The sequence below is a fragment of the Aegilops tauschii genome, chromosome 5 (assembly GCF_002575655.3).
Source record: "Aegilops tauschii subsp. strangulata cultivar AL8/78 chromosome 5, Aet v6.0, whole genome shotgun sequence".
NCBI lineage: Eukaryota > Viridiplantae > Streptophyta > Magnoliopsida > Poales > Poaceae > Aegilops > Aegilops tauschii.
The window spans coordinates 305,310,485-305,382,007 of NC_053039.3; the positions used below are offsets into that span (position 1 = coordinate 305,310,485).

Below are 71,523 nucleotides of genomic sequence, written 5' to 3' on the forward strand. Positions count from 1 at the left end.
GCAAATCTATGCTACTCGTAGCTAGGCAATCTAGATGTAAAGGATTTTCAAATCCTTCATGTAAACCGTGATTGATGTTAGCAGGTTGTGCTTCTGTTGAAACTACAAGTTGTTCTCTTTATGAAAACACATGTTGTGCTTTTAAAAAAAAATTAGAACTAGGAAAAACATGAAAAATCGAAAAGCCAAAAACCCTAAGAAAAGCAAATAAAACACAGAAACGTGCAAAAAAAAAATGAAACCCCCGATGGTGCATCAAGCGCGTGACACGTGGAAGCGGCTAGGCGCACCATTTGGTTCAGTCCCGTGGCTAAGTGATCTCCGCGAGTGCCCTCCAAAAGGTACCCCTTAATTAATTGCTCCCTATTTAGCACGCAGGGCGATGCAAAGCGAGCAAACACACATTCTATTGGGTAGGCCCAATTACCCGCTTGGCAATTTTCTTTTTGGTTTGGCATGAAGCAGTCTACTAGATTGGTTTTTCAATTTCGCGAAAATACTAGACTAGTTTTGAGGTGTTTTTCCCCTAAAAAACACGACTACAATAATTCTAAAATTGTTCACGAATCCCAAACATGTGCATGATTTTTTTTATGAATTCAAAAAATGTTTGCAAATTCCAAAATTTGTTCTCAAATTTGAAAAAGCTTCATATATTCATATTTTTTCCTTAAAATTCAAAAAATATTCATGAGTTTAAAAAATGTTCTCAAATTTAAGAAAACGTCCGTGAATGTCAAATTTGTTCCCTAATGTAAAAAATGATCTAAAATTTAAAATAAAAAACAAAAAGGAAATAAAGAATGAAAAAAGGAAACCAAAAGAAAGAAAACACATAGAAAAAGAAAACCCCGGTTATAGAACCTTCCTAAAACTGGTGGGAAAAAGGCACGTGAAAAATCCAAATATTGGTCGGCCCATATGCGATCGATCGGGAGGAGGGGGTGCACGTTTGCTCACTATGCTCCGACCCACGTGATAAAGAGTACTATTAAAGAGGAGTCGTAGTCTTTTCTAGTTCACTATGCTCCGACCCACGCGCTAAACACAACTTGAGAAGCTCGTTATGGGAGGGAACGATATGGATGGCAAGGAGGTGGCCTATGACGGGAAGGGCAAGGAGGCCACCTCTGACAGGAAGCGCAAGGAGGTTGCCTCGGGCAAGAAGGGCAAACTGCTGAGGCTCATGGCCGACATCCCCCCGAAGAGGATTAAGAAATACGGCTATTACGAGGAGAACACCGGCCCAACACAGTTCTACAAGACTGTCTTCGGACCTAAATTGGAGATTCTGCAGCTGCCCCCTGGCTTCAGCAAGTACCTCGTCCCCGGCCCAGAGCTATTCAGGCTGACGACGAACAACAAATGCTCCTGGAAGGTCACCACCAGGATAATTGGCGGTACACTCGCCCTTGATAAGGGTTGGGCCGACTTCTATTTAGCCCACGAGATCGGGATCATGTGTCTTCTCATCTTGAAGCTTGGGAGCCCTGCGAACTTGCAGGTCTGAGTCTTCAGCGACGCAGGCATTGAGGTGGTGGCAAAGTGCGGGCCACACCCTAAAGCATTCGATATGGATTTTGAAGGTGCTATTGAGGGTGCTGCTGGTGCTGAAGGTGGTGTTGTGGGTCTTGCTGCTACAGAGGGTGGTGCTGATGGTGCTCAGGATGGGATCACTGCTATCTTTGCTATGTTAATCCAGTTTGAAGACTGTGGTACTATTGTGATGTTAGCCTGTTTGAACTACTATGGTTATGCATTTATGCTTATCCTATGGTTTAGCTTATGGTTATGGTTTATGCTATGATTATGGTTACCGCTATGTATGCTGCTGCTGTGTGCCCATGTATTGGTAACCTCACTACTCCTAGAAGAGGGTACTACATCATTTGAGTTGTATGTAACCAAACAGCAGCTCTTTGCATCTCGGTAGAATATGCAGGCAACCAAACAATATGCAAAACTTAATTTTTGACCTGTATTCACTTAGCCAGACTGAGTTGGGCTACAGATGCAAAGTGCCCAAGATAGGTGCAGGTAACCAAACACACCTTGTTCCACTTGGCTTGTGGTTCACCTAAAAAAAACTTGGCTTGTGGATATACGCATGTTCCTTAAGAACGGATTGTTCTGTGTAATCCTTGAGTGCAAGCAAACGCCTCTCACTTGAGTGCAGGCCGTGCTGATAGCTTGTCGGATTCAGGTTTCAAAATAACAAAAATGGCCATTATTTCTCAAGTTTATTTCCAGGTATTTCTTTGAAGCAACCTGTACAAACACATTTGTTTCATTTAATTAGCTGGAAATCCGCAAGCAACCGGCGAATTGAAAGCGAGCGTGCGTGCATTATTACAACACAATTTGGCAGGGATCACACACAACCCTAAGCAAATGGAAGTACAATTAGTTGTACAATCTCGTGCCATCATCATGGATAAAATCAGATTTTTATAAGCAAGAGAAATGTGCATGCCAAAGAGGGATCACAAGACTAGAAGAGAAGAGAGAAGAACACGTACACATGCTGACCGCTAGGCGATGGAGATGATTCACAAGGGATCCTTGGACTTGGTGCTGGTCCCTTGTGGGCTTGCGATCATGCTCGGCTACCACCTCCTCCTCCTCTACCGCATCCTTCGCCATCCGCACACCACGGTCATCGGCTACGAGAACCACAACAAGCTCGCCTGGGTACAACGCATGGTGCAGGTGGAGGATCTCTTGTTGTTGATCCTGTTTAATTTTTTCTTTTCTGTGATCAGTGCTGGTTCTTCTGGCTGATAGCCGCGGTTCATGCCTGCCCGCAGACGACGGCGCCGGAGGAGGCGGCCCTGGCGCTGAGCGTGATCTCCGACAGCATCTCAGCGTCCACCACGCTGGCGTCGCTCTGCATCGCGCTGGGCTCGCTGATCGGCGCGTGGGTGAGCAGCAACGTTTCGCCCTCGGCGCCGCTCACGGCCGGCGGCGACGGCGGCACCAGCCAGCCGGCGACGACGGGGATGGCGTCGGCCAAGTTCACGTCGCTCCTCGTCTGCTTCCTGGCCTCCTTCGCCTGCTTCATCCAGTCCGCGGGGCACTACGTGCACGCCAGCTTCCTCATGTCCGCGCTGGGGTTGGACGCGCCGGCGAGCCACGTGCAGCGCGCGGTGATCCGGGGCGGCAACTTCTGGGCGCTGGGGCTCCGGGCGCTCTACTTCGCCACGGCGCTGCTCATGTGGGTGTTCGGCCCGGTGGCCATGCTCGCCTGCTCCGTGCTCACGGTGGCCGTGCTGCACCTGCTCGACACCAGCTCCATGCCGCTCCACCACCACCAGTTCGTGGACAGAACGAGCGTCGCCGGGGGAGCCAGAGCGGCCAGCGCTCCGAACCCGGGGCTCCATAGCGCGGTCGCGGTGTTCTCGCCGGCACCGTATCTCAGGTGACGGAGGAGAGAGTTTCTGGTGTATGATGTTCAAAGATTTTCTTATCTTGGCTAAAATGAGTATGAAGCTATCTTGATAGGTTTCTGAATTGGAAAGAAAAAAAATCGATACATTTGCTCGATGCTTCACAAGCCATTGCTTTTCAGTTGATGGGAGTTAACAGAGGGTGACGTGGTTGCCATGTTTTTTTTAGCTAGAGTTGATGTCAAGCCTCAAGATCATCTAAACTTCAGAAAATATTGGTTAAACCAGACAAATCGAGGGTATCGAAAGGATGTGACTAGGCTACTGACAACCTCAGTAGAATCATGCTGCAAAGCATTTCAAACAACAATTTAAACCTCAGTAGGATCTTGTTGTAAAGTATTTCAAACAACAATTTAAATGTTTTCTTTTCTTTTGAAACAGTCTTGTTAGGTTGGTCATGCTCTGCTCGTTGCATTTCACTGGTTAAATTTTGACAAAGAACATTGCATCGACACCCCTCATCAACCGTACTCCACCAAGTTTAACAAATGCTATTATCTTGGTTATATTAGCATTAAACACAAGAAATCATTGAAATAGTCCATGGAAAATCTGCTGCAACTAGACTGCAAACTATTCATTTAAAGACGCCAACCACTGCCTGCATACCATCAACTTCCAGGATCCAATACATTGACAAAAACCTTTACAGTTCTGAAATTTGCTGATGTACTAGGAATTACCAAAAGGTCAAAAATAGATCTTCTAAGCCCACCTAACAGACTAGCAATTTTGCATGGCAATACGCAACATGATTCCATAGTTGCCAACAAGAACAAACTCTAGCTGTTTTTTAACCCTCTATCAAGGTAGTTTAGAAAGTAAAATACTCCCATCTAAATAAGAGATTTTGAACTATATATAAATCCGGAAAGTAAAATAAATAAGTACTTCTTTAAACAGTAGCATAGTGAATACTATAGGCATAAAATGGTACCACCTCTGTAACTTTTTATAAGACGTGTTTAGAGTCCATGACAGTGTCAAAAAACGTCTTATATTAAGTTACAGAGGCAGTAGCATACGAAAACATGGGGTCATAAGAAGCATGGATCTTCAATGCAAATTCTGTACATCTGGGAAGGAAGATACACAATATAACAGTGTAAAACTGGCTACCAGTTACAGATGACATTTACCAAGTAGACATAACCTATTGTGATACAGAAGATACAGTATAATCTCTGAGGGCTACATAGTACACATCCATTCAGCAGGAAAGCCAAGAGAAGTAATGAACCATATCTCCCATTACAACCTTTATCAGGTTAGGCTGCGCAGTGAAATGTTGAGAGGATTCTTGTGTCAATTGAGGTGGGACAATACAGCAGCAAAGAAACCATAAAAGGCAACCACAAAATCACTGACATTCCAAAGTTAGCATGGCCCCCCTTATCAACCTGGGGTTAAATCTTGATATCTAAACGAAATTCTTGGTGCACCGGTATAATCTCGCAAACAACCAGGTTAGGAGGCAAAAAGGATGTCATATTTGCAGTTACCCATATAATCAGGTGAGCATATGGTCCCTCTTCACAAGCAAACGAATTTAGGATGAACAGCACCCTGCCTTTTTCACAGCAGAGACATCATCCTTGCCACCAACGTTGATGGTTTGTCCTCTCGGTGGAGCAGCAGGGTCATCGCCTATGTCGAGGGCCTTCTTGCTGACTACACGATAGATCTGAGTCAGAACCTCAGTGAAGGCGGTCTCAACGTTCATGGCCTCCAGTGCAGATGTTTCCATAAAGAAGGTGCTTTCCCTCTCAGCGAAGGCCTTGGCATCGTCCACTGATACAGCCCTAAGGTGGCGTAGATCAGCTTTGTTGCCGACAAGCATGATGACGATGTTTGCATCTGTGTGATCCCGGAGCTCCTTCAACCACCTCTCCACATTCTCAAAGGTCACATGGCGTGTCACATCGTACACGACAAGCGCACCAACAGCCCCTCGATAGTATGCACTTGTAATTGCCCGATACCTACGGAGAAAGGAAAGAGAACACGTTAAAATCCATGCTACAGCAGAACCAAAATATCGAGAATTGATGTAGATTGTGCTTGTGAAACTGGTGTTAGGTTGAGAGCTGATTGAGTAAACCATGTTGGAACAGGTTATACAGACCAAATTCAGCAAAATCCCTACAGCAGAGTGCACATACTTGTCAAACACACGCGAGCCTCTGTGCACGTCAAGAGCAAGTATTTGTCTATAAACATCAACTGAATAATCTATGCATGAACAAAGGAATATTCTTAGCAGCAACATACTTTTTGGACAACAAGTAGGGGAATTAAATAATTGATCTATCGCTGGACAGCAGATAAGCAGCGTTTCCTTTAGAGCCAGGTTTGCAAATACATGGTTCTCACATCCCTCTTACAGATGTTGCAGCTTGCACTATATCAGTTTTTATATCCAAAAATGCCAGGTGGACGATAGGATTTAAGTAACATCGGTTCACATATTTATACATCATTATCATATATGACAAAACAAACATCACTTATTCCAATAATGATTTCACATAGAATTTGCTGACAGCAACCAAAATATTGAGAATTGATGTGGGAATTATGCTGGTGAAACTGGTGACAGATTGAGAGCTGATTGACTAAGGCATGTTAGAAATGTCATACAGAACATTCTCGATAAATCCCTAGAGCAGACTGAACATGTGGCCCTCCTTGCCACATCAAGTGCAACTATTTGTCTGTAAACATCAACTGAATAATCTATGCATGAGCAAATGAATATATCCTTAGCAGCAAGATGCTTTATGGACAACAATTAGGGGAATTAAATAGTCGATCTATAGCTGGACAAACAGATAAGCAGCGTTTCATTTAGAGCTAGGTTTACAGATGTTGCAGCTTGCACTATCACAGTTTCTTTATATCCAATGCCAGGTGGACGATAGGATTTAAGTAACATGGGCTCACATATCTACACATCATTATCAAATAGTATTATGACAAAACAAACATCACGTATTCCAATAACGATTTCACATAGAATTTGTTGACAGCGATGGTTAGAGTTAAATTAGAATATGGGTCCGGGCAATATAAAATGGTTTGTTCTTCCAGAGAGAACAAGGTACCCCTGATTTAGTAACATTTATTGAGACCAATGAAAATCGAGGATTGTACAGAACAACATGCATAAGGAAGGTCACCGTTGCCCTGTTTCTGCCCAATGCGAAATGTGATGCGATGAGAACTAGGAGAATGGGCATACAATAACAGAATACAATAAGTAGTGTTGCTCTCATTCTTAATACGATACGCCATTTTCCATTAATCGTGACTATGGTTGAGCAAGATGAATCTGCCAGCCTAGAATGGATCATTTGGTCGTGTTTTTTCTATCTACCAAACAAACTCAACCAACCAACAGATGTATACCTCTCCTGCCCTGCCGTGTCCCAGATCTGGGCCTTGACGACCTTGTCGTCGACCCGGATGCTCCTGGTGGCGAACTCGACGCCGATGGTGGACTTGGACTCGAGGCTGAACTCGTTGCGGGTGAAGCGGGAGAGGAGGTTGGACTTGCCGACCCCGGAGTCGCCGATGAGCACGACCTTGAAGAGGTAGTCGTAGTCGTCCTCCGCCCTGTAGGCCATGGCCGACCCGACCCGACCCGACGACGGCCCCCTTCCTTCCTGGCGGAGGCGGGCGGGGAGGCGCTTCCTGGGGCGGTCGTCGAGGAAGGGAAGGGAAGGGAGAGGAGGAGCGGAGCGGGGCGCGCGCGGTGGCGTATATGAGAGGCCCGGGGGGAAGAGAGGTGGGGAGAACGTTGTGGGGAGCGAGGCGACAGAAAATAGAAAGAGGACGGGTGCGCGCCGCGCTGTCCCGTCTCGTGTGTCGTCTCTCTGTCACGTTTGTTGTTGTTTGGCTCGCTGCCTCGCTGGCCGACGGGAGCTTGTTTTGCTAACCAACCAACCCAACCAACACATGCGCCCGTAGGCGCCGCGAGCACATGGTCTTCTTCCAGCACTCCACACGAAGGAAACCTCGGCTTTTGTCTTTGTCAGGCAATTCCACACCCCATGCTTGGGCAGGGCAGCTGGGATCATGGCTGGCTGCGTTGTTTGCATGTGATTCACGCCCTTCCTCATGTGGAATGAGTGAGTTTGGATCATCAAATCGCTCCGCCTGCCTAGGCTATTTAAATCCGACCGACATCACCCCAAACCCTACCCTTCCCATCACTTTCTCTGACCATCCCAGCTCGCCCGTCGTCACAATGGCCAGGACCTCTCGTGCCAGGTGGAGGCGGCTGTCACCACAGCACTGCACCGGAATGGTGAGGTCCAGGTCGCGGAGGCCTGGCGCCAGGCCCACATTCCGACAGGCCAAGCTCCGAACTCTCTAGAACAGAGCTTAGACGACTCGCAGATGGAAGAGGCGGGGGAGGTGTTGTAGGCACCCGAGTTGGTGTCCGGGTTCACCCTGTTGCACACGAAGCAACACTACAACCGGATTCTGACGGAGGCGAAGGAGGAGCAACAAGTGCCACCGGCGTCCTTGTTCCGTGTGTTGTAGGAGGAGCGGCGGTACAACCTATCGCTCGAGGAGCATCAGCTGACGGAGAACTAGCTCTCAACAGAGCGGGCGTTCAAAGATGTCGTTGCAGCCATGGTCGTGGCGAACCAGGGCATCGTCGACCGTGCATAGCGGCTAAATCATCCACGGCGAGCGTGGCAGCTCCGCATCAGCTGGCGGAGAACTAGCTCTCGGCGGAGCGAGAGTCCAAAGATGTCGTTGCAGCCATGGTCGTGGCGGACCAGGGCATCGTCGACCGTGCATAGCGCCTAAATCATCCACGACGAGCGTGGCAGCTCCGCATCAACAAGGCGGAGTGCACCCGCCTCTTCGACGTGCTGGAGGCGGAAGCCAACAACCCACCAGACCAACACGACAGATTTACCAACGCCGGCAGATCCACCTTATTTTATTTAGGACATTTTGACCAACGCCGGCAGATCCACCTTATTTTATTTAGGACATTTTGCTATGTAAAAGAAATTTGGAAAATGAATGCAAAATCCGATGTCCTAGACATTTGGTCAGATGATCTCGGTCCTTATCACTGTCTATGACACATTCGAATGTGTCTGCAGACGTTTGATGATATCCAAACATGTTCACGGACATTTTATGATGATCCGCGGAGTTATCCTTAGAATGATGAATTGAGCACGGCCAGAATACATTCTTCGCACTATCGGCACACCGATTCCACCCCTCATCTCTAAAGATAGAGTAGCTTCATTGTGAACTCTACAAGCTCTCCCTGAAACCATTGCAGTTGGCTTTCCTTCCTTCCACACGTGCCCCTTTTGTGCAGAGCAAACGAACCACTTGGTCCTTTGCTTGAGCACGGGTTGAGGCGTTGATTGTTGGTCTTTTCCTCTACCAAGACGTATGCATGCATCTTCTTTTGGCATGCTACTATCATCTACTCACTCCGTAAACTAATATAAAAACGTTTAGATCACTATTTCAGTAATCTAAACACTCTTACATTAGTTTACAGAGGGAGTACTTATGTTCAGAGGGAGGTTTCTTGTGGAATGTTCCAGTCTTTTTATTTGTGATGTGATGATGACACCAAATACACCCCAGAAAACTCAGAGATGACGCGATTTCATGTGTTGAAGCTTCTAAAAGAGCGAGTTGCCTTGCCATGAGGAGAATTGTCCTTGAGACGGATGCAAACAAAAAATGTTGCACATCAAAATTCAGAATATTACTTGCACATTGGCACAAACTCAACCATCATTTCTGAAGAAGGTGTGTTTGGTTCAAGTTCAGATCGGCCCTACCAAAATCTGGCTACCTTGACAAAAAAAAAGTAGAACGGGCAAGGTGCATGGGTATGCCAAAAATTTGGTAACTGTACCAGAGACCAAAAAAAATTCATCCATGGTTGAGTACTAGATTTCCATCCTTTGTGTGGACGAAGAAAACATAAGTCCATTTCCGTACTAGATTTTTGCAAGTCCATTTTTCCTAGTGTATGCTTGGTAAGGATGAATGGATGATGCTAGCTAGGTCACCAGCGTCATGCGTGCGTGCGTGCATGTTTCTGTTTACTGTAGGTAAACATCTTGCAACCCGTCTATAAAAAATTGGGCATCGAAACTCTTTCCAGCCTTGTTTTCCCACACGAACCTTCTGATTTGGCAGAATATATTGCAAGCAAGAAAACTTGGATTAGCAGAAATATAAATGCAGATTCCACAGATCCATCCAGGCATGAACTGAAGGCAACCACCGCCTTGAGAACACAACTGAGCCGGCCTGCTCCTTGCTGCTTGCATTGCTGATAGCAACTCGATTAGTTGTCATGATACATTTCAGATCATATTTCTTGCAGCTCAGTCAGCAATGCGTCAACTATCCATGTAATGTAAGACTATGGAACATACCCTTCTTCTGCCATGGTTATTCTGACTGAACTGACATAGCAAAATGTCTCCATGGCTGCTTTCAGTACTGGATACAGAATAATAATCCATTGCGGGTTCATCCTGTAGAGGGCTCGAAACAAAGTAGTGAGAACATAGTTCTTGATCGACTACATATGGAAACTATTACGGTACATGTTTTTTTCAGTACTGGTCAAATACGGAAACTATTACGGTACATGTTTTTTCAGTACTGGTCACCTAAACTGGCATGTTACGCTGTTAGCAAGTTATCATGGATCATACCTTGATGTCCAAAGTCCTTCCAACCGACACATGCATAGCTAAAACCTTGTCCACATATTACTGTTGATCAAGGCTTCCATCACATGAGATAGGAAATATTTTCTTTGTGGATTCTCCTTCCCATCTCAGCACACGTGATTGAAATGCAAGGCCACATGTAGACCAACAAACATATTCCTTAGAGCAGTACTTCAGTAGTAGGCCTAGTGGATGGATGGCCAGACCCAGACACCCAGTCATCACAATCCCTATTAATTTGTGTTTGCATCTTGCATTGCATGGTCATTGTTTGCTGTCAACTGTAAATTCCGTCAGGAATACTTCACACCAGATTCTACTCTGCAGTCACCAGTAATCACCACAAGAACAAGAACCATCTCTGAAGTGGTGAAAGCGGTTAGAATCCCGCAGGATGATCAGCCTGCCCTCAATTGCAGAGATATACTTGAAAGCATTGTGACAATCTCCGCATACTCTGAGGTTTTTGATCACTCGGATAGGCCTCCCAACAGGAATATTTAGAATACCATAAGCAACAGCAAGCTTCTCGCTATGATACTTTAGCATGTGTTCCTTCTCTTCGTCCTCCACATCATGCAAAACCATTTCTGTAGCTGACACATAGCCAGCTTTCTTAATCCTCATGTCAAGGTCTTCCAGGAAAGCATATATCTTTTCCTTTTCGGGGTGCACACAGTCACCAACCGAGAAAGTGTGTACTTTGTTTTGTACTTCCATCCAACTGAATCCAGGCACTTTTTTCACACCGCGATCCTCCATCATAACTCTCATCTTCCCCACATCACGCCATTTGCCAGAAGATGCATATATATTTGAAAGCAAGACATACATGCCAGCATTTTCAGGCTCCAACTCAAATATTTTCTCAGCTGCACTCTTGCCTAGTTTGGAATTGCGGTGGATCCTACTCGCACCAAGCAATGCACCCCACATGGTAGCGTCTGGCTCAAATGGCATGTCCTTCATAAGGCCCTGTGCTTCATCTAATCGACCAGCTCGTCCAAGCAAGTCTATCATACAAGTATAATGTTCAGGCTTCGCTGTCACACCGAAATCATGGTGCATCGAATAAAAGTATGAAATGCCTTTCTCGACCAAGCCAGAATGACTACAAGCTGCAAGTACTCCAACCTGAAAGTCAAAATCAACTGAAAACCTTAAGAAGAGCACAAGTATGAGTTCTTTGCTCTTACAGACTAGCTAAACTAGGTCAATTCTCTGAAGACTTTTGTTGTAAAAGCTCTACCAAAAGCAAGTGAACTTGGTGGAGATCTAATAAAATACTAGTGACCAATAAAAAAATCTACACAATTGAGCAGAAGTATCATTATAGACGAATTGGTTAGTTAGCAGCACTAATTCCCCATAAAGCAACTTTTCCAACAAATAGTCTTAGAAACAAAGTTCAAGGAAGAACATTCTTACTAGAGTAATATCATCTGGCTTGGTTGATGTCGCTCTCATCATATCGAACACCTCAAGTGCTTCCTTGCCAAAACCGTGACGTGCATAACCGGCGATCACAGTATTCCAAGAAACTGCATCCCTGTCCTCCATCTGCTCAAATGCATTTCGAGCATCCTCCATGTTTCCACATTTGAAGTACATAGCTAAGAGCGCATTCCCAACAAACCTACCCAACCCGTATCCAGCTTTAATCAACCTCCCATGCAGCTGCATTCCACACTCGAGTGCAGCAATGTCAGCACATGTGCTCAACAAACAAGCGAATGCTGACCTATTCACCCACTCACCGCACTGCCCCATTTTGATGAACAGCTGTAGGGTTTCCTCACTGAAACCACCTTGTGCGTATGCAGCCAACATTGCAGCCCAAGAGACTGCATCTTTCTGTGGCATCATGTCAAAAACTGCCCTTGCCTCATCCAACATCCCTGCCTGAGCATACCCTGTCAACATTGTGTTCCATGACGCCACATTCCTGCAAGGCATGATGTCAAACAGCTCCTTTGCTTTCTCCATCATCCTCCGCTGGACATAAGCTGCCACCATTGCATTCCATGACACTGGGTTCCTCTCAGGCATGGCATCAAACACCATCCGGGCATCCTCCAGCATTCCATTTTGCGCATACCCAGAAACTACTGCTGTCCATGTGAACACATCACGCACAGGTGCCATGTCGAACATCCTTCTTGCCTCCACCATATCCCCTCCCCTGGCATAACCTGAGACCATGGTGTTCCAGGAAACAACATCTCTTTGTGGCATCCTATCGAAAAGCTCCTGTGCTTCTGCCATCCGACCCAACTGCGCATACCCAGCCATCAAGGCGTTCCAAGAAATGGCATCCCACTCTGTCCTTGAATTAAACAACTCCCTTGCTTCTTGGACCCGTCCATTCCGGACATAAGCTGCAAGCATGCCGTTCCATGAGACAGCATCCTTCTCCGGAGCAAGATCGAAGTACTTCCGCGCAAGAGAGACAAGTCCATGGTTGGCATGAGACGAGATCATGACGTTGTATGTCACAGAGTCCTTCACCGGCATTTCGTCGAACAGGCTACGGGCGTCAGTGAGGGACGATGAGACTGCCAGCGCATGGAGGAGAGTGTTGTAGGAGAATGTGTCCGGGCGTGGGATGGAGCGGAAGAGAGAGAGCGCGACAGGGAGGCGTCCATTGGAGGCATACCCGGCGAGCATGGCGTTGTAGGTGGAGGTGGAGCGGCTGGGCATGGCGTCAAATAGGCGCTCGGCCTCGCCGACGCGGCCGGCGCGCATGTGGACCGTGATGGCCTTGTTGCGCCGGATCACATCCGCGTCGAGCTTTCCGGAGCAGGCTTCTCCGGCGGCTGGGGGGCGGTGGCTTCTCTGCCGCACGGCGGCGCGAAGATGGCGCGAAGGGAGCATCTGCTCTTATTTTATTTTGAAGTGTTGTGCGTTACGTTTAGCATCGCGTCGCACACGCAGACCCTTCTATATCTTTCAAAAGAAAAAATGCAGCCTCCTTACAGCAAACCTAGCAGATTCGATGTCGAAATGGAAAAACTCTAGCAAATCCCTTTTTTTTTAGGGTAAGCAAATCCTTTTTACATAGTACTATCTTCGTTCCTAAATATTTGTTTTTTAAGATTTCAAATGGATTACCACATACGGATGTATATAGACATATTTTAGAGCGTAGATTCACTCATTTTGCTCCGTATGTAGTTACTTATTAAAATCTCTAGAAAGACAAATATTTAGGAACGGAGGGAGGGAGTAGTATAGTACGCAGATGCTGATACACAAGCATATACATTCACCATGTGAACGCACATATGCACATAATTCTCTTGTGAGCATCTTCGAGAGATTGAGCCGACACATCATCCTGATATTAATGAAGTCGTCACAGACGTCTTCATAGTCAACGGGATGTCTCCTCTCACTGAACGGACATCGTTAAAAAGGCTGAAATAAATTCAGAAAAATGCGAGCACCAATGCCAAGTCTAGAACTTAAACTGTAATGAGCTGATTCCAGCACAAAGAACTTAACCATCTAAGTTAGGATAAGTTGGCAACTTCCTTCAAAAAAATAAATATTTGAAACGATAATTTCTTTTTTGAAACATAGTACTACATGCATAGTCATCCATAAGAATGCACAAACTTACACCCTGTCCCTATGAGCACATCCGAAAGGTTGAGCCAACAAATTTTAAGATTGACGAAGTTACCGCAGACACTTTATAGTTGACGGGCACGCCATACCGTTGAACGAATATCGCCGAAAAGCCTCGAATAAATCCAGGAAAATAGACCACCTGTGTCAACTAAGGACTTGAACTCGGAGGATTGGTTTCACCACAAGGAACCTAGCCATCTGAGCTATGCTCATTTTGTGAGGTGGATTTTTTTAGTTAAGGGGATTAGACCCCATATAACACATCCACGATTTCTTAAAATTATTGTTTTTATCCTTATATTGTTTCCATTTCTTCCAACTTTTACTCTACGAGGAGCAAGTCTAAGGATAAATGAGGAGCTGCTCGCCTCCGACAATAATGGCCGATTTGCTCCCCTCATCTTTGCCCTTGTTCCATGTCAACGTCGGAAGAGCTGCATGGTCCGTCAAGGCCCGCACCTTTGATATTGGGCTCAAGACATCCATGGCGCTCTTGGGGTCGGGAGTCCCTAGGTGGGGTCGGGGTCGGGTCGCGAGATGTATGGATGGATAGATACAAATACAAATTAAACATTCGCAAAACATAATTGAACTATTTGAGTTACTCCGCCGGTTAGATGCCACCGTAATCTACGAGCCCGTAAGGAAGCACCCAATCTGCCAGGACTCCATTTTTCCTCTTGTGATCAATCCCCATGTCTTAACACAACTGATCGTTGCACAGGATGTGGACTGGTGCAACACATGACCGACGGTAGTGGCCGGAAGCGTACCGTTTCAAGTACTTATCCCACTCGTCTATCACTAGTAGAAAAAGGGTCAAATGTCAAGCACATTAGTGCCGGTTTGCTTTTGAGCCGGCACTAATGTGTGCATTAGTGCCGGTTCCAACGGCTAGCCGGCCGCTCCCATTAGTACCGGTTTGTGGCCGACCTTTAGCACCGGTTCGTGCCACGGACCGGTACTAAAATGAGTGGTGGCAGGATGTTGTCAGTCCGGGGCCCCTCCAGCACCTTTAGTACCGGTTCGTGGCACGAACCGGTGCTAAAGGTCGTCCTACATAAACCATTCTTCCACCCGAGCTCGCTCTGTTCTTCCCCTTTCCCCTCTCCTCTCTGTTCTTCCCCTCTTCCTCTCGAGCTCATCACACATTTTGCCCAAAATTTGTCAAGATTTGAAGGCCCCCATCCATTCAAATGATCACAAAGGTTAGCAACTTTGTCCTTTCATCTCTCATTGCTAGATTAGCTCTTGCAATGCTTTGTATAGTGATTAATTTATGAGTTTAGTAATTTGGGAGGAAATATATGTGCTAGTATTTGATTTATATGCAATCTGAGGTAAAAAATAACACTTAGTTTGCATATGTAGGTGTGGTTTACTTAGTGCCTTCTAAATCTCCGTCGTAACCACAGTCGATCGCCCGCACCGTTCCGTCGCCGGCACCACCTTGTGGTGAGCCTCTTGTTCATGAATGTTTTACATTACCAAATTGATGTTTGTGTGATTTGGATATATAGTTACTCGTATAATTATCTTACCCGTACGTTGTTTGTTATACATAGTGCCATGGTTTTGATATCCGTCCCCGTCGGCCCTCGTCCTTGTTATGATTCGGATGTGGTATATTCTCTTTTAAAACTAGTTGTTGCATTTCGTGTTTATGACAAATTATGCCCATCAAGTTGACATAGATATTTTTGTCTAGGAGGTTTGTGTACCGGAAATTCCAACCGACCCTATTGTCGAGAGGTTAAATTTAGTTGAAAGAAAAAACGAGTATTTGAAAGAAAAATTGAAAAGAATTGAGGGGGAGAAGATGGAATTGGAGTTGCATGTTGCCGATGTCGTCGATGATCACAAGATCAAGATGGAGAAAATGCGCTTGAAGATTAGAAAGATTAGAAAATATGCCATTGATAGTGAGGCTTGGTATCATTATGCTGTTGGATCAATTGTTACCTTAGTTGCGATCTTGATCGCATTTGTTGTTGCATTTAAATTCTTTAGTTAGAGAGTTATTTGTTTGTTGCATTTAAGTCTTGTATGAACTTTATGTATGAACTTGTATTAATTTGGTCTTTTCGGTGTTGTGTAATGAAGATGAGCCGACAATGGATGTACGATGACCGATGCTCTCCCGAGTTCATTAATGGCGTGCAAACTTTTCCGCTTGCGGCTGAGGCAAACAAGCGGGCGGATGGTTTTATGCCTTGTCCATGTTTAGTCTGTAAGAATGATCACAATTACTCTACGTCAAGAACCATTCACGTCCACCTGTTTAAGTCCGGTTTCATGCCCCACTATAATGTTTGGACTAAGCACGGAGAAAGAGGGGTTATGATGGAAGACAATGAAGAAGAAGAGGACGACGACAGCTATCCTGGCCATGGGTTCCCTGAATACGATGATACAACAATGGGGGAAGAAGCTGAGCCGGCAATGCGGGAAGAAGCTGAAGAAGAGGCATCAGATGAGCCCGCTGATGATCTAGGTCGGGCCATTACCGATGCAAAGAGAAACTGCGCAAGTGATTTGGAGAAGAAGAAGTTGCAGCGCATGTTAGAGGATCACAAGAAATTGTTGTACCCGAATTGCGAAGCTAACAAGAAAAAGTTGGGCACCACACTGGAATTGCTGCAATGGAAGGCAGAGAATGGTGTATCTGACAAGGGATTTGGAAAGTTGCTGGTAATGATAAAGAATATGCTTCCAAAGGACAACGAATTGCCCGAGAGTACGTATGAAGCAAAGAAGGTTGTCTGCCCTCTAGGGTTAGAGGTGCAGAAGATACATGCATGCCCTAATGACTGCATCCTCTACCGCGGTGAATACGAGGATTTGAACGCTTGCCCGGTATGCGGTGCATTGCGCTATAAGATCTGGCGCGATGACCCGGGTGATGTCTAGGGCGAGCGCCCCAGGAAGAAGATTCCTGTCAAGGTGATGTGGTATGCTCCTATAATACTACGGTTGAAACGTTTGTTCCAAAACAAAGAGCATGCCAAGGCGATGCGATGGCACAGAGAAGACCGTAAGAAAGACGAAAAGTTGAGAGTACCCGCTGACGGGTCGCAGTGGAGAAAAATCGAGAGAAAGTACGGGAAGGAGTTTGCAGATGACGCAAGGAACGTATGGTTTGGTCTAAGCGCAGATGGCATTAATCCTTTTGGGGAGCAGAGCAGCAACCATAGCACCTGGCCTGTGACTCTATGTTTGTATAACCTTCCTCCTTGGTTGTGCATGAAGCGGAAGTTCATTATGATGCCAGTGCTCATCCAAGGCCCTAAGCAACCCGGCAACGACATTGATGTGTACCTAAGGCCATTAGTTGAAGAACTCTTACAGCTGTGGAATGGAACAGGTGTACGTGCGTGGGATGAGCACATGGGGGGAAGAATTTGACCTAAAGGCCGTGCTGTTCGTGACCATCAATGATTGGCCTGCTCTCAGTAACCTTTCAGGATAGACAAACAAGGGATACGGCGCATGCACGCACTGTTTGGATGATACCGACAGTATATATTTGGACAACTGTAGGAAGAATGTGTACCTGGGACATCGTCGAATTCTTCCGAGCAGGCATCCCGTAAGAAAGAAAGGCAAGCATTTCAAAGGTGAGGCGGATCACCGGACGAAGCCTCGCCACCATACTGGTGCTGATGTACATGATATGGTCAAGGATTTGAAGGTAGTCTTTGGAAAGGGTCCTGGCGGACAACCTGTTCCGAATGACGATGACGGACGCGCACCCATGTGGAAGAAGAAATCTATATTTTGGGACCTGCCCTATTAGAAAGACCTAGAGGTCCGCTCTGCAATCGACGTCATGCACATGACGAAGAATCTTTGCGTGACCCTGCTTGGCTTCTTGGGCGTGTATGGGAAGACAAAAGATACACCTGAGGCACGGGAGGACCAGCAACGTATGCATGGAAAAGACGGCATACATCAGGGTCATGCCAGCTACGCTCTTACCAAAGAAGAGAAGGAAATCTTCTTTGAATGCCTGCTCAGTATTAAGGTACCGTCTGACTTCTCGTCGAATATAAAGGGAATAATAAACATGGTAGAGAAAAAGTTTCAGAACCTAAAGTCTCATGACTGCCACGTGATTATGACGCAACTGCTTCCGGTTGCATTGAGAGGGCTTCTACCGGATAACGTTCGATTAGCCATTGTGAAGCTATGTGCATTCCTCAATGCAATCTGTCAGAAGGTAATCGAGCCAGAAATCATACCAAGGTTAGAGAATGATTTGGTGCAATGTCTTGTCGGTTTCGAGTTGGTGTTCCCACCATCCTTCTTGAACATCATGACGCACGTCCTAGTTCACCTATGCGAAGAGATTAACGTTTTGGGTCCTGTATTTCTACACAATATGTTCCCCTTTGAGAGGTTCATGGGAGTCTTAAAGAAATATGTTCATAACCGTGCTAGGCCAGAAGGAAGCATCTCCAAGGGCCATGAAAATGAGGAGGTCATTGAGTTTTGTATTGACTTTATTCCTGACCTTAAGCCGATTGGTGTTCCTGAATCGCGGCATAAGGGCAGACTGGATGGAAAAGGCACGCTAGGAGGGAATCAAATAATATGTATGGACGGACATTCTCTCACTGAAGCACACTACACAGTTCTACAGAATTCCGCCTTGGTGGCTCCGTATATGGACGAACACAAGAATTTTCTACGCTCCAAACACCCGGAGCGGTCTGATGACTGGATTACACGTGAACAAACCAGGAGTTTCGCCGGCTGGTTGCAGACACGTACCATGCATGACGCCTCTATTGAAGATGACCTGTACTCGCTGTCCCAGTTACCATCTTCGAATATAATGACTTTCAAAGGGTACGAGATAAATGGTAATACATTTTACACGATCGCCCAAGATAAGAAGAGCACCAACCAAAACAGTGGTGTCCGCTTTGATGCAACAACCAAGACGGGAAAGGAAACATATTATGGTTACATAGAGGAGATATGGGAACTTGACTATGGACGTGGTTTGAAGGTCACTTTGTTTCGGTGCAAATGGGTCAATATGACACGAGGCGGGGTAACGGAAGACCCGCAGTATGGAATGACAACAGTGGATCTCAACAATCTTGCGTATGCAGACGAACCATTCGTCCTAGCTAATGATGTGGCACAGGTTTTCTATGTGAAGGATATGTCTACCAAGCCGAGAAAAAGAAAAGATAAGGAAGCGAATGCATCATACGATGAGCCAAAGCGCCACATAGTTCTTTCTGGGAAGAGAAACATCGTGGGAGTGGATGACAAGACAGACATGTCAGAAGATTATGAAAAGTTTGATGAAATTGCTCCATTCAGAGTGAATATTGACCCGAGCATCCAGTTAAATGATGAAGATTTTTCATGGCTACGGCGCAAAGGGACACACGCGAAGAAAAAGTTTCACACCCAAAGATCTGGGATGTGATCGGCTTCACTATCATCACTTTCTTCTGTGTTTCACACCTAGGAGGGAATCTCTATAATAGTTAGGGTAGTTATGTGTTTTGGCATTTGAAACGCAAAGAAATTTTATGTGTAAACAAATTCTTTCATGCATTTACTGATTTTTTCAGCTAAATGACCCTGAAATTGAAAAGCATTTCAAATGAACTCAGAAAAGGTTGAAAGTTGGCATGGTATCATAATTTCACCCACATGGCATGTGCAAAAAAGTAGAGAGGGTTACCGCAAAAACTGGATGCACTTCGTGTATAAAATGGACAATCTCTTTCGAAGTATCAGGGTTTCGGACGAAAACTCATCCGTTACAAAGGCATTTCATTTTTTAAATAACCTAAGCATTACCAAATTGAATATAATGATAAAACACACTAATATTAAACATAAGAAAAAAGAATCACTGAAAAATCTATTTTCAAAGTTAAGTGATTCACAAACTAGTGATTCACACAAATTTCAAATAATTCAAAATGTAAACTATTCAAATTTGTAAACTACCGGCACTAATATAGAAAGTTTGTAATTTTTTGTACCTAAAGCAAAAATATTCACAAAGAAACTCTAAATACAGCAAAAAACAACTCAAAAATAAATAAAACAAAATAAATAAAGCAAAAAAAATAAGAAAATAAAAAAGCCCGCCTACTGGGCCAAAGCGGCCTGCATACGACTAGAAACCCAACCTGTTGTTGGGCCAGGATGCAGGCCCGCAAAGGCCCAATAGGCCCACAGGGCAGCACAGAACAGGTAGGCCCAGAAGGCCTGCAATAGAGAGGAGCTCGAGACAGCTGCCACGACGGGGCTTATAAGCAGGTGCGGGCGCCCTTCGGCTAGCGAGGTGGGACTAAACTTGCCCGCACCGCACCTGCGCCACCGCACCCCTTTAGTACCGGGTCGTGGCTCCAACCGGTACTAAAGGGGGGTCTTTAGTACCAGTTGGTGCCACCACCCGGTACTAAAGGTGTGCGCTTCCCGCCGCTTCGCCTGGCCAAAACAGACCTTTAGTACCGGTTGGTGGCTCCAACCGGTACTAAAGGTGGGTTCTATATAAGAAAAACACTTCAAAAAAATTCGGCAGTTCGTTCTCCCTCTGCTTCTTCTCCTCTGCCCCGTCGCCGCCCCCGTCGCCGTCCCCGTCGCCGTCCGTCGCCGTCCCCTCTGCCTCCCCGTCTCGTCGTCTCGCCGTCCCGTCGCCTCGCCGTCGCCCGCGCTGTGAGCCCCTCTCCCCGGCCCCTCTCCTCCCTCCAATCGAAGCCGCCGCGCCGCCGGCGCCGTAGGGTGCACACGCGCACGCGCGCGCACACACACACACATGCACACACACACACAGGCACACAGAAACACACACACGATTCTGTTTTTTCTGTTTTTATACAAATGTTTTAGATGAATGAATTAATTAATTAGATTAATGTCAAATAGTGTATAGAAATGTTAGAAATTTTAGAAATGTTAGTTTTAGCTAGATGAATTCGATTAATTTCAAATTGTTATAGAAATGTTAGAAATGTTAGTTTTTAGTTTCTTATAATTTTAGTTATAGAAATGTTAGCAATTTTTATGTTTTTTAGTTATATAAATATTAGAAATGTTATAGAAATGTTAGTTATATATATAGAAATGTTAGAAATTTTAGAATTAGTTTTAGCTAGATGAATTGGATTAATGTCAAATTGTTAGACGATGATCGATGTTTTTTTAGTTTCTTATAATTTTAGTTATCACAATCCAATCATTAAAAAAATGTTACTTTTTGCGGGCATATAGTATTTGTTCTCGACGATGCCCGACCCGCATCCTCGCCGTCGACCCGTTTGCGACGACGTCCGGCTGACCCATGTCCGGGACTGGGCTCCGCCGGGCTGGCACTGGGAGGTGCTACCTGGAGGGGCGCGCCGCTTGGTGAGGAACCCGGCCTCGGGTCCCGTCGTCGACCCTGATCTCCTTTGGTGGCGTTCGCGTGGGCCACATTCGGTGCAGAGGGAGCCGGCCCCGCCGGAGGTGGTGCGTCACCGTGTCAGGGAGGAGGACGAACACGTCCATCGCTACATGGCTGCTATGGACGTCAGGTTCTCCAATACCTGGCAGGTTCTTTGGGCAGATGACCGGAGATATGATCCTGTGATGGTTCCTTGTCTTTGGATGTCCACCGCCCGCGCCCCAGGAACCGCGAGTGGCCTAATTCTTCTATAGTATTCGATCTTTATTAGCTACCTAGCTAGTGATGTATTCGAGATTATATATTATTCGAGACGATGTATTCGAGATTATATATTATTCGAGACGATGCATATTATGTACTATATGATTCAGTTTTTCCTTATTGATTGCATCCATGCATCGTAATTTGAATACTAAATTGTTTTATATTTCTTCTGTATTAGTTAAACAAAGCTATGGCGGACAATACCGGCAGAGAGGGAGAAGAGGCCCTGTTCGAGATCATACGCAGCCCTAACAGGCCAGATGATCTGAATGAAGCAAATGACGGCTCCCAATATCTGAACAATACCGGGGAGGGTGATGATAAGATATTCGATCTCGACGACCGAGCTGATGAAGTCATGAACTATGATTATGATTATGATGATGCAGACAATGATTATGATGACGAATACAATGTTGATCTTAAAATAACAAAGACTACTGGCGAGGTATATTTATATAAGCAGGCATCTAGTGATCATCACATGTTTTTTTACTTGAAGATATATTAACGAATCGATCTTTCTTCTTTCAGCCCTCTGGATCGAGCAAATCTGCTTCTACAGACAGCAGGACAAAGCGCGGCCCGGGCAAAAAGTTGAAGGAGGGTGTAAAGTACAACATCGATTCCATCAAAGCTAGTGGCGAACCCTTCACGCCTAAGAACATTGCGAACAAGTTCGTTTGTTAGTGCGGAGTTCTTGTGAAGGACCAACTCCCGATCTCCATTCAAGAATGGAAAGAGCCAAAAACTAAACGCCCAGATGTTACTTGGGTCGACGACAGAGCAAAACAAAAGCTTTGGGAATCTCTGATGGAACATTTCACCCTACCAGATTATTTCACTGATGTAGATATGCAGAAAGTCAAGGACGCTGCTCTTAAGAAGATGGCAATTGCATTCAACACCCACAAGAAAACTGTATGGGCCAACTACCTCGCTGCAGAAAGGAAGACTCCAGAATTCAAGGGAACACTGGAGAAGCAAAGAGAACACTAGCCCGCTTTCATGAAATTCAAGGAATTAGAATTATCTAAGGAACGGTCGAGAAAAAACAAGGCCAATGCCGCAAAAAAGACGCAGTTCCATAGGCTGGGTCCAGGTGGCTATGCTGTGGCACTACCTAAGTGGGATAAGTCTGAGCAAGAGATGGAGGATGCAGGGGTCACTCCGGTTACTAGGAACTGGCCCCCAGGTGCAGAACTTAGTTCTATGCGCATGGGGGGGCGTTGGACCCGAAGACAGGCGACGTTTCGAAGAAGGTAAGTCTAAAAGGAGCAGAACAAAAGTTACTTGACGCAATAGAAGCTGCTCGAAAGGGGGTGTTCACGCCCAACAGAGAGAATGACGAGCTTACGTGCGCCCTGGGAAATCCTGAACACCCGGGAAGAACACGAGGCAAGGGCGTTATTCCCTGGTATGAGGGCTTTTCGGAATGGAACGCCGACTACAGGACCCGTGCAAGAAAGAAGATGGAGGAGGAGAAGAAGAGGAAGCTGGAGGAGGAGCAGAGGAAGCAGGACGCGGAACGCCTTCAAGGCCTAGAAGCAAGGCACGCGGACTTGGCACTCAAATTCCAGCAGCAGCAGCAGCAGATCGACTCACTTAGCTAGGAAAGGGGGTCTCAGCAGCGGCAGCAGCAAGCGTTGGTTCCGCCCCGGGCGACGCACTGCTGGATACATATTCTGTGGATGACATCATAGAGAACACTAACTGTGAGCTACACTTCAAAATGAAGAACATATCCATGAAGGTGGCGGACGCCGTTGCTTTTATAATTACCCCCGAAGCAACCTTCCATTGCGCCCCGATTCCAGCGGGCTATGCTCGTGTCTTGGTTGATGAGGTGGTGGACCCATATTCGGGGCTACAGCTTGACATTCCTGGAGGTGACGACGAGCACACACTGGGAGAGGCCATACATCGTATCATCCTATGGAGAAAGGATTGCATCGTCTTTCGAAGTCCACCGACACCGCATCTACCGACTCCTCCTCGAAGTCCGCCATCGAGTCAGCAGACTCCCGCTCCTCCAAGTCCACGAACGCATGAGCCGGCTCCTCCTCGAAGTCCGCCACCGTGTCAGCAGACTCCCGCTCCTCCAAGTCCACGAACGTGTGAGCATACTCCTGCTTCAAGTCCGGCACAACGTCGGGCCACTCCTCCTGTTTCAAGTCCGACACCGTGTCAGGCCACACCTCCTGCTTCAAGTCCGGCACAGCGTCAGGCCAGTCCTCCTGCTCCAACTCAGCCACGTCAGCCGTCTCCGCCGCCTCAGCAATCGCAGAAGAGACACGCCGCAGCTATGGTGCGTAGCGGTACGAGTCGAGGTAGTACAGGAAGTACAGGTGGAGACAAGCGATATAAATATGGTCCAAGCCTTGCTCCTCTTCCTCAGAGGCCTTATGACATGACTGAGGAGCAAAATGATGCCATAGTGCGGGCCCAAGTGGACGCCCATTTTGGACCTAAACCGGCACCGCCGCCGAGGGAGAAAGTGCCTGAGGAAAAGATTGACCACTTCATTCATATGGCTAGACCACTAGCTCCCAAGCCTGTTGACTCAGACTATGAGCGCCAAATCAGGAAGGCAAATCGAGCACGACTACAGAAAGAAGCGAGCTCGAGCTCGAGCCAACAAGCAGCTGTCAAAAAATGCGGGAAAACCGTTCCCCAGCTGGGAGAACAGGCGGCACAATCGACCCCCCCGCTTGTTGTGCCAACAACACATGAGAGTACGCGCGCCCAATATTATTGTGGGCAAACCGTTTACGTTCCCGAGCTGGGCGATGTGGTAATAACCGAGGAGCATATAAAGCAGGCTGGAATGCTCAAGATCACTGTTGGACAACTCCTCGATATCGAGCCCATGTCTCCGCTTAGAGAGGAGGAAATAAAACGGAAATATGTCCGGGGCCAACCTTTGGTCGAGCCCGAGGAGGTCAAGAACCTCCCAACGAGAATGTATGAATTGCATGATTGGTACATGAAAATTACCAAGATTTCCAATCGAGAGTCCCTCATGGTGCAAGTCGAGGAAGATCATTACTTCAATCAGAAAGCTCTGTCCGTTGAGTATTCAGAACTATTTCAGTTATTCAATCAAGATGCACTCGACAAATCTATCGTCAGTTGCTATTGTCTGTAAGTGATTTCTTTCTGTAATTTAAATCTCAAGCTAGCTCTAGTGCTCATTGATTGATCATTAATTACCTGTAATTATATATCCTCACTATATATTCTTTTCTGTGGTATTATGCAGGATGAAGATGTATGAAATGAAAAAAGCTGGACGCTATGGCATTGGGTTCATTGACCCAAATACCGTTAATGAATACACATGGAAATTGGAATGGTGTAGACAAGATGTAGAGAAATGCATGGTAGAGTTCTTGAAGCGCCTCAATAGCAATGAAGATATACTACTTCCTTACAACTTCGAGTGAGTCACACTGTCTTGTACTACAAATTCTGTTTTTGCTTAGTAGCTAGATGTTAATAAGTGTATAGGGTTTAGGGTTATAGTTGATTAGTGTTATGACATTAAAGTTGACGAAGGAAAAGTTGAAGTACTGGACTCACTACTTAAAAAAGATAGTGACTACAGCATCGTGAAGGGGATAGTCGACATGTTATTTCAATCATTATTAACTATATCTCGGCCTATTTAGTTCGTCATTTCCTGATATGAACTATTTTTAATAACCCCTTTATTAATTTTCTTTGCCGGCGGGCAGGGCTTGGGCAAAGTACATCAAGGTGACTCCAGGAAAATGACGACAAAAGCTATGTTGGTATCGACCCAAGGTAAGTAATTAAGTAGTACTAGCTAGCTAGCTACCATCTCTTTAATTCTTGTTTCAATACCATTAATTAATTAACATGCTTGATTAATTATTATCTGATTAAATTCTATTCTCGTAAAGGCCCTGAAGCAGGCGCCGGGGACTGAAGTGTGTGCATACTACGTTTGCGAGAACATTCGCATGACGGCGTCCGAAAGGAGCAGATCTGATAGACAGGACTGGGTACGTTTGCCAGAACACTATTCACAAATCTTACATGATTGTCGATATCTAGTCACACAACTAATACACATGCATATTGATCTCCTTCTTAACAGTTCAAAGAGGTGCGGGACCAGCTCCTACCAGAGGAGCGCATACGAGCACTTCAAGAGGAAATAGCGGGATTCTTGCTCGACCAGGTCATAGATCCCAAAGGAGAATACTATTACCCGCTACCGCCCCCATGAACCACTTGTCATCGTGCTCCGAAGGCACCAATGCAACATGTAGGAGAAATTGTATATATATACATGTGTATGTGTGAATAATTAATGGTGGTTGTGAGACATTCGATTATATATATATGATCGGTTCTACGAGAAAATCTATTTATATATATGCATAACGTGTACAATATGTAGTATCGTAAAATACCAGCAAATAAAAAAGAATTAAATGGAAAACACAAAATTAATGGAAAAATAAAAATTAAAACCAAACCTCCCCAAACATTTAGTACCGGTTGGTGCTACCAACCGGTACTAATGGTCTACCAGCACCCGGACCTGGCTCGTGCCACGTGGTGGCACTTTAGCGCCGGTTCGTGCCGAACCGGTAGTAAAAGGGGGGGGCTTTAGTCTCCACTCTTTAGTGCCGGTTGCAGAACCGGCACTAAAGGCCCTTACGAACCGGCGCTAAAGCCCGGTTCTGCACTAGTGTATGTTCTCCTCCATACATCTTATGCTAGGAAAATGGAAGGTCCCACCAAGGAAGTGCGCCAACCATATCGACTGTAGCTCGAAGGCGTGCAGGTTTGACACGTTCTCGCAGTAGCCGATGATAGCTAGTTGGGGGATCCTCGGATGGACACACTGCCTGCATGTATCGATCAAAATAGCCATTAGTCGTAACCCACTCCCATGCATTTAGAGCATCTCCAACAGCCGCGCTAAACAAGTGCCACGTCGTAAATTTAGCCATTTTAGCGCGCGCGCAACCGGTAGAGTGGCTTCAGCGGGCGTGCAATAACCGCGCGCGCGGCATATGAAGTTGGACGCGCGGTCCGAATCGCCAACTCACGCTGTGTATTTGGGACGCCCGCTTCCGCGCGCGGCACACACGAGCGTTCGCGCCGCACTCTCTCCTCCCCGCCACCTTCGCCCCACGCGCGCTGGCGCCGGCGAACTTGACCCGATGGACGGACACGCCGGCACCCCGCTCACCCCATCCTACAGCCGCGACACCTCCACCGCCGCCCGGCGCCATGGCCGCCATGGGAGGCATGAGTTTTGCTTCTCTCATGGGAGGCATGGGTGCACCTCCGGCCGCCATGGGCGGAATGTCTTCCGGTGTGCCTCACACACCTTCCCATGAAGATACCGTTGAAGATCTTGCCAACACCGTCCGAGCTTCACGTGATGCGGTGCGCGACAATGATGATGAGGAGGAGGAAGAATCATCTTCGGAGGAGGAAGAATCGTCTTCCGAAGATGAGGACGAAGACAAGGACGAGGCTTGATGTGTCTTTCGTTTGTGTCATGAACTTGGTTTGCATTTTGAATTTGGTTGGATGAACTTGTGGGCATGAACTTTTATTCATCAACTTGTTTGTGTGAAATTTATATGCCATTTTCATTTTATTTTGAATGTTTGAAATTCATTTTGTGTCTAAAATGCAATATATGGCAATGCCCCGACGAGTCGCGCGCTGCATTTTTTCGCGCTGTTGGAGCGGCGCGCGCGTGCTGCATTTGAGCGCGGCTGTTGGAGCCAGCGCTGCCGGCCGCGCAAAATCGGGCGAAGAGCGCGCCGGAAAGTGGTTTTTAGCGCGCGGCGCGTTGGGCGGTTGTTGGAGATGCTCTTAAAGCTTTGCATGCATGCATGTACAAAAAGTTTGTGATTTTTCTTTGTGTTCAACCTGAAATGTGGAACGATGCTGGACGGTGAGCCTGCTACGATGTCTCTGAACATGGGTGATGCGAACATCTCCCTCATCTTTTGGTCACCTCTGTATCCGGTGGCAAATATCACCACGTCGCTCTTTGTTACCGGCGACTATTCGCCTTCTACGACCAGGCCTTGTCTGCGGAAGTTAACTTCCTTTGCTTTCTTGAGAACGACGCTCCCTTGATCGACATTATTGTACTCCCTTCGTTCCATAACGTAGTGCTTATAGATTTTTAAAAAAGTCAAATTTTACAAACTTTAACCAAGTTTATGGAGAAAAACATTTACATTTAGAATGCCAAAATATATATTATTAAATTCATCGTAAGATGTCTTTTCATATTTTATATATTTGACATTGTATATATAAATAGTTTTCTCTATAAACTTGGTCAAAGTTTGTAAAGTTTGACTATATTTTTTTTCATAAAAACTACATTATGGAACGGAGGGAGTAGAACTTATCGTGGGTAGTGACACAACCAGGCATGAGCTCATAGCATCGAAGAAGCTGTGGTCTGGTACCATCCCGTGCTTCTTCATGGGCACAACCCATCTATAGTAGCTGTCAAATATTACATACAGTTAAGAACATTAGAGTAATTATTGTGGTGCGTATGTACGATTGTCTGCATCTATATTGTGTTAGTTAAAAACTAATTATCATGGTCTCGCTGGATTAGTTAGTTATATGGCCATTACCAAGGGTGATAATAACGTGGCCAGAAGGCCAAAGAGCAGCCCCTCCCCTGGCTTGTGAATTAGAGCATGGTTAATAGTATAGCCAGCTGCTGGCTATAAGCCAATGCCATGTCATCTAGAGCTCATTTTATAGCCAACATGTACAATAATAGATTAAAAGAGTGTACTACTTTTGTATTATGTGGCCCATCTTTCATTCTCACAAAGTGCCTAGAAGCACGTGCTAGAGCTGGCTCTTCACGAAGAGCCCGCTTACCTTCTCTTTCCTTTTCTCTTTCCTCCAACTAAACAGAAATATACTAGTTTATTCTTTATAGCCCGCTGACTCAGCTCTATTGTACTTGCTTTTAGAAGTTGAGAAAAGCGATTGAGATAGAAGAAACCAATCGGGACACCCCATGCGTTGTAGCCAGGGATGATCCATTGCTTCGTACGACATATCACTGTGCATGGATACGCCGGGCCTGCTCAAACATACAAGTTTTTGTGGATTCTAAAAATATATAATCATATTGTTCCAATTATTACTACAAGCGAAGAATTAATAGATAGTGGCTGGGCAGAATATTTTACCATTCACATTTGCGCAATCTGTGGCGATGTCGAGAGCAGACTTTTGGTAACCGATGACGGTGACGAGCTTGCCTTTGATGAGTTCGATGGCCTTTGCATTGTCCATGTTGGAGTAATCCATGGAGTGGATCACGGTGCCATCGAAGGCCTCTGGCCCTTTCCCCGGCGGGAAAGTGGAAACGTTGGGCATGCCACTGAACCGTCCGACACATAGAACCACAAAGTCGGCCTCGTGGATCTACAATTGTGCTTATGCATGGCATGCATCAATCATGAAAGCCTATCAAACTTTCAGGTAGATTTTACAGTGATGGTGTTCGCACATGAACACGTCACCGTGTACCCTCGACGCCGGGGGTGATGCACCGCAGCTCACGTCGAAGGAGACCCGGCCGGAAGCGCGGTACGCAAGCAATCCAGCGGGTGCTTTTGAAGACCCGAAACCCCACACGCCCGGGAAGGACCCCGTCGGGGCGCGGGGCGGCTATGGGCTTCCCTAGGTCGACTTGATCGCCCCTAGGGCCTCGAGGTTCGTCGCCCTGCAATAAGAAGAACAGACGAAGAATGAGGAAGAAGAAGAACTAGGATTAAGGAGAAAAAATAAAAGATAAAAAAGTGTTTGATGATTTGTTCGATTGTGTGTTGTTCAATCGGCCGTCACCCCTTAGATATATAAGAGGCGGCTGGACTTCCCGTGCAAGGAAAAGGTTTGGATTCACGTCCAAAACCTAATCAAATTCGGATTGGTTTTATCCGAACTTTCCAAAACTGTTCGGTCTAAAACTGGCTGCATCTTGCGGGTCTTTTTTATGGTGGTAAACGACTTCGGATGGAAACGAGTCCAAAAGCAATCTTGACCGTTTCGATGAGGCGAACAAATTTCATGTTGAACGTTTTTCATAAGAGGTCATCTCGAGGGTCAAATTGGTCGCGCAAAACAGCTAATTATTCACGCAGCTCGTCAGACATACTCACACATGTTTGTGGTTCTGGGCGTCATATTTTGCACACTGGAGGGTCGCGCTGTGCGGGCTCTAACTTTTGCATACGACCTCGGATTGGGATGATCTTTATATCAAAATCGATTGTTTCGACGATACGCACAACTTTCATGTTGAAACTTTCTCCATTTGAAGCCATCTTAATTGGGTTTACAGCCATTCATTAATCTGGTGTCGACATGAGCATCTCTGAACTTGTCATAACTTTTACATCGGAGCTCCGTTTTAGACCATCTTCATATTCATCTTCATCTTCTCGAAGAGAGTCATCTCATGGTGACTTTCAATAGTAAGTTTGAATTAATCTTGACATAGCTTCAAGCCACTCTTTATAAACGTGCCACTTTTGAGCGTCAACACATGCCCCCCCTGTTTTTCGTCAAAGCTAGCGTGCCGAAAAATAACTTGTACCAAGTTTGTTCTAAGGACGATGTCAACACTCCATCGGCCATTTATATGTTCTTAGGATGATAAGTATATATCGGTCATGTCTTGTGTGAACTTTCTGATGCAAACTTGGGTGAAACCTTCTCAGCTTCATTAACAATCCGGTGATAAAGTTCCACAGATATGTATCTCAAGGTCATCCTCCGAACCATATTGTTCACTATTTTGCTAGGATTTTGTAGATAATCAACAATAAACTTTCTCCAATCCTTACTTTCGCCTGCATAAAAATTTCATTAGTGGCCGAATCTGCGGACTTCGGTTCGGCCTTACCTATGTTGACGAGACTAAGCATCAGCTATTGAGAGAAATGCAATACAACATGATTAACATAGTAGCCGGATGTTTGCTGTGCCAATTCTTTCGAATTGTCATGTCTAAATACATGAACAATTTTAAAGCAAACCAAGGTAAATTTTGCATCTAGACATACCCCAAGATAAACTATAAGTGATTCGTCAAAACATTAATAACCCTTGGATATTTGTTGCACTACTCATAACGAATCACTGAAAGCCTCAATATGTATAGCACCTATAGCAAGTAAAAAGATTCAATCCGAATAACAATGCATATTCGGCTTTGATTAATCGTGCATAAAAATATTCTAAGCGGCATGAGGCTTCAAAAATAGTGTCATAAGGAGATATATAAACAACACCAACACTTTGGCCATTGCTACGAATTGAACCATCAAAACATAATCTCCAGAGTACTAGAGAGACAAGGCTAACATCAATATTATGCATGTCATTAATCCGATGTTCAGTAATAAAATCAGCTATGATTTGGCCTCTTATAGACTCAAAGATGCATAAGCCAAATCATATCCAAACAAAGTATAATCCCACTAGCCAATTCTGCAACTATGAATTGGTCTATGCACCATGTATTCAATGACATCAGTCATGATGTCTCAACTCCATTCAAATATAAATATAAATTACCATGAGCACGTACCTTGTCTCGCTCTCCAATCGAACTAAGGACGATGTTAGAATACTACACCGGCCATGCATTGACATACTCTTAGGACGATAGATAACTATCGGCCATTACCATGTAAACTTCGCTCAAAGCACATATGGCCGAAACAAACAAATTAAATGACAAATCAAGTATGTCGGCCCATTGGATCAGCAACAAACTTGGAGCTAATCAAATGTATAGTGACTTGGTAATACCCTTTCATGATGTAAGAAATTATATTGCATCCATGAATTAAAATAAGCCCATTGAGGGTTACCAATCATACCTGATGACGAATTCCATGGCAAAGGCGTTAGTGGCATAGTTGAAGAATATTGATAATGTGTAGACCGAAGATGCTGAAACCTTCGGCTTGGTCCTTCATAGTTTTCACTCTTTTCCTTCTTCACCTTTACCGCACTTCTTATAATGGAAGCTTGCACATAATTCTTATTTTGAGCACTTCCTTTGGGAACCCATGCCATGTTCCTTTCTTCAAGTTCTTGTGCACTAAGTTTTTGTAATTTCTTCTTTTGCCAATATGATAAGCCGAGTGGACATCTCGACTGTGATTCTTTTTTGACCAATGGCAATTCCTTTTTGGCCTTATGCACTCTCAACTTCTTTTCTTCAGATTTGGCACTTTGAATCTCAATAATTGGTTTCTTTGTCTCATTGCCTTTAGTAGCCAATGTCAACACTTTAATTGGCTCTTTTTCACTTGAGATCAAATCTAAAGTTGCACTATTACGACCATCTCTTTTAACACGGTAAACTTGCTTGACCATCTCTTTCTTCTTCCTTGAGCTCTGGACCGATTCCTTATGATTGAAACGGTCTTTAACATGTGATTGTTCAAATGTTGATCTTCTCGGGGCTGCATAATATTGGTGAGATGGTCTAAAATAAGATGGAGAATGTGCCCTTGTATCATACCTGTCCCATGATGGATATGATTCTATATGAGCATAGAGAGGCATCCACGACATTGGTATTGGCGGACCAAAATAAGGATATGAATATGTTGCATTAAAATTCTCACTTTGCCAATACCGATCCTCATATTTGCGCCTTGGAGGTGATCTTGGATTCTTTGCATGATTTGGCCGATAAGCATTCTTCTCTTCAGTCTTCTTTTGATATTTTTCCAATAGTTCAGCGAAGGTGATTTTTGATCTCTTACACTTGCGCTTATTTCGGCCTTTATTTTCTTTTGGTTTGCTTTCATCGATCGTTGGATTCGCTTGCTGCCCCCCAGTCCTTGGCGTCTCTATTGTAGCTTCGATGGAACTCTCGTCCTCAAGATTATGTTCATTATACTCTTCAACAACTTCTTTACTTGAAAGCTTGATCCCATCACCTGCAGTTTTTACCCTCTCTTTAAATGGATCGGCTTGAAGCAGCCGATGCAAAAACTTTTTGCCACCGGGACCAATCGGAATAGACTGGTCATCTCTTGGTGTTTCAACAAACTTCAATCGTCCTTTTTCAATGGCCGATTTAACTATTTAACAAAACATGTTGCAATCCTCAAAATTATGCTTGGACGAATCATGTAACTTACAATACATTCGTCCTTGGATTGATGGCTTAACATGGTGATCAAGAATTGTAATGTAATTATTTTTCAGTAACAAATCAAATATTTGATCACACATGCTTGAATTGAAGGTATACTTCTTGTTTTCTAGCCGATCTTGTTGTGTGAACGGCTTTGGAGATAAGCAAACGAATGGTTCAGATTTGGAATCTCCCCATTCGGCTATGCATTGTATTTTTCACTCTATCTCCGATGTCTTTGGATACGACATTATATTAGCATCGGTTTTCTCAATAGAATTTAACCTTGGCTTTAAATTTCTGAAATGAAGATATTTAGAACATACATGTCTCAGTTGAGACCAAGTGCAAGCCACGTATGAAATAAGCAAAGCTACCCAACTAGATATGAACTTAAGATAAAGCAACGGGGAAAGCTTTGGCTGTAACAATAAGTCCTTATCGGTCTTTATAAATGGCGCAATGGGTTGACCGATATGTTCCATAACAATTTTATTGCTAACAAGTAAATTACCCTTCTTCATTGGTCTTTCAAAATTACTTAAGAGGATTTTTCTGATGGATGCATCAACAATAAAGTTTTGACCAAATCTGAAAATAGGTAAATTACTTGCTAAACATACCTCTTCAAATATGTCGGGAGAGCATGATGGTGGTGTGGCTTGAACAATCTTGCTTCATCTTTGGGTGGCTCCCCAATGCCTCTTCATCATCTTTTTCTTTATTCTGTGCATCATTACCTTGAAGATCCTTATCAGCCGAACTTTGTTTGGCTACTTGCTCTTGTCCTTGAGGCTTGTCAATTTCTACGGCACGGAACTCATAGGGCAGGAAGTAGGTTCCATTAACTTCAGAAAAATCAAGCATGGTTGTTTTGCTATGCTTGCCATGCCCTTTCTCAATAATGCTTGCCTCTTTGGATTTGATGGATTCGGAATATATACTACTTGATTCGGCTTTTTCAACCGAAGCACTTTCAAGTTCCGAATCATCCTTCTTTTTATTGATACTACCAATTGGCAAAGCTTCTTTTATCTGAGCCAATTCTTTTTCTATTTGTTTCTGGCTGCGAGCGGCAAAGTTGGCTTTAAGCTTTTTCTCAATTTCAGCCCACTCCGGATACGATTGCCCCCCAATGCTTTTAGATTCTTTCGGCAATGACACACAGGTGTTGCCAAAATTTTGCAATAGTGTAGGGGGTGTATAATATGATGTAGTACTAGGTGAAGGCATATGCATTGTTGTAAAACCCATATTTTTTCGCCAATTTTATCAATTGGCAAAGATGCATCTTCTTGCAAAACTCTAGCTTTTATTGCGGCATAATCAGGAAATAGGCCATTTTCATGTTGTTCAAGGCAAAGAGCACTAATCCTCTTATTTTGGGCTAAACTCTTCAATGCAGCCACCACTACCTCATCTTCTATAATATTGGGCACAACCGCTCCTGTAAAATTTACATTCATTCGGCTATGACCAGGAAGGTCGTAAGCCGAATTATGAACATCTACAGTTGTGTATGGTGCTGAAAAATTATTGCCATGAGGTGTAGCATATGACGGTTGGGAATAACTGACCGAATAGCTAGTAGTACCATGGCCAATTCTCTCATTCATCGGCATGGTTGGATTAGTATATTGAACATTACTTGCCGATGAATAAAAGGGTGAAACACTTTCTTCCATGGCATTGGAAATCCTAACATGAGGTGTTTCAAATTTATTAACCAAACTCACCATGTTGTTCATCGGCATAACAATTTGTGGGGTTGCCGATGCATGAGAGTTGGGATACATATGGTGCATGTTACTAGTATCTAAAAAGTTGAAGCATGTAAATTCCGTTGAATCGGCCTATGCACGTAATTAGATGCATGATAGAACAAACTAGGGCTGGCCGATAGAGTATACTCATTAAACGATCTAGTAACACCATATGAATTATTTGCATCTACAGTAGGGAATTGGGTATTCATATTACCTTTGTAGATTGCAAACCCTAGATGACGATCTCTTCATAGCAAGAACGGGCTGGAGACCGTTCAAAGTTCTGATCCCCAGCGGAGTCGTCAAAAAGTGTGTTCGCACACGAACACGTCACCGTGTACCCTCGACGCCGGGGGTGATGCACCACAGCTCACGTCGAAGGAGACCCGGCCGGAAGCGCGGTACGCAAGCAATCCAGCGGGTGCTTTTGAAGACCCGAAACCCCACACGCCCGGGAAGGACCCCGTCGGGGCGCGCGGCGGCTATGGACTTCCCTAGGTCGACCTGATCGCCCCTAGGGCCTCGAGGTTCGTCGCCCTGCAATAAGAAGAACAGACGAAGAACGATGAAGAGGAAGAACTAGGGTTAAGGAGAAAAGATAAAAGATAAAAAAGTGGTAGATGATTTGTTCGATTGTGTGTTGTTCAATCGGCCGTCACCCCTTAGATATATAAGAGGCGGCTGGACTTCCCGTGCAAGGAAAAGGTTTGGATTCACGTCCAAAACCTAATCAAATTCGGATTGGTTTTATCCGAACTTTCCAAAACTGTTCGGTCTAAAACTGGCTGCACCTTGCGGGTCTTTTTTGTGGTGGTAAACGACCTCGGATGGAAACGAGTCCAAAAGCAATCTTGACCGTTTCGACGAGGCGAACAAATTTCATGTTGAACGTGTTTTCATCAGAGGTCATCTCGAGGGTCAAATCGATCGCGCAAAACAGCTAATTATTCACGCAGCTCATCAGACATACTCACACATGTGTGTGGTTCCGGGCGTCATATTTTGCACACTGGAGGGTCTAACTTTTGCATACGACCTCGGATTGGGACGATCTTTATATCAAATCGATCGTTTCGACGAGACGCACAACTTTCATGTTGAAACTTTCTCCATTTAAAGCCATCTTAAAAGGTTTCCAGCCATTTTTTAATCTGGTGTCGACATGAGCATCTCTGAACTTGTCATAACTTTTACATTCGAGCTCCGCTTTAGACCATCTTCATATTCATTCATCTTCATTTTCTCGAAGAGAATCATCTCATGGTGACTTTTAATAGTAAGTTTGAATTAATCTTGACGTAGCTTCAAGCCACTCTTTTTAAACGTGTCACTTTTGAGCGTCAACAGATGGAAGCTTTGTAATTACTCACCTCAACGTCGTCCCCGCGCTGCACCGTGAGCCGCCACTCGCCGCGACCGCTGCCGAAGGCCTCGCCGTTGCCGGCCCACTGATCCCACGCCATCATCTCCTCCTCGTTGGCGGCGCCGGAGTACTCCAGGGCGGCGACCCGGCTGCCGAACCTGATGCACTCTAGCACGCCGGAGTGGCGCGCGTACGAGCGCAGGTACTCGGTGACCTGTTTATGACCCGGGTACAAATCCGACACTCCCGGCGGCCATGGGAAGTCCGTGAACTGGTAGTATGGCCGTGGTGTTTGAAGGCGCGTTGAGGCGAGCGTGTGCGCCCACACGCCGCCGATGGCGTCCGCTTCGGCCTCGAACAGGACAGGCCGGAAGCCGTGCTCCAACGCGTGCTTGCAGGCGGTGAGGCCACTCACGCCGGCTCCGATGATGGCCACCCTCTTCTTCTCCATGGAATTGGAAGCCACGTAGCAGCTCTTGTCCTTTTGTTTGCTCTTAGCCTAGTGACTAGTGTATGACTATCTTGGCATTTATTTATTTCTGAGAAGTGGGGATCTAATATAATGCGGTTGGCCTGGACTTGCCTTGACCCAGTCAGAGTAACCATTTTATCCCTTTTCTTTATCTGCCCACTCTTTCTCTTCTTGCGAAGCTCGTCGTCAAAGTTGGAGCGCTGTCGGCGTTGGCGCATGTGACCGTCTGTTTGGCATGAGCTGTGATGGCGCCAGTGTTGCTGTTTGTGGGATGACTTCGTTGGTGGTGCTCTACAGTGAAGTCGGTGTCGCTTGTTCGATAAGGCAACCGGTCATGACGATGACGGCTGCGATCCCTCGACGTGTTCTTTTCTTTTATGCGACTCCATAGTCTCCATGTCGGTGTCCAGGTCGGCCGGTGGTGCCCATGTTATGTGGATCAGGTTGTATCGATTTTAGCTCGGTTTCCCGCATATTAATTGTGCATTATTCAATCTCTTCTTAATCAATGAAAATGGTAAGGCTTTTGTCTTGTTTAGAAAAACATGAGAGCTCTTGGCTCCTCTCCCTCTCGCCTTCGGCGGCCTCGCCAGTTAGAGCAAGTACGGGTTAGGAGGTTGGCTTGTTCTTGTATATATTAGGTCCAAGATAATTCTAAGTTTGTGTTTCCCTCGAGGGCGTCTGGTGTTATGTCGTGTAGGAGCTTTAGTCCAACTTAAAGGAGCAGCGACCAGAGGTCTTCTTCCATGACAGATGAAGATGTGTGCGGATCCAGGCAGAGCTCCCCCAATAAGCTTCAGACTCTGTCGTGATATTTATTTGACAATATCCATCCGAGGGTACCGCATGTGTCAAAGATATGGATGGTGCGCACGAGGAGATTTACCCATATTCAGGCCCTCGAATCAAAGTAAACCCTACTTCCTGCTTGTCGGTATTGATGATATAGTCTTGTATGAGAACTAAGGTTTGTGTCTACGAAGGTTTGATCCAAGGTTGTATAGGGGTATACGCCTCAGGTTATGGATGTAAGAATGGGCGTCTATCAGGGATACTCGTCACACCTTATATAGTCAGCTGTGGACAGATTTACAGAGCCCTAAGTTGGTTGGTAGATGCCTAAAATAAACAAGACCTAGCTAGAAACGTAGCAAAGTCCTTGCCTTGTGCCCTAAGGTGACGATGTGCCCTGCATCGCGGTGGACTTCAAGTTGCGGGCTTGGGCCACCCTACGGTTGTTGGGTATGTTCTTTCCTTCATGAATACACCACGGGGGCATAACATTGTTAGTAGCCCTCAAGCTCTTCTAGTTCTCGGTTGCTGATCCTTTGACTTCTCTTCGTTCGAACTATGGTTCAAGGTTGTCATGGGACTGAGTGTGCCTCGTCGTTGATCGACAGACTAGCCTTGATGAACTTTGAAGTACCTAAAATAAAATAGTTAAGGAACTTTAGGTCTGAACGATATCTGCTTGGAAAAGCGGAGAAGATCGTAACCGTTATGTGAGTACAAGTAAATTGTGTTGATTTCTTATCTTATTTTTATTCGACAAAAGTCAGCTTATGGCCGATGTAGGGCATGTCATGAATTCAAACAGAAATCCTGCAAAGTATCTAGAATGGAAACTGATCATGTTGCTAGCTAGAGTCCGTAAGAGGGATACCTTGAAAATTATCGTCTTAACCAGAATAAACTCAAAGTGCTTCTTGATCAGAACCGTTGACGTTTAATCCTATATATACTCGCAGAAGAGCGGGCATAATTGTTTCCCTTCACAACAGAGCTATCCAGGATCGCTGCAGATCTCTCATGGGATGCCACAGATGGTTTTGCGAATAGGCAGAACTGTTCCCGTACTTTTAGAGTGATACTCCATATGTCCAACTACGCCAGAGTGATTTTGCTACCGCAGGGTGATGCCTTGGTACTCACATAACTATGAGGGCATGTACATTAGTTGAGACACCTTAGAATCTATAACAGTCCTCCACGTCAACTATAGGCAGTACTAGTAAAAATATCCTCTAGATTAGATTGTCTATAGCACCCATGAAATTAGGATCTGAAAACTAATCTGGGCATCATGGGATATGGCGGTTGTGCGAAGAAACGGCAGATTAGTGACAGCCTGATCCTACAATAGGGAAAAGGCCTATCACTAAGTAGTGATGTTTTTGGGACCAAGCCGTCTGCCAAATTACAGACACCCTCGTTCTCTTTCCTTATTCTCTCTCTTCCACCTAATAAAAATTCTCATCTAGCATGCGTTATAGACGGCTGAGTGGATGCCGTCGTACATGCCCTGAGATCGACTCCGAAGTTTGCATGTCGTTAGAGTAAGTTGCTCTAGTGAGCTAATTGTCGTCAAGGTGATGCCCTGACATCCACAGTAGGTTGAGAATACAACAATGCCATCATTTTAATTTGTGGGTAAAAATGATTTTATTTATTAGCTAGGTTGCTTCCATGATAACATACTAGTATGCAAGGGAATAGTCTCCCGATGTTATAGCTTAAGGATATAACAATACCATCGTTTTTAAGGCGTAGGGTGACTGAATCGGTGAAGTGGAAAGTTGATATTGTATCAGATCTCTCAATTGTAGGCAGTAGGAACCATTTTTGTGACCCTAAAGAGAAGCCGAAGTGGCAGCCTCCTCAAGAAGGAAGTCTGGAGATGAATGTAGATGCTAGTTTTCTTCTCAGCTCGGAATCCGGGGCTCGTTCGCTATGACCATACAGGTGCCTTGATCAGAGGACAAGCAATTTAGTACGGAAGAGCTGCAAGTGCGCTGATCATGGATGCTTTTGCTGCCGGACATGGCTCAAAGTTGCATGTGATCTTGGCATCAGAAACATAATTTTTGAGACGGATGCTATTGAAGTTGTCAGGCTGTGGAGGACGAGGATGGATGGAAGATCGGAGATAGCATCAATTCTTCATGAGATCAAAGAGCTTAGCAGCAATCTAGCTTCTTTCCAGTTCAATTTTGTTGGGCATGAAGCTAATATTGGGGCACATGCACCTTTGTGCTAAGCAGGCATCTGTTAGTAGGCGTAGATGTTTATGGATCAACTATATTTTTAGTTTTTTACTTCCTTTGTTTATAATATAAGATGTTTTTGCAAGCTAGTTTAGCTTAAAAAACATTTTATATTATGGGACTGAGGGAGTAATTGATTGCATGTGGAAAGAGTAATGATACTGTTTAATTAATGAAGCTCTTGATTTGAAAAAAAAAGGTCGACGAGGCAACTCGATCCGAAATACAAAATACTAGTTCAGTAGACCAGTATGTGGATAAAGAATGATTATATTTATTGGCTGGGCTGCTTCCACGTAATCCATGGTTGGCTCGCCGGCAAAACACGACCATGACAGGTCAACATAATCCATGGTTGGCTCGCCCGGCAAAATGGTTTTAAAAATACTCCCTCCGTTCCCAAATATTTGTCTTTCTAGCCATCTCAAATGGACTATGTATGTAGACATATTTTAAAGTGTAGATTCACTCATTTTGCTTCGTATGTAGTCATTTATTGAAATATCTAAAAAGAAATTATTTAGGAACGGAGGGAGTATTTAACTATTTTATTTCATCTTTCAATTCGGATGCGCATGCTCTCAGGTTCATAGTTGTATTTTCGGCTATGGGTAGTCTTCAAAGCTGCGGCTTAAGAATATAACAATTCCATCATTTAAGCCAACTCAACGAGAAACATGTCGCTGGACTAGCCTTTGGTGAATAAGCACGATTTTATTTATTAGCTGGGCTACTTCCACGACAACAATAAAGTATGCAAAGGGATAATCTTTCAATGTTGCAGCAGCCACCGCTAGTTTGACGCAGTTCGTCAGAAATACAAACAATTGGTTATTATTCTAGTTCCTCAGATTGACACCTGCATAATCTACAGGTTCATAGGGAATCAGCCAGTCAGCCAGAAATCCCTTCTTCCTCCTAGGCTCACAGCCCATGTCCTTGCACAGCTGGTCGTTGTGCCAGATACCGATAGAAGCAACGCAAGATCGACGGAAGTAGTCGCCCGAGTAGCGTTTCATGTATGCCTCCCATTCCTTCACATTTTCCTCCATTGATCTTATGGCAGGCAAACAAAATCCCCCATCAAGGAAATGCGCCAGCCATTTGGACCGTATCTCCGAGGTGTGTAGATCTCCCATGCTCTCAGAGTAGCCAACGATTGCTAGCTGAGGAATCCTGGGGTGAACGCATAGCCTGTCACATTCCGTAAGAACTATGGTTAGTTAATTGTGCTGCATTGATATAGTACGTATCAACTAGTTCAGTTGACTAAAATGAAAGGGAAAGGGTTGAAAGGAACCTGTAGAGAGGGACCGCAGTAGCTGGCGTGCCAACAACGATCTCTCTGAACAGAGGTGAGGTGAACAACTCTCTGAGCTTCTGATCCCCATTGTACCCGGTCGCAAAGATCACGACATCGCTCTTGATCGGCGCGGGCTCGCCTTGTACAATGACACCTTCCTTGCAGAAGCTAAATTCGTTTGCTTTCTTGAGGATAATGCTTCCCTGCTCCACCTTGTCGTAGAATTTGTCCGGCATTATTGCAATCAGCCATGAGCTGAGAGCTTGGAAGAAGCTGTGTTCCGGCACCATGCCATGCTTCCTCATGGGCACCGCCCACATGTAGTAGCTCTCCACAAACTTTGACAGTATCCATCTCTGATCAAATTAAATTAATGCATAAAAAAGAGCCCTTGGGAGCTATTTTATATTCCCTCCGTCCCAAAATAAGTGACTCAAGGAGGACTATATAAAGAAATACAGTGGCCATTATATACGTACCAAGGGTGACAAGAAGGTAGCCAACAGGCTAAGGAGCAGCCCCTCTCCTGGCTTGTGAACTAGTAGTTCGGACAAGCGATTGAAGCACAAGAAAGGAACGGGGACACCCCAAGTATAGAAGTCAGGGATGATCCATCTCTTTGTCCGAACAATCATTGTACAAGGATGTGTCGAACCATTCACATTTGCGCACTCTGTGGCGATGTCGAGAGCAGACTTTTGGTAGCCGACGACGGTGACGAGCTTGCCTTTGATGAGCTCAGTGGCTTTTGCATCGTTCATGTTGGAGTAATCCATGGAGTGGATCACCGTGCCATTAAAGGCCTCTGGCCCTTTCGCCGGTGGGAAAGTTGGAATGTTTGGGATGCCGCTGTACCGTCCAACGCATAGCACTACAAAGTCGGCCACGGGTGTCTATATGCCACAAAAGGTCGACGTTAGGCAAACCGTTGAGTCTAGCCACATTTTTTTTCAGAAAAGGATATAATTTAGTATTAGGGAAAACATATATGCATGTTTAGAGTATCTTCAACGATTCCATATCCATAAAGTTATAGTATCTAGTGTAAGAAAAGTTGGGCAAAAATAATGCTCCAATAAATCGAGATCTCATATAATCTGCCCAACTTCCTGTACATTTAGGAGAAGTTGACCCGTAACACTTTCCATAAAGTGTCAGCACATCACCGCCATGCCCACTGTGCCGCCGCTGACCACCGCCATCCGTTGCCCACTGATCCAAATTGCTTTTTCGGCCGCAGAACTGGGGTATGGTGCTTGAGGCTTGGAAGACCATGCCGTTTCGCTCAAGCCAGAGCATCCAGAAGCACGACTGTGCCAAAATCCCCGTCGCGGCTACTTTGGAAGGTTTCGCTGGGCAGCAGGCCACCATTCCGCACGCTCAAGGTAGTTTGGCGCTCGTTAACCTAGACCGCATATTTCCAGGATCGATGTCCCAACGGCCACCATTTATTTTTACCGCTAGGTTTGCTATGTTTCATATGGCGAGAATGTGGTACACTATTATTCTCATATATTCTAATTTTATTTTTGATGATTTCATTGTTATAAATTTCCGCGGCAACGGGTGGTTTATCCGTTTTAATTTGCATCTGGTTCCCCGCAATTTTTTTTTTTTGCATCTGGTTGCTTTGCGTTTCTAGTTTCAGCTTTGCTTTTGACTACAACGTGGATGGCACAAGGAACAAAAATAAAGCATAGTGGCACGCGAACGATCGAGAATGCCTCGTCTTGGAGGTGAGGTACCAAATTTGAACTTAGATAGTGATCTTGCTCAAACCTCGACGTCGTCCCCGTGCTGCACGGTGATGCGCCACTCGCCTCGACCGCTGCCGAACGCCTCGCCGTTGCCGGCCCACTGCTCCCACGCCATCATCTCCTCCTCGTTGACGGCGCCGGAGTACTCCAGAGCGGTGACCCGGCTGCCGTACCTGACGCACTCTAGCACGCCGAAGTGGCGCGCGTAGGAGCGCAGGTACTCCATGACCTGGTCGTGGCTCGGGTACAATTCCGGCACCTCCGGCGGCCACGGGAAGTCCGTGAACTCGTACTGCGGCCGTGGGGTCTGCAGGCGCGTCGAGGCGAGCGTGTGCGCCCACACGCCGCCGATGGCGTCCGCCTCGGCCTCGAACACGACGGGCCGGAAGCCGCGCTCAAGCACGTGCTTGCACGCCGTGAGGCCGCTCATGCCGGCGCCGACGATGGCCACCCTTTGCATCTCCATGGGACGTCTTGCTTTTTCTTGCTGAGGCGTGAATCACGCTTTGCTAGTGTGCTATGCTATGACCATCTTGGCATTTGTTTCGGAGAGTTGTGGAGAACTCATATAGGCTAAGAGCATCTCCAACAGCCGCGCTAAACAAGCGCCGTGCTGCAAATTTTGTCATTTTAGCGCGCGTAACCTGTAGACAAGCTCCAGCGGGCGCACAATAACCGCGCGCGCGGCATATGTAGTTGCACACACGAGCGCTCGCGCCGCACTCTCTCCTCCCCGCCACCTTCGCCCCGCGCGCGCCGGCGCCGGCACCCTGCTCACCCCATCCTACAGCCGCGACCCCTACCCCCGCCGCCGCCGCCGGAAACCCTAGCGCGGGAAGCGTTGGCTTCGCCACCGCCGGAGCTCCTCCGAGCATCGGCCTCGCGTGCGGCCTCTTCATGCCGCCGCGGATGACCACGACGGCGGGTGGCGTCGCGCCGGCGCCGTCCCGTGCCGCCGCCGCCCCCTCGAAGCTCCCCAATGCGGCGCGGCCGAAGAAGGGCAAGACATCCGCGAAGAAGAACAAGGCGGCGGACGGCTCCGGCACCTCGAAGGCGAGGAGAAAGAAGCTTGCAGGGCATGTGACCGGCGCGGCGGCTACCGAAGCGCCGGCGAGCTCACTCGTTGAGCCGGCCGCCGACGCGCACAACGTGTTCGACGATATGCCCCAAAGGTAGAATTTTTTTCCAACTTTTCTTTTCTTGTTATTTTTTGAATGCATCCATAATTCCATATAGATAGCTTATTTGCATTGTTCTACATATTTTGTAGTGTCAACGATGATGCATACATGTCAACTATGGGTGTTGGCTCCAACAATTTGCATTGGTCTTAAGCCAATGACATGCATTTTGAAGACCATGAGTTCGAGGTGGACGAGGATGGTGAGGGCATTGTCGACGCGCCGAAAGGAAGAGCCGGCAATTACACCAACGCCGATGACATCTTACTATGCAATACTTGGTTGCAAATGTCGAGGGATCCATCCGTTGGAGGTGATCAAAGTAGAGATGCTTATTGGGGGCGGAAGTAGAGATGCTTATTGGGGGCGGATGAAAGAACACTTTGATGTTCGCAACGTGAGTGGAATTGACCGCTCCGAGAGATCACTTCGGTCCCGGTGGTCGACAATCAACTCGGATTGTCAAAGGTGGGCGGCCTGTCAAAAAGCGGTTGACAAGTTGAACCCAAGTGGCACAAATGAGGATGATAGAGTAAGTGGCATTTCATACATGTTCATCATACTTGTTGTTGGTGTTCGAAGTGCTAACTTGCTTTGTTTTCATGTAGTACCACATTGCACAAAACTTGTTCAAAGAAGAGGAGAGGAAAACCAAGAAGGGGAAGATCAAGAAAGGAAGGATCTTTACCTTGCCTCATTGCCATGAAGTGTTGAAGGATGATGAGAAATGGAAGAAGCGTGAAGATTTGGATGATTTGCATTTGAGCAACAAACGCAAGCGAACAATTGAGTTGAATGATGATGATGAGGAGGAGGATGATGCATCAAGTGATGACGGCAAGAGAAGCCCCACACCCAACTCGGTTTCATACTCGAAGCCAAAACGACCAGATGGGTGCAAGAAAGACAAAACAGAAAAGAAGAAGAGGAAAGGAGATGATGAGCTCAAAAATGCTATGGAAGCTATTGTGAAGGCAAGAAAAGAAGCCAACGAGGTGAGGAAAATGGCAAGGAACCAAGATGCCGCGGCCGAGGAGAGGAGGGTGGCGGCCGAGGAGAGGAAGGTGGCTTTGGAGGAGAGGAAGGTGAGCAATGAGGAGCGAACTAAATTGTTGGAATGGGAGAAGCACTTGTTCTTCTTGGACACATCTAACCTCAATGAGGCGCAAAAGGAGTTTGTCAATCTTTCCCGTGAAGAAGTCTTGATCCAAAAAAGAGCCATGATTCGCGCAATGGGTGGCGGTGGCCTTGGCGCAATGGGAGGCATGGGTGGCTTCGGAGGTACCGTGGGCGGTTTAGGTGCCATGGGTAGCTTTGGAGCTACCATGGAGACCATGGCAGGCATGGGTGGCTTTGGAGCACCCCCCGACGCTATGGCCGCCATGGGAGGCATGAGTTTTGCTTATCTCATGGGAGGCATGGGTGCACCTCCGGCCGCCATGGGCGGAATGTCTTCCGATGTGCCTCCTCACACGCATTCCCATGAAGATGCCGTTGAAGATCTTGCCAACACCGTCGGAGCTTCACGTGATGCGGTGCGCGATGAGGTGGAGGAGGAAGAATCATCTTCGGAGGAGGAAGAATCGTCTTCCGAAGATGAGGACGAAGACGAGGACGAGGCTTGAGATGTGTTTTTCGTTTGTGTCATGAACTTGGTTTGCATTTTGAACTTGGTTAGATAAACTTGTGGGCATGATTTTGAATCCATGAGCATGAACTTTTATTAATCAACTTGTTTGTGTGAAATTTATATGTCATGTTCATTGTATTTTGAATGTTTGAAATTCATTTTGTGTCCAAAATGCAATATATGCAATGCCCCGGCAAGTCACGCGCGCTGCATTTTTTACGCGCTGCTGGAGCGGCGTGCGCGCTGCATTTTAGCGCGGCTGTTGGAGCCACCGCTGCAGGCCGCGCAAAACCAGGCGAAGCGCGCACGGCAAATTAGTTTTTAGCGCGCGGCGCGTTAGACGGCTATTGGAGATGCTCTAAGCTTGTGGCTGATCCTGGCCTTCTGGACCTTGTCGCCTTTTCTTTTGCGTCTAGGGATCGATCGGAAGTCGGAACCCAAGCGCCATCAGCCGGTCACGTCCGACGCTGCGCTAGAACCTAACGGAACTACGAATGCGCACGGATTAAGCATTCTTCTAAGTTGTTTACTCGACGAGGAGTCTATGGGGCGATGCCAGGTGCTGTCCCCGGTGATGACAAGGCTCTGTCCGTGTGGAAGATGCTAGGGACCGGATTGAGATTTTCACCAGCTGGTTGTGGTTCTCTTTGTAAAAGCAAGGGGCCAGTTTTGTTTTGTTAGCTGTGTGAATGTTCCTTCAAAATGTTGTGCCCTTTTGCTTCATGCATCGAACAACAGCTCGTCCTCCCGCATGTTGAAGTTTTCTCCTCTACCTTTCTTCTTCGGATCGCGGGCTGTATCATCCGGATCATCTCGTCATCGTCGCCCTCCTCCTCCCTCGCCTCTGGTTGCTGCTCTTCAGCTGCCCAATGTTGTTCTTGCTGTGTGCCATCGCCGGTCTGGGTGTAGGACTGCTACTGCTAGTAGTTCCCGGATTGGGTGGGATCCGAGTCTTCCACATGACCATCCTCATAGGTCATAGCCCCTCCTCCTCCCTCGCCTCTGTCGTGGATGATGTCGAGCATCACCATGTCCACGTCGTACGCCGGCTCCCCCGATTTAGGCATTGCAGTGAACAACTCGTGGGCATCCATTTGCTCCCCGCCCGCTGTCCGCGCCCGGAGGAGCTGAGGCGAAGAATACTAGAAGAGCGGCGTTGTGTTAACGTCAACGATGTAAGGCACCATACTGGCGGGGGATCCGAGCTGCTTGGCGGCGTAGTAGTACGGAGTCTTGTAAGTCTCTGGCCACGACGCCGTCTGTACTCTGGGCGCGCCTGTCTGGCGGCGTCCGCCACGGCCGCGCCGACCGCCTCGTCCGCCACGACCTCCACGCCCATCGCCACCACCAGGCCCACCGGTGGCCAACCACTTCTTGAGCTTCTCCTCCTTTGCGTCCTTCACTTTGACACGACGAGTTTGTCGCGTCTTCGAGCTGATCTTCCGAGCGAGCGTGATGCTCGGATCCTTCGGCATGTCCGCCGGTGTAACACCCCCAGTGATTAGCTACAGTGAACCCATGGTAATTATGCCATGTCATCATACTTTACTAAGCCAAATTGTCACTTGATAAAAACCAAATTCAAATTCAATTTTCAAATGCAAGTCAATTAATTACATCTTCAAACTTGCAAGCAAAATAGTTCATAATTTTGTAAATAATCCATATGTAATTAAGGTTAAGAAAAAAAACATCACCAAAAACCCCAAATTGCCCCTGGAAATTAAAAGAGGACCAAATAGCACCATTTTAGCCTCATTTAAGTGCAAACATAATTTGAATGAATTCCAATAGCCCCCAAACTTTTTGTGGTAGCCCAAAATATCACCTTATATTTATGTGACGCTTTTCACCATTTACAAAAATCATCTGGTGGTTCTACTTAATACAAAACAGAAAGAGTTGAAGAAACAGAAAAAGAAAAAGAGCAAAGGGGCACTATGCACTTGGCCCAGCCGTGGCTACAGTGCGGCCCAGCCCACCAGAGCTTGCCTTTCCCCTACCTCCCGTCACGCCCTGGAAAGGCCGCGCAATGCCCACCGAGCACTCGGCTCCGCGCACTGTAGCGTTGCGGGAGCGGATAAGAATGCCCCATGGCCTCTAGGGTTTCCCCTGCACTCGCTCCACCTCGCAGTCCTCCCCGTCGCACCCCCACGCTCACTCTCCCTTGCTCAACCGCTCGCAGCCGCACGGCCATCGCCTCGCCGGCTTCCTCTTCATGGCCAGGAGCCATCCCGAGCCGCGCGAGCATGTCCAGGAGCTCCACCAGGCTCCTCCACGTCGTCTCCGCCCTCAAGTTCGAGCAGGAAAGCCATCAAGCACCGCCATCGACCCGTCTTCCTCCGTGTTGGTCATCAGACGCCGCCGTTCGATTTGCCGCCTCCGAGCCGTCCTCGAGCCCGCTATGCACCCCTGCAGGCTCTCCGTGAGCTCTCCTTCCTTTCCCCCCTCTCTTCTGCTTCACGCGCGTCCCTTAGCTACTCGCCGCCATTGCCGCCGCTCGCCACGCCGTCGCGGCCACTGCCCGGAAAGCTCGCGCCAGTGCACGCAGTCGAGCTCATGGAGCTCCCAGGCACCCAGCGCGCTCACCAGCTGCTCCCCACATGACCTTTGTGCTTGATCCCGAGCACCCCGTGCTCCGACCGCCGCCATTGTTGTCACCGCGGTCGCTGCAGACGTCCCCCGCTCGAACCGGTGCCATAGATCGACGTGCAATCCTGTGCGTGTTCGAACGCCACCGGTCGCGCGTCAAATGGACGCCGGAGCGCCGTTTCCGGGCATCACCGCCACCTCGGGTGGTCGCCGCCGGCGTGCCACCGCATTTGAACGCCGGTGGGTCGCTGCCATGCGGGACCCCATGGCTCGGTTTAATTAGCCCCTAACCCGGCTACTAACTACCCACTGACTGGTGGGTCCGCCTACTGTAGCATTAGGATTAGCTCTAGTTAACAACCTTAGTTAATTTAATGGCTCGCTGACAGCTCGGCCCCACCATCTAATTAGTCTAATTAGGTTTAAATAAAACTTGTTTAGCCCATAACCTATGATAGGTGGGACCCAACCACTGTTCTAGTGGATAAGGTCTGGCCCAGTCAACAATTGACTGTTGACCTGGGCCCATTGTCAGCCTCTGTTGCAAATAACTGGGTACACTTCAGTGTACCTCTAGAATTTAGTATTTAACTGAATTTCCAATTAAATTAAATCCAATAATTCTAGAAATTAAACTTTAGAAAAATATATAAAACAAACCGTAAGTCAGATGAAAATAATTTATATATGAAAATGACCAGAAAAATAAGACGAACCCGAATATGTCTTTTCCTACCAATCTATTTCCCTAGGGGCATGCGTAGTAGTACTTTGCTTTGAGGGCTAATAAACTTTTGCAATAAGTATATGAGTTCTTTATGACTAATGTGAGTCCATGGATTATACACACTCTTACCTTTCCGCAATTTGCTAGCCTCTACGGTGCCGTGCATTGCCCTTTCTCACCTCGAGATATGGTGCAAACTCGCAGGCGCATCCAAACCCCGTGATATGATACGCTCTATCACACATAAGCCTTATTATATCTTCCTCAAAACAGCCACCATACCTACCTATTATGGCCTTTCCATAGCCATTCTGAAATATATTGCCATGCAACTTCCACCGCTTCCGTTTTGATGAGTTGAGCATTCATTGTCATATTGCTTTGCATGATCGTAATATAGCTAGCATGATATTTCCATGGCTTGTCCGTTTTTATATATCGTTGTTATGCTAGATCATTGCACATTCTGGTACACTACCAGAGGCATTCATATAGAGTCATATTTTGTTATAGGTATTGAGTTGTAATATTGCGTTGTAAGTAAATAGAAGTGTGATGACTATGAATTTTCATTATTAGAGCATGTCCTAGTGAGGAAAGGATGATGGAGACTATGATTCCCCCACAAGTCGGGACGAGACTCCGGACAAAGAGAGAGAGAAAATATAGAAAAAGAAAAAGGAAGAAAGGAAGAAAAAAAGAAAAAAACAAAGAGAGAAGGGGCATGCTAGTTCCACACTTGTGCTTCAAAGTAGCACCATGTTTTTCATATAGAGAGTCCCCTATGTTGCCACCTTCATATACTAGTGGGAATCTTTCATTATAGAATTAGATGCACACCCACTTAGTTTTCATTTTGAGCTTTCATATTATCTTAATACTTTTCTCGTAGTTGCGGATGCTTGCGAGGGGGTTAATCATAAGTAGGAGGTTTGTTCAAGTAAGAACAACACCTAAGCACTGGTCCACCCACATATCAAATTATCAAAGTAGCGAACACGAATCAAACCAACATGATGAAAGTGATATGATGAAATTCCCGTGTACCCTCAAGAACACTTTGCTTATCATAAGAGACCGTTTTGGCCCGTCCTTTATCACAAAAGGATTGGGCTACCTTGCTGCACCTTATTTACCGTTACCATTACTTGCTCGTTACGAATTATCTTGCTATCAAACTATCTGTTACTGACTATTTCAGTGCTTGCAGAAAATACCTTGCTGAAAACCACTTGTCATTTCCTTCTGCTCCTCGTTGGGTTCGACACTCTTACTTATCGAAAGGACTACGATTGATCCCCTATACTTGTGCGTCATCAAGGCTCTTTTCTGGCGCCGTTGCTGGGGAGTGAAGCGCTCTTGGTAAGTGGAAATAGGCAAGGAAAAATTATTACTACGTGCTGAAATTTATTGTCATTTGTTACTATGGAGAATTATCCTTTGAGGGGTTTGTTCGGGGTATCTTCACCTCGACCGAAACCATAATTAGTTGCCCCTCAACCTACTGCACTGGTTATGAAATTGTTGGGTATCGTAGCAGAATTTTAAAATTTTCTACGCATCACCAAGATCCATCTATGGAGTTTACTAGCAACGAGAAGGAAGGAGTGCATCTACATACCCTTGTAGATCGCGAGCGGAAGCGTTCAAGAGAACGGGGATGATGGAGTCGTACTCGTCGTGATCCAAATCACCGATGACCGAGCGCCGAACGGACGGCACCTCCGCGTTCAACACACGTACGGAGCAGCAACGTCTCCTCCTACTTGATCCAGCAAGGGGGAAGGAGAGGTTTGATGGAGATCCAGCAGCACGACGGCGTGGTGGTGGAAGTAGCGGGATCCCGGCAGGGCTTCGCCAAGCGCAAGCGGGAGGGAGAGGTGTCACGGGAGGGAGAGGGAGGCGCCAGGGGCTAGGGTACTGCTGCCCTACCTCCCCCCACTATTTATAGGGGTCCTGGGGGGGGGGGGGGGGGGGCGCCGGCCCCCTGGAGATCCCATCTGAGGGGGGGGGGGCGGCCAAGGGGGTGGCTTGCCCCCCAAGCCAAGTGGGGCGCCCCCCACCCCCAGGGTTTCCAACCCTAGGCGCAGGGGAGGCCCAAGGGGGGCGCACCAGCCCACCAGTGGCTGGTTCCCCTCCCCACTTCAGCCCATGGGGCCCTCCGGGATAGGTGGCCCCACCCGGTGGACCCCTGGTATCCTTCCGGTGGTCCCGGTACAATACCGATAACCCCCGAAACTTTCCCGGTGGCCGAAACTGGACTTCCTATATATAATTCTTCACCTCCGGACCATTCCGGAACTCCTCGTGACGTCCGGGATCTCATCCAGGACTCCGAACAACTTTCGGGTTTCCGCATACTAATATCTCTACAACCCTAGCGTCACCGAACCTTAAGTGTGTAGACCCTACGGGTTTGGGAGACACGCAGACATGACCGAGACGACTCTCCGGTCAATAACCAACAGCGGGATCTGGATACCCATGTTGGCTCCCACATGTTCCACGATGATCTCATCGGATGAACCACGATGTCGAGGATTCAATCAATCCCGTATACAATTCCCTTTGTCAATCGGTATGTTACTTGCCCGAGATTCGATCGTCGGTATCCCAATACCTTGTTCAATCTCGTTACCGGCAAGTCTCTTTACTCGTACCGTAATGCATGATCCCGTGGCTAACTCCTTAGTCACATTGAGCTCATTATGATGATGCATTACCGAGTGGGCCCAGAGATACCTCTCCGTCATACGGAGTGACAAATCCCAGTCTCGATCCGTGTCAACCCAACAGACACTTTCAGAGATACCCGTAGTGTACCTTTATAGTCACCCAGTTACGTTGTGACGTTTGGCACACCCAAAGCACTCCTACGGCATCCGGGAGTTACACGATCTCATGGTCTAAGGAAAAGATACTTGACATTGGAAAAGCTCTAGCAAACGAACTACACGATCTTTGCGCTATGCTTAGGATTGGGTCTTGTCCATCACATCATTCTCCTAATGATGTGATCCCGTTATCAATGACATCCAATGTCCATAGTCAGGAAACCATGACTATCTGTTGATCAACGAGCTAGTCAACTAGAGGCTTACTAGGGACACGTTGTGGTCTATGTATTCACACATGTATTACGATTTCCGGATAACACAATTATAGCATGAACAATAGACAATTATCATGAACAAAGAAATATAATAATAACCATTTATTATTGCCTCTAGGGCATATTTCCAACAGTCTCCCACTTGCACTAGAGTCAATAATCTAGTTACATTGTGATGAATCGAACACCCATAGCGTTCTGGTGTTGATCATGTTTTGCTCTAGGGAGAGGTTTAGTCAACGGATCTGCTACATTCAGGTTCGTATGTACTTTACAAATATCTATGTCTCCATTCTGAACACTTTCACGAATGGAGTTGACGCGACGCTTGATATGCCTGGTCTTCCTGTGAAACCTGGGCTCCTTGGCAAGGGCAATAGCTCCAGTGTTGTCGCAGAAGAGAGTCATCGGGCCTGACGCATTGGGAATCACCCCTAGGTCGGTAATGAACTCCTTCATCCAGACTGCTTCTTGTGCTGCCTCTGAGGCCGCCATGTATTCCGCTTCACATGTAGATCCCGCCACCACGCTTTGCTTGCAACTACACCAGCTGACCGCCCCACCATTCAAAATATACACGTATCCGGTTTGTGACTTAGAGTCATCCAGATCTGTGTCGAAGCTAGCATCGACGTAACCCTTTACGACGAGCTCTTCGTCACCTCCATAAACGAGAAACATATCCTTAGTCCTTTTCAGGTACTTCAGGATGTTCTTGACCGCTGTCCAGTGTTCCATGCCGGGATTACTTTGGTACCTTCCTACCAAACTTACGGCAAGGTTTACATCAGGTCTGGTACACAGCATGGCATACATAATAGACCCTATGGCCGAGGCATAGGGGACGACACTCATCTTTTCTCTATCTTCTGCCGTGGTCGGGCATTGAGCCGTGCTCAATTGCACACCTTGCAATACAGGCAAGAACCCCTTCTTGGACTGATCCATATTGAACTTCTTCAATATCTTGTCAAGGTACGTACTTTGTGAAAGGCCAATGAGGCGTCTTGATCTATCTCTATAGATCTTGATGCCTAATATATAAGCAGCTTCTCCAAGGTCCTTCATTGAAAAACACTTATTCAAGTAGGCCTTTATACTTTCCAAGAATTCTATATCATTTCCCATCAATAGTATGTCATCCACATATAATATGAGAAATGCTACAGAGCTCCCACTCACTTTCTTGTAAACACAGGCTTCTCCATAAGTCTGTGTAAACCCAAACGCTTTGATCATCTCATCAAAGCGAATGTTCCAACTCCGAGATGCTTGCACCAGCCCATAGATTGAGCGCTGGAGCTTGCACACTTTGTCAGCATTCTTAGGATCGACAAAACCTTCCGGCTGAATCATATACAATTCTTCCTTAAGAAAGCCGTTAAGGAATGCCGTTTTGATGTCCATTTGCCATATCTCATAATCATAGAATGCGACAATTGCTAACATGATTCGGACGGACTTCAGCTTCGCTACGGGTGAGAAAGTCTCATCGTAGTCAACCCCTTGAACTTGTCGATAACCCTTAGCGACAAGTCGAGCCTTATAGATGGTCACATTACCATCCGCGTCTGTCTTCTTCTTAAAGACCCATTTATTTTCTATGGCTCGCTGATCATCGGGCAAGTCAGTCAAAGTCCATACTTCATTTTCATACATGGATCCTATCTCGGATTTCATGGCTTCTAGCCATTTGTCGGAATTTGGGCCCGCCATTGCTTCTTCATAGTTCGAAGGTTCACCGTTGTCTAACAACATGATTTCCAAGACAGGGTTGCCGTACCACTCTGGTGCGGAACGTGTCCTTGTGGACCTACGAAGTTCAGCAGTAACTTGATCCGATGCTTCATGATCATCATCATTAACTTCCTCCCCAGTCGGTGTAGGCACCACAGGAACATCTTCCCGCGTTGCGCTACTTTTCGGTTCGGAAGGGGTGACTATCACCTCATCAAGTTCCACTTTCCTCCCACTCATTTCTTTCGAGAGAAACTCTTTCTCCAGAAAGGACCCGTTCTTGGCAACAAAGATCTTGCCTTCGAATCTGAGGTAGAAGGTATACCCAATGGTTTCCTTAGGGTATCCTATGAAGACGCATTTTTCCGATTTGGGTTCGAGCTTTTCAGGTTGAAGTTTCTTGACATAAGCATCGCATCCCCAAACTTTTGGAAACGACAGCTTAGGTTTCTTCCCAAACCATAATTCATATGGTGTCGTCTCAACGGATTTCGACGGAGCCCTATTTAAAGTGAACGCGGCAGTCTCTAAAGCATAGCCCCAAAATGAGAGCGGTAGATCGGTAAGAGACATCATAGATCGCACCATATCCAATAGAGTGCGATTACGACGTTCGGACACACCATTTCTCTGAGGTGTTCCAGGCGGCGTGAGTTGTGAAACTATTCCACATTTCCTTAAGTGTGTGCCAAATTCGTGACTCAAATATTCCCCTCCACGATCTGATCGTAAGAACTTTATTTTTCTGTCACGTTGATTCTCAACCTCACTCTGAAATTCCTTGAACTTTTCAAAGGTCTCAGACTTGTGCTTCATTAAGTAGACATACCCATATCTACTCAAGTCATCAGTGAGAGTGAGAACATAACGATAGCCACCGCGAGCCTCAACACTCATTGGACCGCACACATCGGTATGTATGATTTCCAATAAGTTGGTTGCTCGCTCCATTATTCCGGAGAACGGAGTCTTGGTCATTTTGCCCATGAGGCATGGTTCACATGTGTCAAACGATTCATAATCGAGAGACTCTAAAAGTCCATCAGCATGGAGCTTCTTCATGCGCTTGACACCAATGTGACCAAGGCGGCAGTGCCACAAGTATGTGGGACTATCGTTATCAACTTTACATCTTTTGGTATTCACACTATGAATATGTGTAACATCACGTTCGAGATTCATTAAGAATAAACCATTGACCAGCGGGGCATGACCATAAAACATATCTCTCATATAAATAGAACAACCATTATTCTCGGATTTAAATGAGTAGCCATCTCGAATTAAACGAGATCCTGATACAATGTTCATGCTCAAAGCTGGCACTAAATAACAATTATTGAGGTTTAAAACAAATCCCGTAGGTAAATGTAGAGGTAGCGTGCCGACGGCGATCACATCGACCTTGGAACCATTCCCGACGCGCATCGTCACCTCGTCCTTCGCCAGTCTCCGCTTATTCCGCAGCTCCTGTTTTGAGTTACAAATATGAGCAACCGCACCGGTATCAAATACCCAGGAACTACTACGAGTACTGGTAAGGTACACATCAATTACATGTATATCACATATACCTTTGGTGTTGCCGGCCTTCTTGTCCGCTAAGTATTTGGGGCAGTTCCGCTTCCAGTGACCACTTCCCTTGCAATAAAAGCACTCAGTCTCAGGCTTGGGTCCATTCTTTGGCTTCTTCCCGGCAACTGGCTTACCGGGCGCGGCAACTCCCTTGCCGTCCTTCTTGAAGTTCTTCTTACCCTTGCCTTTCTTGAACTTAGTGGTTTTATGCACCATCAACACTTGATGTTCCTTTCTGATCTCCACCTCCGCTGATTTCAGCATTGAATATACCTCAGGAATGGTCTTTTCCATCCCCTGCATATTGAAGTTCATCACAAAGCTCTTGTAGCTTGGTGGAAGCGACTGAAGGATTCTGTCAATGACCGCATCATCCGGGAGATTAACTCCCAGCTGAGTCAAGCGGTTGTGTAACCCAGACATTCTGAGTATGTGCTCACTGACAGAACTGTTTTCCTCCATCTTACAACTAAAGAACTTGTCGGAGACTTCATATCTCTCGACCCGGGCATGAGCTTGGAAAACCATTTTCAGTTCTTCGAACATCTCATATGCTCCGTGTTGCTCAAAACGCTTTTGGAGCCCCGGTTCTAAGCTGTAAAGCATGCCGCACTGAACGAGGGAGTAATCATCAGCACGCTGCTGCCAAGCGTTCATAACGTCTTGGTTCTCTGGGATTGGTGCTTCACCTAGCGGTGCTTCTAGGACATAATCTTTCTTGGCAGCTATGAGGATGATCCTCAGGTTCCGGACCCAGTCCGTATAGTTGCTGCCATCATCTTTCAGCTTGGTTTTCTCTAGGAACGCGTTGAAGTTGAGGACAACGTGGGCCATTTGATCTACAATACATATTGTAAAGATTTAGAATAAGTTCATGATAATTAAGTTCATCTAATCAAATTATTCAATGAACTCCCACTCAGATAGACATCCCTCTAGTCATCTATGTGAAACATGATCTGAGTCAACTAGGCCGTGTCCGATCATCACGTGATACGGACTAGTCAACATCGGTGAACATCTTCATGTTGATCATATCTTCTATACGACTCATGCTCGACCTTTCGGTCTTCCGTGTTCCGAGGCCATGTCTGTACATGCTAGGCTCGTCAAGTCAACCTAAGTGTATTGCGTGTGTTCCGAGGCCATGTCTGTACATGCTAGGCTCGTCAACACCCGTTGTATGCGAACGTTAGAATGTTGGAAATATACCCTAGAGGCAATAATAAATGGTTATTATTATATTTCTTTGTTCATGATAATTGTCTATTGTTCATGCTATAATTGTGTTATCCGGAAATCGTAATACATGTGTGAATACATAGACCACAACGTGTCCCTAGTAAGCCTCTAGTTGACTAGCTCGTTGATCAACAGATAGTCATGGTTTCCTGACTATGGACATTGGATGTCATTGATAACGGGATCACATCATTAGGAGAATGATGTGATGGACAAGACCCAAACCTAAGCATAGCACAAATGATCGTGTAGTTCGTTTGCTAGAGCTTTTCCAATGTCAAGTATCTTTTCCTTAGACCATGAGATCGTGTAACTCCCGGATGCCGTAGGAGTGCTTTGGGTGTACCAAACGTCACAACGTAACTGGGTGACTATAAAGGTACACTACGGGTATCTCTGAAAGTGTCTGTTGGGTTGGCACGGATCGAGACTGGGATTTGTCACTCCATGTGACGGAGAGGTATCTCTGGGCCCACTCGGTAATGCATCATCATAATGAGCTCAATGTGACTAAGGAGTTAGCCACGGGATCATGCATTACGGTACGAGTAAAGAGACTTGCCGGTAACGAGATTGAACAAGGTATTGGGATACCGACGATCGAATCTCGGGCAAGTAACATACCGATTGACAAAGGGAATTGTATACGGGATTGTTTGAATCCTCGACATCGTGGTTCATCCGATGAGATCATCGTCGAACATGTGGGAGCCAACATGGGTATCCAGATCCCGCTGTTGGTTATTGACCGGAGAGGCGTCTCGGTCATGTCTGCATGTCTCCCGAACCCGTAGGGTCTACACACTTAAGGTTCGGTGACGCTAGGGTTGTAGAGATATGAGTATGCGGAAACCCGAAAGTTCGGAGTCCCCGATGAGATCCCGGACATCACGAGGAGTTCCGGAATGGTCCGGAGGTAAAGAATTATATATAGGAAGTCCAGTTTTGGCCACCGGGAAAGTTTCGGGGGTTATCGGTATTGTACCGGGACCACCGGAAGGGTCCCGGGGGTCCACCGGGTGGGGCCACCTATCCCGGAGGGCCCCATGGGCTGAAGTGGGAAGGGAACCAGCCCTTAGTGGGCTGGGGCGCCCCCCCTTGGGTCTCCCCCTGCGCCTAGGGTTGGAAACCCTAGGGGTGGGGGCGCCCCACTTGCCTTGGGGGGCAAGCTTCCCCCCTGGCCGCCGCCCCCCTTGTAGATGGGATCCAGGGCCGGCTCCCCCCCTCCCAGGGGGCCTATATATAGTGGGGGGGAGGGAGGGCAGCAAGACCACAGCCCCTGGCGCCTCCCTCTCCCCCTGCAACACCTCTCCCTCTCGCAGAAGCTTGGCGAAGCCCTGCCGAGATCCCTGCTACTTCCACCACCACGCCGTCGTGCTGCTGGATCTCCATCAACCTCTCCTTCCCCCTTGCTGGATCAAGAAGGAGGAGACGTCGCTGCTCCGTACGTGTGTTGAACGCGGAGGTGCCGTCCGTTCGGCACTCGGTCATCGGTGATTTGGATCACGGCGAGTACGACTCCATCAACCCCGTTCACTTGAACGCTTACGCTCGCGATCTACAAGGGTATGTAGATGCACTCCTTTCCCCTCGTTGCTAGTATACTCCATAGATGGATCTTGGTGATGCGTAGGAAATTTTAAAATTCTGCTACGATCCCCAACAGTGGCATCATGAGCCAGGCCTATGCGTAGTTACTATGCACGAGTAGAACACAAAGCAGTTGTGGGCGTAGATGTTGTCAATTTTTCTTGCCACTACTAGTCTTATCTTGTTTCGGCGGTATTGTGGGATGAAGCGGCCCGGACCGACCTTACACGTACGCTTACGTGAGACAGGTTCCACCGACTGACATGCACTAGTTGCATAAGGTGGCTAGCGGGTGTCTGTCTCTCCCACTTTAGTCGGAACGGATTCGATGAAAAGGGTCCTTATGAAGGGTAAATAGAAATTGGCATATCACGTGGTGGTTTTACGTAGGTAAGAAACGTTCTTGCTAGAAACCTATAGAAGCCACGTAAAAACTTGCAACAACAATTAGAGGACGTCTAACTTGTTTTTGCAGCATGTGCCTTGTGATGTGATATGGCCAGAAGATGTGATGAATGATATATGTGATGTATGAGATTGATCATATGCTTGTAATAGGAATCACGACTTGCATGTCGATGAGTATGACAACCGGCAGGAGCCATAGGAGTTGTCTTTATTATTTTATATGACCTGCGTGTCATTGAATAACGCCATGTAAATTACTTTACGTTATTGCTAAACGCGTTAGCCATAGAAGTAGAAGTAATCGTTGGCGTGACAACCTCATGAAGACACGATGATGGAGATCATGATGATGGAGATCATGGTGTCATGCCGGTGACGAAGATGATCATGGCACCCCGAAGATGGAGATCAAAGGAGCAAAATGATATTGGCCATATCATGTCACTATTTGATTGCATGTGATGTTTATCATGTTTTGCATCTTATTTGCTTAGAACGACGGTAGTAAGTAAGATGATCCCTTATAATAATTTCAAGAAAGTGTTCCCCCTAACTGTGCACCGTTGTGAAGGTTCGTTGTTTCGAAGCACCACGTGATGATCGGGTGTGATAGATTCTAACGTTCGCATACAACGGGTGTTGACGAGCCTAGCATGTACAGACATGGCCTCGGAACACACGCAATACACTTAGGTTGACTTGACGAGCCTAGCATGTACAGAGATGGCCTCGGAACACGGAAGACCAAAAGGTCGAGCATGAGTCGTATAGAAGATACGATCAACATGGAGATGTTCACCGATCTTGACTAGTCCGTCTCACGTGATGATCGGACACGGCCTAGTTAACTCGGATCATGTTTCACTTAGATGACTAGAGGGATGTCTATCTGAGTGGGAGTTCATTGAATAATTTGATTAGATGAACTTAATTATCATGAACTTAGTCTAAAATCTTTACAATATGTCTTGTAGATCAAATGGCCCACGTTGTCCTCAACTTCAACGCGTTCCTAGAGAAAACCAAGCTAAAAGATGATGGCAGCAACTATACGGACTGGGTCCGGAACCTGAGGATCATCCTCATAGCTGCCAAGAAAGATTATGTCCTAGAAGCACCGCTAGGTGAAGCACCCATCCCAGAGAACCAAGACGTTATGAACGCTTGGCAATCACGTGCTGATGATTACTCCTCGTTCAATGTGGCATGCTTTACAGCTTAGAACTGGGGCTCCAAAAGCGTTTTGAGAAACATGGAGCATATGAGATGTTCGAAGAGCTGAAAATGGTTTTCCAAGCTCATGCCCTGGTCGAGAGATATGAAGTCTCCGACAAGTTCTTCAGCTGTAAAATGGAGGAAAATAGTTCTGTTAGTGAGCACATACTCAGAATGTCAGGGTTACACAACCGCTTGTCTCAGCTGGGAGTTAATCTCCCGGATGACGCGGTCATTGACAGAATCCTTCAGTCGCTTCCACCGAGCTACAAGAGCTTTGTGATGAACTTCAATATGCAAGGGATGGAAAAGACCATTCCTGAGGTATATTCAATGCTGAAATCAGCGGAGGTGGAGATCAGAAAGGAACATCAAGTGTTGATGGTGAATAAAACCACTAAGTTCAAGAAAGGCAAGGGTAAGAAGAATTTCAAGAAAGATGGCAAGGGAGTTGCCGCGCCCGGTAAACCAGTTGCCGGGAAGAAGCCAAGGAATGGACCCAAGCTTGAGACTGAGTGCTTTTATTGCAAGGGAAGTGGTCACTGGAAGCGGAATTGCCCCAAATACTTAGCGGACAAGAAGGCCGGCAACACCAAAGGTATATGTGATATACATGTAATTGATGTGTACCTTACCAGTACTCGTAGTAGCTCCTGGGTATTTGATACCGGTGCGGTTGCTCATATTTGTAACTCAAAACAGGAGCTGCGGAATAAGCGGAGACTGGCGAAGGACGAGGTGACGATGCGTGTCGGGAATGGTTCCAAGGTCGATGTGATCGCCGTCGGCACGCTACCTCTGCATTTACCTACAGGATTAGTTTTAAACCTCAATAATTGTTATTTAGTGCTAGCTTTGAGCATGAACATTGTATCTGGATCTCGTTTAATTCGAGATGGCTACTCATTTAAATCCGAGAATAATGGTTGTTCTATTTATATGAGAGATATGTTTTATGGTCATGCCCCGCTGGTCAATGGTTTATTCTTGATGAATCTCGAACGTGATGTTACACATATTCATAGTGTGAATACCAAAAGATGTAAAGTTGATAACGATAGTGCCACATACTTGTGGCACTGCCGCCTTGGTCACATTGGTGTCAAACGCATGAAGAAGCTCCATGCAGATGGACTTTTGGAGTCTCTTGATTACGAATCATTTGACACGTGCGAACCATGCCTCATGGGTAAGATGACTAAGACTCCGTTCTCCGGAACAATGGAGCGAGCAACCAATTTATTGGAAATCATACATACCGATGTGTGCGGTCCAATGAGTGTTGAGGCTCGCGGAGGATATCGTTATGTTCTCACTCTCACTGATGACTTAAGTAGATATGGGTATGTCTACCTAATGAAACACAAGTCTGAAACCTTTGAAAAGTTCAAGGAATTTCAGAGTGAGGTTGAGAATCAACGTGACAGGAAAATAAAGTTCTTACGATCAGATCGTGGTGGAGAATATTTAAGTCACGAATTTGGTACGCACTTAAAGAAATGTGGAATTGTTTCACAACTCACGCCGCCTGGAACACCTCAGCGAAATGGTGTGTCCGAACGTCGTAATCGCACTCTATTGGATATGGTGCAATCTATGATGTCTCTTACCGATCTACCGCTCTCATTTCGGGGCTATGCTTTAGAGACTGCCGCATTCACTTTAAATAGGGCTCCGTCGAAATCCATTGAGACGACACCGTATGAATTATGGTTTGGGAAGAAACCTAAGCTGTCGTTTATAAAAGTTTGGGGATGCGATGCTTATGTCAAGAAACTTCAACCTGAAAAGCTCGAACCCAAGTCAGAGAAATGCGTCTTCATAGGATACCCTAAGGAAACTATTGGGTATACCTTCTACCTCAGATCCGAAGGCAAGATCTTCGTTGCCAAGAACGGGTCCTTTCTGGAGAAAGAGTTTCTCTCGAAGGAAGTAAGTGGGAGGAAAGTGGAACTTGATGAGGTGATAGTCACCCCTTCCGAACCGGAAAGTAGCGCAGCGCGGGAAGATATTCCTGTGGTGCCTACACCGACTGGGGAGGAAGTTAATGATGATGATCATGAAGCTTCGGATCAAGTTACTGCTGAACTTCGAAGGTCCACAAGGACACGTTCCGCACCAGAGTGGTACGACAACCCTGTCCTGGAAATCATGTTGTTAGACAACGGTGAACCTTCGAACTATGAAGAAGCGATGGCGGGCCCGAATTCCGACAAATGGCTAGAAGCCATGAAATCCGAGATAGGATCCATGTATGAAAACGAAGTATGGACTTTGACTGACTTGCCCGATGATCGGCGAGCCATAGAAAATAAATGGATCTTTAAGAAGAAGACAGACGCGGATGGTAATGTGACCATCTATAAGGCTCGACTTGTCGCTAAGGGTTATCGACAAGTTCAAGGGGTTGACTACGATGAGACTTTCTCACCCGTAGCGAAGCTGAAGTCCGTCCGAATCATGTTAGCAATTGCCGCATTCTATGATTATGAGATATGGCAAATGGACGTCAAAATGGCATTCCTTAACGGCTTCCTTAAGGAAGAATTGTATATGATGCAGCCGGAAGGTTTTGTCGATCCTAAGAATGCTAACAAAGTATGCAAGCTCCAGCGCTCAATCTATGGGCTGGTGCAAGCATCTCGGAGTTGCAACATTCGCTTTGATGAGATGATCAAAGCATTTGGGTTTACACAGACTTATGGAGAAGCCTGTGTTTACAAGAAAGTGAGTGGGAGCTCTGTAGCATTTCTCATATTATATGTGGATGACATACTATTGATGGGAAATGATATAGAATTCTTGGAAAGTGTAAAGGCCTATTTGAATAAGTGTTTTTCAATGAAGGACCTTGGAGAAGCTGCTTATATATTAGGCATCAAGATCTATAGAGATAGATCAAGACACCTCATTGGTCTTTCACAGAGTACGTACCTTAACAAGATATTGAAGAAGTTCAATATGGATCAGTCCAAGAAGGGGTTCTTGCCTGTATTGCAAGGTGTGCAATTGAGCACGGCTCAATGCCCGACCATGGCAGAAGATAGAGAAAAGATGAGTGTCATCCCCTATGCCTCGGCCATAGGGTCTATTATGTATGCCATGCTGTGTACCAGACCTGATGTAAACCTTGCCGTAAGTTTGGTAGGCAGGTACCAAAGTAATCCCGGCATGGAACACTGGACAGCGGTCAAGAATATCCTGAAGTACCTGAAGAGGACTAAGGATATGTTTCTCGTTTATGGAGGTGACGAAGAGCTCGTCGTAAAGGGTTACGTCGATGCTAGCTTCGACACAGATCTGGATGACTCGAAGTCACAAACCGGATACGTGTATATTTTGAATGGAGGGGCAGTAAGCTGGTGCAGTTGCAAGGAAAGCGTCGTGGCGGGATCTACATGTGAAGCGGAGTACATGACGGCCTCAGAGGCAGCACAGGAAGCAGTCTGGATAAAGGAGTTCATTACCGACCTAGGGGTGATTCCCAATGCGTCAGGCCCGATGACTCTCTTCTGCGACAACACTGGAGCTATTGCCCTTGCCAAGGAGCCCAGGTTTCACAGGAAGACCAGGCATATCAAGCGTCGCGTCAACTCCATTCGTGAAAGTGTTCAGAATGGAGACATAGATATTTGTAAAGTACATACGGACCTGAATGTAGCAGATCCGTTGACTAAACCTCTCCCTAGAGCAAAACATGATCAACACCAGAACGCTATGGGTGTTCGATTCATCACAATGTAACTAGATTATTGACTCTAGTGCAAGTGGGAGACTGTTGGAAATATGCCCTAGAGGCAATAATAAATGGTTATTATTATATTTCTTTGTTCATGATAATTGTCTATTGTTCATGCTATAATTGTGTTATCCGGAAATCGTAATACATGTGTGAATACATAGACCACAACGTGTCCCTAGTAAGCCTCTAGTTGACTAGCTCGTTGATCAACAGATAGTCATGGTTTCCTGACTATGGACATTGGATGTCATTGATAACGGGATCACATCATTAGGAGAATGATGTGATGGACAAGACCCAAACCTAAGCATAGCACAAATGATCGTGTAGTTCGTTTGCTAGAGCTTTTCCAATGTCAAGTATCTTTTCCTTAGACCATGAGATCGTGTAACTCCCGGATGCCGTAGGAGTGCTTTGGGTGTACCAAACGTCACAACGTAACTGGGTGACTATAAAGGTACACTACGGGTATCTCTGAAAGTGTCTGTTGGGTTGGCACGGATCGAGACTGGGATTTGTCACTCCGTGTGACGGAGAGGTATCTCTGGGCCCACTCGGTAATGCATCATCATAATGAGCTCAATGTGACTAAGGAGTTAGCCACGGGATCATGCATTACGGTACGAGTAAAGAGACTTGCCGGTAACGAGATTGAACAAGGTATTGGGATACCGACGATCGAATCTCGGGCAAGTAACATATCGATTGACAAAGGGAATTGTATACGGGATTGATTGAATCCTCGACATCGTGGTTCATCCGATGAGATCATCGTGGAACATGTGGGAGCCAACATGGGTATCCAGATCCCGCTGTTGGTTATTGACCGGAGAGGCGTCTCGGTCATGTCTGCATGTCTCCCGAACCCGTAGGGTCTACACACTTAAGGTTCGGTGACGCTAGGGTTGTAGAGATATGAGTATGCGGAAACCCGAAAGTTGTTCGGAGTCCCGGATGAGATCCCGGACGTAACGAGGAGTTCCGGAATGGTCCGGAGGTGAAGAATTATATATAGGAAGTCCAGTTTTGGCCACCGGGAAAGTTTCGGGGGTTATCGGTATTGTACCGGGACCACCGGAAGGGTCCCGGGGGTCCACCGGGTGGGGCCACCTATCCCGGAGGGCCCCATGGGATGAAGTGGGAAGGGAACCTGCCCTTAGTGGGCTAGGGCGCCCCCCTTGGGCCTCCCCCTGCGCCTAGGGTTGGAAACCCTAGGGGTGGGGGCGCCCCACTTGCCTTGGGGGGCAAGCTTCCCCCCTGGCCGCCGCCCCCCTTGTAGATGGGATCCAGGGCCGGCGCCCCCCTCCCAGGGGGCCTATATATAGTGGGGGGAGGGAGGGCAGCAACACCACAGCCCCTGGCGCCTCCCTCTCCCTCTCGCAGAAGCTTGGCGAAGCCCTGCCGAGATCCCCGCTACTTCCACCACCACGCCGTCGTGCTGCTGGATCTCCATCAACCTCTCCTTCCCCCTTGCTGGATCAAGAAGGAGGAGACGTCGCTGCTCCGTACGTGTGTTGAACGCGGAGGTGCCGTCCGTTCGGCACTCGGTCATCGGTAATTTGGATCACGGCGAGTACGACTCCGTCAACCCCATTCACTTGAACGCTTCCGCTCGCGATCTACAAGGGTATGTAGATGCACTCCTTTCCCCTCTTTGCTAGTATACTCCATAGATGGATCTTGGTGATGCGTAGGAAATTTTAAAATTCTGCTACGATCCCCAACATCTATCACACCCGATCATCACGTGGTGCTTCGAAACAACGAACCTTCGCAACGGTGCACAGTTAGGGGGAACACTTTCTTGAAATTATTATAAGGGATCATCTTACTTACTACCGTCGTTCTAAGCGATGTAAAACATGATAAACATCACATGCAATCAAATAGTGACATGATATGGCCAATATCATTTCGCTCCTTTTGATCTCCATCTTCGGGGCGCCATGATCATCTTCGTCACCGGCATGACACCATGATCTCCATCATCATGATCTCCATCATCGTGTCTCCATGAAGTTGTCACGCCAACAATTACTTCTACTTCTATGGCTAACGCGTTTAGCAATAAAGTAAAGTAATTTACATGGCGTTATTCAATGACACGCAGGTCATACAAAAAATAAAGACAACTCCTATGGCTCCTGCCGGTTGTCATACTCATCAACATGCAAGTCGTGATTCCTATTACAAGAACATGATCAATCTCATACATCACATATATCTCATTCATCACATCCTTTTTGGCCATATCACATCACAAGGCACATGCTGCGAAAACAAGTTAGACGTCCTCTAATTGTTGTTGCAAGTTTTTTACGTGGCTTCTATAGGTTTCTAGCAAGAACGTTTCTTACCTTCGTAAAACCACAACGTGATATGCCAATTTCTATTTACCCTTCATAAGGACCCTTTTCATAGAATCTGTTCCGACTAAAGTGGGAGAGGCAGACACCCGCTAGCCACCTTATGCAACTAGTGCATGTCAGTCGGTGGAACCTGTCTCACGTAAGCGTACGTGTAAGGTCGGTCCGGGCCGCTTCATCCCACGATGCCGCCGAAACAAGATAAGACTAGTAGTGGCAAGAAAAATTGACAACATCTACGCCCACAACTGCTTTGTGTTCTACTCGTGCATAGAAAGTACGCATAGGCCTGGCTCATGATGCCACTGTTGGGTATCGTAGCAGAATTTTAAAATTTTCTACGCATCACCAAGATTCATCTATGGAGTTTACTAGCAACGAGAAGGAAGGAGTGCATCTACATACCCTTGTAGATCGCGAGCGGAAGCGTTCAAGAGAACGGGGATGATGGAGTCGTACTCGTCGTGATCCAAATCACCGATGACCGAGCGCCGAACGGACGGCACCTCCGCGTTCAACACACGTATGGAGCAGCGACGTCTCCTCCTACTTGATCTAGCAAGGGGAAGGAGAGGTTTGATGGAGATCCAGCAGCACGACGGCGTGGTGGTGGAAGTAGCGGGATCCCGGCAGGGCTTCGCCAAGCGCAAGCGGGAGCGAGAGGTGTCACGGGAGGGAGAGGGAGGCGCCAGGGGCTAGGGTACTGCTGCCCTCCCTCCCCCCACTATTTATAGGGGTCCTGGGGGGAGCCGGCCCCCTGGAGATCCCATCTGAGGGGGGGGGGGGGGCGGCGGCCAAGGGGGTGGCTTGCCCCCCAAGCCAAGTGGGGCGCCCCCCATCCCCAGGGTTTCCAACCCTAGGCGTAGGGGAGGCCCAAGGGGGGCGCACCAGCCCACCAGTGGCTGGTTCCCCTCCCCACTTCAGCCCATGGGGCCCTCCGGGATAGGTGGCCCCACCCGGTGGACCCCCAGGACCCTGCCGGTGGTCCCGGTACAATACCGATAACCCCTAAAACTTTCCCGGTGGCCGAAACTGGACTTCCTATATATAATTCTTCACCTCCGGACCATTCCGGAACTCCTCGTGACGTCCGGGATCTCATCCGGGACTCCGAACAACTTTCGGGTTTCTGCATACTAATATCTCTACAACCCTAGCGTCACCGAACCTTAAGTGTGTAGACCCTACGGGTTCGGGAGACACGCAGACATGACCGAGACGACTCTCCGGTCAATAACCAACAGCGGGATCTGGATACCCATGTTGGCTCCCACATGTTCCACGATGATCTCATCAGATGAACCATGATGTCGAGGATTCAATCAATCCCGTATACAATTCCCTTTGTCAATCGGTATGTTACTTGCCCGAGATTCGATCGTCCGTATCCCAATACCTTGTTCAATCTCATTACCGGCAAGTCTCTTTACTCGTACCGTAATGCATGATCCCGTGGCTAACTCCTTAGTCACATTGAGCTCATTATGATGATGACCGAGTGGGCCCAGAGATACCTCTCCGTCATACGGAGTGACAAATCCCAGTCTCGATCCGTGTCAACCCAACAGACACTTTCAGAGATACCTGTAGTGTACCTTTATAGTCACCCAGTTACGTTGTGATGTTTGGCACACCCAAAGCACTCCTACGGCATCCGGGAGTTACACGATCTCATGGTCTAAGGAAAAGATACTTGACATTGGAAAAGCTCTAGCAAACGAACTACACGATCTTTGCGCTATGCTTAGGATTGGGTCTTGTCCATCACATCATTCTCCTAATGATGTGATCCCATTATCAATGACATCCAATGTCCATAGTCATGAAACCATGACTATCTGTTGATCAACGAGCTAGTCAACTAGAGGCTTACTAGGGACATGTTGTGGTCTATTCATTCACACATGTATTACGATTTCTGGATAATACAATTATAGCATGAACAATAGACAATTATCATGAACAAAGAAATATAATAATAACCATTTTATTATTGCCTCTAGGGCATATTTCCATCAGAAATTCCTTCGGGTATGATAGAACAACTGCTAGCTAATCCTTATGCAGGAGATGGAACTGAACATCCTGATATGCACTTGATATATGTGGATGAAATTTGTGGATTATTTAAGCTTGCAGGTTTATCCGAAGGTGAAGCTAAGAAGAAGGTTTTCCCTTTATCTTTGAAGGGAAAAGCATTGACATGGTATAGGCTATGCGATGATATTGGATCTTGGAACTGGAATCGATTGAAATTGGAATTTCACCAAATAATTTATCCTATGCATCTAGTTCATCGTGATCGGAATTATATATATATTTTGGCCTCGTGAAGGAGAAAGTATCACTCTAGCTTGGGGGAGGCTTAAGTCAATGTTATATTCGTGCCCCAATTATGAGCTCCCGAGAGAAATTAATATTCAAAATTTTTATGCTCGGCTCTCTCGTGATGATCAATCCATGCTCGATACCTCTTGTACTGGTTCTTTTATGAAGAAGACTATCGAATTCCGATGGGATCTTTTAGAAAGAATTAAACAGAACTCTGAAGATTGGGAACTCGACGAAGGTAAAGAGTCAGATATTAAGCTTGAATTTGATTGTGTTAAATCTTTCATGAATACCAATTCTTTTCACAAGTTTAGCACTGAATATGGACTTGACTCTGAGATAGTAGCCTCTTTTTGTGAATCACTTGCTACTCATGTTGATCTTCCCAAAGAGAAATGGTTTAAATATCATCCCCCTATCAAAGAAGAAATTAAAGAACCTGACATAGCTAAACATGAAACTATTATTTACAATGTTGATCCAGTTGTTCCTACTGCTTATATTGAAAAACCACCTTTCCCTGTTAGGATAAAGGAACATGCTAAGGTTTCAAGTGTGGTTCGCAAAAGTCATATTAGAGGAGCTAAACCTGCTGAACAAATTAAAGTAGAACCTAGTGTTGCTATGGTTAAAGATCTCCTGGTAGAAAATATTGACGGGCATGTTATTTACTTCTGTGATGAAGCTGCTAGAATTGCCAAACCCGATGAAAAAGATAAACATAGACCTGTTGTCTGCATGCATGTTGTCTCAGTTAAAATAGGAGATCAATGTTATCATGGTTTATGTGATTTAGGTGCTAGTGTGAGTGCTATTCCTTTTACCTTATACCAAGAAATTATGAATGACATAGCACCCGCTGAAATGGAATACATAGATGTTACTATTAAAGTTGCTAATAGAGACACCATCACACCACTTGAGATTGTTAGAGATGTTGAAGTCTTGTGTGGGAAAATAAAATACCCTACCGATTTTCTAGTTCTTGGTTCCTCACAAGATGACTTATGTCCCATTATCTTTGGTAGACCTTTCTTGAACACTGTCAATGCCACTATAGATTGTCATAAACAAACTGTCAGTGTTAGTTTTGGTGATGAGTCTCAGTTCAATTTTTCCAAGTTTAATAGACAGCCTCACAAGAAAGAATTACCTAGTAAGGATGAAATAATTGGTCTTGCTTCTATTGCTATGCCTCCTACTGACCCACTAGAACAATATTTGCTAGACCATGAAAATGATATGCATATGCATGAAATAAATGAGATAGATAAAATTTTCTTTGAACAACGACCTCTGCTCAATCAAAATTTGCCTATTGAAACTCTAGGAGGTCCTCCTCCACCTAAAGGTGATCCCGTGTTTGAATTAAAACAATTGCCTGACACTTTGAAATATGCATATCTCGATGAGAAAAAGATATATCCTGTTATTATTAGCGCTAATCTTTCAGAACATGAAGAAGAAAGACTACAAAAAATTCTGAAGAAGCACCGTGCTTCTATTAGATATACTCTTGATGACCTTAACGACATTAGTCCCACTCTCTGTCAGCACAAGATTAATATGGAACCTGATGCTAAACCCATTATTGATCATCAACGACGTTTGAATCCAGAGATGAAAGAAGTGGTAAGAACTGAAATATTAAAGCTTCTCGAAGCAGGTATAATATATCCCATAGCTGATAGTAGATGGGTAAGCCCCGTTCATTGTGTCCCTAAGAAGGGAGGTATTATCGTTGTTCCTAATGATAAAAATGAAGTCATTCCACAAAGAATTGTTACTGGCTATAGAATGGTTATTGATTTTATAAAATTAAATAAAGCAACTAGAAAAGATCATTACTCTTTGCCTTTTATTATCAAATGCTAGAAAGATTATTAAAGCACACACACTTTTGCTTCCTTGATGGATATTCTGGCTTTTCTCAAATACCTTTCTCACAACCTGATCAAGAGAAAACCACTTTTACTTGCCCTTTTGGAACTTATGCTTATAGACGTATGCCTTTTGGTTTATGCAATGCACCTACTACCTTTCAAAGATGTATGACTGCTATATTCTCTGATTTTTGTGAAAAGATTGTTGAGGTTTTCATGGATGATTTTCTATATATGGAACTATTGGGGAACGTTGCATCGGAAACAAAAAAATTCCTACGCGCACCAAGATCAATCTAGGAGATGAACATCTACGAGAGGAGAGATTACATCTACATACCCTTATAGATCGCTAAGCGGAAGCGTTAAGAAACGTGGTTCATTTAGTCGAGCATCTTCGTGATCCAATCACGATTCGTCCCGTCAACTCTCGATCCAAGTGCTGAATGGACGATACCTCCGCGTTCAACACACGTACGGCTTGATGACGCCTTCACCTCCTCGATCCAGCGAGCGATGGTGAAGTAGTAGCTCGAGTCCTCCGGCAGCATGATGGCGTGGTGGCGGCGGTGGTGGTGGGATCTCAGCAGAGCTTCGCTAAGCACTACAGAGAGGAAGAGGGAGGGCAGCGCCGTGGCATAGATGGCTGCGGCTGCCCTCTCTCTACCCCTCTATAAATAGGGGGAAGGGGGGAGGAGGAGGCGCCCTAGGGTTTCCCTAGGGGGGCCGGCGGCCACAATGGGCAACCCTAGATGGGTTTTGGGTGCTCCCCCTAGATGGCTTGCCCCCAAGCAAGGGGGAGGTAGCGCTAGGGGCGCACCAACCCTCCTGGCCTCGTAGGATGGGGTGAGGGGGGGGGGCGCATAACCCCTTAGTGGGCTGGTGTGCCCCCTCCTCTTGGCCCATGAGCCCCCAACACTTGTCGGGGCCCCCCGAAACCCCTTTCGCTCATCCTGGCCATAAATCGGTGCCCCTGAAACACTTCCGGACTTTGATACCCTTCATCCTATATATCGATCTTCACCTCTGGACCATTCCGGAGTTCCTCGTCATGTCCGGGATCTCAACCGAGACTCCAAACAACCTTTGGTTATCACCAAAGCAACTCAACTATACTTATATCGTCACCAAACATTAAGTATGTAGACCCTGCGGGTTCGAGAACTATGCAGACATGACCAAGACACCTCCACGGTCAATAACCAATAGCGGGACCTGGATGCCCATATTGGTTCCTACATATTCTACGAAGATCTTTACCGGTCGAACCTCAATGTCAAGGATTCAGCTAATCCCATATGCAGTTTCCTTTGTCTATCGGTATGTTACTTGCCCGAGATTCGATCGTCGGTATCTCCATACCTAGTTCAATCTCGTTACCGGCAAGTCTCTTTACTCGTTCCGTAATACAAGATCCCGTGGCTAACTCTTTAGTCACATTGCTTGCAAGCTTATTGTGATGTTGTATTACCGAGTGGGCCCTGAGCTACCTCTCTGTCATACGGAGTGACAAATCCCAGTCTTGATCCATGCCAACTCAACAGACACCCTCGGAGATACCTTTAGGGCACCTTTATAGTCACCCAGTTACGTTGCAACATTTGGTACACACAAGGTACTCCTCCGGTGTCAGTGAGTTGCAAGATCTCATGGTCATAGGAGCATATACTTGACATGCATAAAACAATAGCAATAAACTTGATATGATCATGTGCTACGTTTATAGTTTGGTTCTTGTCCATCACATCATTCTCCTAATGATGTGATCCCAT

The 71,523-nt window shown here is 46.3% G+C and overlaps 4 protein-coding genes and 1 pseudogene across 8 annotated transcripts; 1 reads left to right on the plus strand and 4 right to left on the minus strand.

Annotated features, from left to right (window-relative positions):
* The first annotated feature begins 2,305 nt into the window (after positions 1-2,305).
* On the plus strand, positions 2,306-3,553 carry LOC109776227 (uncharacterized). 2 transcript variants are annotated; one of them, XM_020334884.4, is made up of 2 exons: positions 2,306-2,691; positions 2,763-3,553. In XM_020334884.4, exons 1-2 carry the CDS (start codon positions 2,539-2,541, stop codon positions 3,420-3,422), a joined length of 813 nt encoding a protein of 270 aa, XP_020190473.1. In that variant the 5' UTR covers positions 2,306-2,538; the 3' UTR covers positions 3,423-3,553. The 2 variants fall into 2 exon arrangements, with proteins under 2 accessions (XP_020190473.1, XP_020190474.1); XM_020334885.4 differs by having other exon boundaries at positions 2,326-2,709; positions 2,808-3,553.
* Positions 3,554-4,489: 936 nt separating this feature from the next.
* Positions 4,490-7,308, minus strand: LOC109776228 (ras-related protein RABA1f). Its single transcript, XM_020334886.4, has 2 exons — positions 6,858-7,308; positions 4,490-5,431 (listed from the first exon to the last, which is right to left on the minus strand). The coding sequence occupies exons 1-2, from the start codon at positions 7,073-7,075 to the stop codon at positions 4,999-5,001; spliced, it is 651 nt and encodes a 216-aa protein (XP_020190475.2). The 5' UTR covers positions 7,076-7,308; the 3' UTR covers positions 4,490-4,998.
* Positions 7,309-9,157: 1,849 nt separating this feature from the next.
* On the minus strand, positions 9,158-13,105 carry LOC109776226 (pentatricopeptide repeat-containing protein At4g02750). Of its 4 annotated transcripts, XR_005757218.1 has the most exons (4): positions 11,618-13,096; positions 10,172-11,323; positions 9,887-9,988; positions 9,158-9,780 (listed from the first exon to the last, which is right to left on the minus strand). XR_005757218.1 is itself a non-coding variant. In XM_020334883.3 (2 exons), exons 1-2 carry the CDS (start codon positions 13,061-13,063, stop codon positions 10,517-10,519), a joined length of 2,253 nt encoding a protein of 750 aa, XP_020190472.1. In that variant the 5' UTR covers positions 13,064-13,105; the 3' UTR covers positions 9,158-10,516. The 4 variants fall into 4 exon arrangements, 1 of the variants encoding a protein (XP_020190472.1); XR_002236007.3 differs by having other exon boundaries at positions 9,158-9,988; positions 11,618-13,105; XR_005757217.1 differs by having other exon boundaries at positions 9,887-11,323.
* Positions 13,106-26,229: 13,124 nt separating this feature from the next.
* LOC109774780 (probable flavin-containing monooxygenase 1) lies at positions 26,230-36,295 on the minus strand (annotated as a pseudogene).
* Positions 36,296-40,061: 3,766 nt separating this feature from the next.
* On the minus strand, positions 40,062-42,958 carry LOC109774790 (probable flavin-containing monooxygenase 1). Its single transcript, XM_020333549.4, has 4 exons — positions 42,443-42,958; positions 41,143-41,556; positions 40,661-41,019; positions 40,062-40,554 (listed from the first exon to the last, which is right to left on the minus strand). Exons 1-4 carry the CDS (start codon positions 42,884-42,886, stop codon positions 40,200-40,202), a joined length of 1,572 nt encoding a protein of 523 aa, XP_020189138.1. The 5' UTR covers positions 42,887-42,958; the 3' UTR covers positions 40,062-40,199.
* Between the last annotated feature and the right edge of the window lie 28,565 nt (positions 42,959-71,523).

Excerpts from the sequence above, each read along its gene's own strand:
- LOC109776227 (XM_020334884.4), top strand. The coding sequence starts at position 2,539 with ATGGAGATGATTCACAAGGGATCCTTGGACTTGGTGCTGGTCCCTTGT. Across the intron at positions 2,692-2,762 it reads ACCACAACAAGCTCGCCTGG|TGCTGGTTCTTCTGGCTGAT; the intron begins GTACAACGCATG and ends TTCTGTGATCAG.
- LOC109776228 (XM_020334886.4), bottom strand. The coding sequence starts at position 7,075 with ATGGCCTACAGGGCGGAGGACGACTACGACTACCTCTTCAAGGTCGTG. Across the intron at positions 5,432-6,857 it reads GACACGGCAGGGCAGGAGAG|GTATCGGGCAATTACAAGTG; the intron begins GTATACATCTGT and ends CTTTCTCCGTAG.
- LOC109776226 (XM_020334883.3), bottom strand. The coding sequence starts at position 13,063 with ATGCTCCCTTCGCGCCATCTTCGCGCCGCCGTGCGGCAGAGAAGCCAC. Across the intron at positions 11,324-11,617 it reads AGCCAGATGATATTACTCTA|GTTGGAGTACTTGCAGCTTG; the intron begins GTAAGAATGTTC and ends TTTGACTTTCAG.
- LOC109774790 (XM_020333549.4), bottom strand. The coding sequence starts at position 42,886 with ATGGAGATGCAAAGGGTGGCCATCGTCGGCGCCGGCATGAGCGGCCTC. Across the intron at positions 41,020-41,142 it reads CTACCTTCTTGTCACCCTTG|AGATGGATACTGTCAAAGTT; the intron begins GTACGTATATAA and ends TAATTTGATCAG. Across the intron at positions 40,555-40,660 it reads ACTGCGGTCCCTCTCTACAG|GCTATGCGTTCACCCCAGGA; the intron begins GTTCCTTTCAAC and ends GGAATGTGACAG.